Source organism: Triticum aestivum, chromosome 1D (assembly GCF_018294505.1).
Source record: "Triticum aestivum cultivar Chinese Spring chromosome 1D, IWGSC CS RefSeq v2.1, whole genome shotgun sequence".
In the NCBI taxonomy this organism is placed as follows: domain Eukaryota; kingdom Viridiplantae; phylum Streptophyta; class Magnoliopsida; order Poales; family Poaceae; genus Triticum; species Triticum aestivum.
This window is the reverse complement of record NC_057796.1, coordinates 494,433,080-494,505,168: the sequence shown is the minus strand read 5'-3', so window position 1 is coordinate 494,505,168 and position 72,089 is coordinate 494,433,080. Positions and strand designations below refer to the sequence as shown.

The 72,089-nt window shown below is 45.6% G+C and overlaps 1 protein-coding gene and 3 pseudogenes across 1 annotated transcript; 3 read left to right on the top strand and 1 right to left on the bottom strand.

Moving 5' to 3' along the window:
* The first annotated feature begins 388 nt into the window (after positions 1-388).
* On the top strand, positions 389-4,310 carry LOC123161648 (disease resistance protein RGA2-like; annotated as a pseudogene).
* Positions 4,311-9,584: 5,274 nt separating this feature from the next.
* LOC123161639 (receptor-like protein 46) lies at positions 9,585-14,522 on the top strand (annotated as a pseudogene).
* Positions 14,523-36,394: 21,872 nt separating this feature from the next.
* On the top strand, positions 36,395-39,350 carry LOC123179601 (receptor-like protein EIX2; annotated as a pseudogene).
* Positions 39,351-40,161: 811 nt separating this feature from the next.
* On the bottom strand, positions 40,162-44,447 carry LOC100146090 (V-type proton ATPase subunit C). The gene is made up of 11 exons (XM_044596213.1): positions 44,188-44,447; positions 44,040-44,108; positions 43,838-43,965; positions 43,645-43,744; positions 43,010-43,077; positions 42,739-42,880; positions 42,294-42,410; positions 41,973-42,098; positions 40,888-40,971; positions 40,644-40,723; positions 40,162-40,556 (listed from the first exon to the last, which is right to left on the bottom strand). The coding sequence occupies exons 1-11, from the start codon at positions 44,314-44,316 to the stop codon at positions 40,457-40,459; spliced, it is 1,143 nt and encodes a 380-aa protein (XP_044452148.1). The 5' UTR covers positions 44,317-44,447; the 3' UTR covers positions 40,162-40,456.
* Between the last annotated feature and the right edge of the window lie 27,642 nt (positions 44,448-72,089).

The window sequence follows — 72,089 nt, the reverse complement described above, 5'->3', positions numbered from 1 at the left end:
AAGACCAAACTCGTTACTCAAATATTCTCCTCCACGATCAGATCGTAGAAACTTTTATTTTCTTGTTATGATGACTTTCTACTTCACTCTGAAATTATTTGAACTTTTCAAATGTTTCAGATTTATGTTTCATCAAGTAGATATACCCATATCTGCTCAAATCATCTGTGAAGGTCAGAAAATAACGACACATGTCGCGAGCCTCAACACTCATTGGACTACATACATCAGTATGTATTATTTCCAACAATTCTATTGCTCACTCCATTGTTCCGGAGAACGGAGTCTTAGTCATCTTGCCCATGAGGCATGGTTCACAAGCATCAACTGATTCATAATCAAGTGATTCAAGAAGCCCATCAGCATGGATTTTCTTCATGCGTTTTAAATGAAGGATGCCCTTGAAATGATGAATGAACTAGTTGCGGAGATGAAAAGTTTTCACTTCCTACAACATACTGAGGCCCCAAGTGTGGTTCATCCACAAACACACTCTCATGTTGATGAATCAGAGATCATTGGCAGACAAGATGAGAAAGAACTAGTGGTCAAGATATTGCTCGGCCACCCCCACAACAATGACGATAATAGTAACAATGTTGTGGTGCTCCCCATAGTTGGAATGGGGGGGGGGATCGGTAAGACCACCCTTGCTCAACTTGTGCACAATGACCAGAGAGTGGTGCGCCATTTTGAGTTGATCATATGGGTCTGTGTCTCGGACAAGTTCGTTATGGAAGATATAATCAAATCTATAATACAAGTAGCAACGACGGAGAAGCCTGATTTGACCGAGATGGAGGCACTACGGAAGAAACTTAGTGCAGTTTTGGGCAAGAAAAGGTACCTTCTAGTGCTGGATGATGTTTGGAATGAAGATATACAGAAGTGGGATGCTATGAGATCATTGTTGTGCTCACAAGCTGGCTCAGGTAGTGCTATAATTGTGACAAGCCGCAGTGACAGAGTTGCTTCTATCATGGGCACACTTTCTCCATATCATATATCACTTCTAAATGAGGATCAATCATGGAGCTCTTTTGCAGAAACACATTTGGAAGGGGAGTGGAAAAACAAGCGGAGTTGATTTCAGTGGCTGAGATAATTGTGCACAAGTGCAAGGGATTGCCTCTTGCTATCAAGACCATGGCAACACTACTTTGTTTGAAGCATCCAACTCAGTGGTTTTCTGTTCTGGATAGTGATGTATGGAAGGATACAACTACTAGGATTGCACCTGTACTACAGCTGAGCTATGATCACTTGTCATCAGAAGAGAAAATATGTTTTTCCTTCTGTGCTATTTTCCCCAAGAATACCGAGCTGGATAAAGACATGTTAATCCAGCTATGGATGGTAAATGACTTAATTCCATCAGAAACAAGAGGCCAACAAGTTTTCAATATGCTTGTTTGGAGATGTTTCCTCCAAGATGTGGAGATTCAAAAGTGTGTGTTCTCCGAATGTCCACTTGACAATCATCATTTTATATCAATTGATACGATCATCCACCGACCAACTACTTGCAAGATGCATGATCTCATGCATGATCTGGCTGACTCTGTAAGCGGAAATGATTGCTTCATTCTGCAAGAATCTTCATTATCTCAAGAAATTCTACAAGGATCCACATATGCTAGTTCATTACATCACGAGGTTCGACATTTGTCAGTTGATTATGTCGGTGATTATACTATTGCGGCCATGGAGGAAATTCTAGCTCCCCAGCCCCGCACGATCCTGGGGAGGACTGACACTCCTCTTAGTATGGCCAAGTCAAAATTCTTGTCCTTACAAGCATCGCGGACATTCCCAACCGAGACAAATATGACATACGTGAAGCATCTTCACTATCTGGATTGTTCTTATTCTAATATATCTGCACTGCTTGAAGCCACTACCATGTTGTATAGCTTGCAAACATTGAACCTCACTTGTTGTCTATACCTCGAGAAATTACCGGAAGGCATGAGATATATGAGCAGTCTTCGGCACATCATCCTTGTTGCGTGTTGTAGTTTGGATTTCATGCCACAAGGTATTGGTCAGCTGAATTCTCTACAGACATTGACGAGTTATGTCGTTCATCCTAGTGCAGGTCGTGGAATTGATCAACTGAAAATTTTGAATTTAGGTGATTGTCTTTCTTTGACTGAGCTGAGAAACGTATTTAGTCCAGAAGATGCTAAACAATGGAATATGTCTGCCAAGCATAATTTGAAGTGATTGTCACTCAATTGGAATAATGCTAGGCCCGGCATTTTTGGATTCGCATTACATACTAATGCAGAGGGGATTTTGGAGGCCCTTCGTCCCCACAAAAGACTTGAAGTTTTACTGTTAGATAATTATACTGATGCTAAACTTTTTTTTTTGCGAAAGATACTGGTGCTAAACTCTCATCATGGATGCACAACTCTGTACTGTTAGAACATCTCAGTGAACTTCGTTTGAGTAACTGCAAGAAGTGCAAGGATCTTCCACCATTATGGGAGCTGCCCTCCCTTGGGTACTTGATTTTGAAAGGTTTGCATAGCTTGACAAGTATATGTGTTGGTAGTGATGATACAGTCATTGGGCAGTCCTGTATTTCTCCACCACCCTTCTTTCCTAAATTGGAAACTATGATAGTTTACGACATGCCTAAGCTAGAGAGGTGGCACCAGGAGGTGGCAGGACAAGTAGCGGATGTATCATTCCCTCAGCTCAAGAAGCTATGCATTTATAATTGCGCAATGCTAGCAAGCATGGCCGAGAGGCTCACATTGCTTGAAAATCTACTGGTGGGTGGGGCAATAAACAACATTCCCCTTGACCATCTGATGAATCTGTGTGCGCAGTCTAGTCTTGAGTGCGAAGGCACCATCTCAGTGGAACCTACATTTGGTTGGCGACCTGGGAGGTTTCATTTCTCAAGGCTTGGTGGCTCTAGCGTGGAACTGGAACTCAAGGATTTGGCAGACAATATAGAGCGCTTTGAAGAGGAGCTGAAAAGAATACCTTGCAGATTTATTAAGATAAGATCCTGGATATAAAAGATTGCGACAGTCTTTTCTCATCTAAACAATCCCAAATACAACGGAATGTATGGAATCATTTTGGTTTTGTTGAAAGTATGTTGATTGGAGTCAGCAAGAATATAGTAGAATGGCCAGCGGTAGAACTGAGAAACTTGATTTGTCTCCGACGTATAGAATTGTCTTATTGTTCCAAATTAACTGGTTCACCTCCATCAACGATATCCGATGACGAAAATGTCCTACCTCCTCAACTCCAAGAACTTGTGGTTGTAAAGTGTAAAAAATTGGTGGAGGTACCAAAGCTGCCTGCATCTCTTGAAATATTGTCGATCAATTCTTGTGGCAAGCTGGTGTCCATGCCAACAATTCTTGGGAACGTAAAAGAACTGAGAGAACTCTCCGTGACTAATTGTGGCGCCCTGATGACATTTCCAGATGGAATGTATGGAGTCACTGTGCTCAAGAAGCTGCGGATGGAGCGGTGCCCAAGGTTGGAGACACTACCGGAGGGACTCCTGCTGCAGCTCCCAGCCCTTGATGAATTATGCATCGGATACTGCCCCGACTTGGAGGAGGCCTTCTCAAGAGGAGGCACTCACTGGGATTTGGTTGAAGAAATTCCAAAGAGAGAAGTTGGTACTCACTCGGAAATAGGGAGTCCCATTATCAGTTGGCGTCCTCGGTGGGAGGGTAGACAAAAGAACCGATGTATATATCTCATGAAGAATCGGGCGCAAATTCTACTCACTGGAAGCCTCCGGTCATTTGCTAAATGCTTGGGTTACAAGTCTAAAAGGCAAAGACGGTCACAACATTTTTGGTCTGAGGTACAAAAAAGAATAGTTGATGAAGAAATTCGAGATATGGCTAGGGAGTGGAGTAAACATGTAATCTAGATTGATCCCAGTGCTGGGAGCCTCAAATGAACTAGCTGGATGCTTGCAGTGCCTTTGGTGTGAACTTGAGGTGCATCACAGCAGCCTTTGGTTCTCCTAGGCACGTCTATATATATGTTGGTCCGCTGGACATTTTCCATTCCTGCTTTTGGTGTCATTCTTGATCCCTGATATTTTGGCGTCCATACTTGTTTCATGGTTAATTGCCATTTTGCTTGCATCCTGATGAGTTGCCTTTTCGACTCTTTTTTCCATGGGTGCGGCGCTGTATTGGCTCTCTGAAGTGCTTTTATTTTACTGTTTCTGAATAATATTGACAAGCTGCCTGTTTACAGGGCCAAAACAAACTGCTTTACTAAACCCGACCAAAAAAGTGGCACCATGGCAGTACTAACAGTAGTTCACCGAGGGAAATCAGTTTTGTTGAAACAATAATATCATGCTGAAGATCGTTTCCCCTCTCAAATTCCCATTCATGTTGGTTCAAGATGCTGACTACTGAGGAGCCACCACATTGTAGTCGTCGGCACCCATGCATAATGTTTCTCCGACGAATGTTAAACCCGATGTCGGTTTTGTCCCATGCATGTGTGTTTATTTTAGATATCCTGTGCGTGCGTCTTCCGTTTATTAATAAACGGAACTGCTAATTCTCAGTCAGCCGAGAACTCTTTAATTCTCAGTTGACTTGAGAGGCGTTCGATCAATAACCCTAAGATGCAGCTACGTGCACAAGTGACCAGACGAAATCACGTGCACGGTGTGAGGCTGTATCTGGTCCGTGGGTTTTGTCCTGTTTTTATGCCCGTCCATTTCTTTTTCTTCTTTCTCCTTTTCTCTTTGCTGTGGATTTTTCTTTTTGCGTGTCAATTGTAGTCGATGAGTTTTAGGAAAATGGATCATTTTTGTGTTTTTCTATTATTCATACGCGATTCCATGGCCCACATTGAGCCCTATATATGGTTATGATAGGATTTTTTTAATCAATGCCAAAATCAACAAAGCTCGAGAACTTCATTTTTTTAAGTTCCACCAATTTTAGATTACCCACTAATTAATTTGCGCTTTTGCGGGTTCCAGCCATGGCGTCTTCCTTTCCGATCAACAAGAGAGTGATGCACACCTTTGACAGTCACAACTCTAATTAGTGGATGTCTTCCCGGTCAACAAGAAAGTGACAGACTAACAGTAACAAGTCATAGCTCTAAATTATTGGCCCAACTATAGTGTGTATGTGTGTGTCATCCATCCCACAGCACACATTTTTCCTCCTTGACAGTTCATTCCGTAGCAAGTGTAATGGACGCACTCACCCCTCGCGTCGCGGGCGACCCGGGGGAAAACCCTAGCCGCCCCCCCTCTCGGCCCCCTCCGCTTCCCCCCCTCCTCGCCGCCGCCGTCCGCAGCGTCGCCGGGCGAAGCCTGGCCAGCAGGGCGGCGGCGGCGCTTCTCCTCACCCCTCCATCTCGGCTTGCACCGGACAACGAGACCGGGATGTGCGCCGGGCGAGCGTGGGGTTCGGCGGCGCGGCGGGCGGGTCTTCCGGCGGCGTCGTGCGCGGTGCGGCGGTGGCGGCCTGCTTGTGGCGAGGTGGTGGCTGCGTTGGATATGACCGGTGGTCGCAGGTGCCGCCGGATCCAGATCAGATCCATCTGGATCCTTTCCTTGGACTTCGTCGGCCGCCGCGGGGTGGCGGTGGTCGTTGCTTGCGACGACGGATCGCTGGATTCGGCGTCTGGAGTTCTACGTTGGGTTCTTCCCGGTCCTCCTTCCTGGTGGGCTGAGCCCCATGGCTCTTTCAATTCTGCAGGTTTCGGTTCATGGCCAGTTGCCAGATCCGGAGCAGACGGAGGTTGGTATAGGATGGGACCGGAGGAAACTTTGGTCGACTTGTTCGGCCCGGCCTCGGCGACGTCACTCGATGTCGTTATCCTCCCTAGAGGCGAAGCAGAGGTCTGTCCTCTCCACCCCCGGATCCCTCCCGGACGAAAGTCCAAAATCCAGTTTGGATTGGGCGGCGGCGGCAGCCTGCACGTCGTATCCTCCATGGAGGCGCCATCTGGGGAGTACCACGTGTTCGGGGTAGAGATGCTGCAGGTGGTGGGCTCCGTGTGGCTCCAGCAGTGGCGACGGTGTGGTGGTTGCCAGGTGCTGCGGCGTTGTATCTACCGCGTCGACGACGACTAGTTTTGGTGGCATGGTGCAGCAGCCGGATATCATCGACGGATGCGGCTGGATGGTCGAGCGCAGGGCGGTGGCGCTGTCTGACGCCATGGAAGGTTTGCGTCAGTCCCTGCTCTGGAGATGGATCGGTGGAAGACGGCGGTGGCGGGCTCGGTGAGTGCGCCGGATCGGTGTGTGACCCGGTCCCGGTATGTGGCTGGGATGGGGCATCCGGCATTAGATGTTAGGTTTTGATGTGATGTCTGTTTGGTATTAGGCTCGGACATTCAACACCCCTCCGTCAAGGGGATAGGAGTAGCGACATGTATTGCTAAGATGGTGGCTCCAGGCTTACTGATGTACTACTTTGTAAAGTCTTTGTGAATAATTAATAAAGTGGCCGCATGTATCGCTCAGATGCAGAGACCGGGGTACATCCTGCTTTAAAAAAAAAGTGTCGAACTGGCCATGCTCATGTTTTCTTTTGCCGTCCTCTCCGGTCTCCATGCCTGTACACACAAGGCTAGCCTGCACTAATGCAATGGTTGTGATGAGCTTCCTCTTCCTAATCATCTCCCTAGCTACAACCTCCTCCCTCTGTCCACACCGCAAGCGAACCATTCAACGGGAGCTGCATTCCGGCTGAGAGGGCTGCCCGGCTCTCTTTCAAGGACAGTATCATAGGCGACCCAGAGAATCGCCTCGTCTCGTGGCAAGTGGCATCAAGGTGCACATGACTGCTGTTAGTGGAGTGATGTCACCTGCAGCAGCTGTGGATGCTATGCCATGAAGCTCAGCTTCGGTTTTTCAATATACCCCATCCGTTCAATAATATAAGAGCGTTTTCCTTGCTAGTAGCATGGAAAACACTCTTATATTATTGGACGGTGGGAATAGATGATTATTTGTCCGGTGATGACCTCTGAAGACCATTCCGGATAGGTATCTTTGATGTTTGCTCTCGAACGTCCCAACATCTCGACCTGAACAGGAATGTTGCTCTTACAATTTGAAATATGTATGGTAATATGCATTTGTATCTATATTTTTTATATGATTTATCACTATTACTTATCTTTTTAAAATACTTTTATAGTTTATTCGGAACTAACCTATTAATTCAGAGCCTAGTGCTAGTTTATGTTGCCTGCTGGTTTTGACTTTTCATGAAAATAACATACCTATGGAGTCCAGAAAATTATGAAATAAAAAATCCAGAGTTGGAAATTACATCAGAAGAGCCACTGTGTTGGAAGGAGACCACCTGGAAGGTCCGAGGGGCCCGAACACCTTGTTTACTGGGGCGGCTGGGTAGGGTGTCTGCGCCACCAGGACCCTAATTTTGCCAGATGCCTATACAGACTCACTAGACCTCCATCATATTTATTGACCATTTTTTTGTTGTTGCCACTTCGCGTTCGGAAGTGATCTTTATTTTCAGTCCTTGTCTGGTACCCTGCTGGAGGGAAATTCATCGCCATCTTCATCAATTTCAATCATCGCTGCTCGATATGAATTGTGAGTAATCCACCCCTTGGTTGTGGACTCATGGCAGTAGCCAAACTACCTCTCTCCCCTAATGTTTAATACACTGTTCGCATGACTTGCCTATCATGATTGTGGTTTATCTGATGTAACGTTGGTGGTGATGTTGATCATGTGATGAACTATTTTTTTATGTTTAGAGTTTTTTTAGTATTTATGTTTGGTTTATAGATGCATATTTCTCTTTGGTTATTTTTCCTCTCTTGATTAGGTAATTAGTAGAGAGAGTGATGTTCGTTATTTAAGTTTAGTCTTAAAAGTAATATGTCATGGTGACGATAAATGGAAGAGGCTTGCATTGTATTATTGTCTAGGATAAGTGGTTGTATAAGGCCTCTCATTAAATTACGCAATCAACAATATGTCATCTTGCTTAAGGTAATTAGTAATTTTATACTTAATACTTGGATGGCACAGAGGGAATATCTTGGTTAAACAGTGGATTATGAGCCATAGATACATAGAGGGTCTCGGTCAATGGATTTGTGGGCGTGCTGCCTATAAAAGGTCAAACACATTACTCATAATCTAGAATGAGCATGAAAATTTTCACTTCTTTTTCACTTGTCTGTGTTAATTTGTTGCACTTTATGGAGAGTTACCTTTTGTGAACCTATGAACCCTGGTCCAATTTTTACTATAAGAAAGCAGTTGCAGTATGTTTTTAATTGGTACTTTAAATTTTAGTTATTATTTATTTTGAAAATACAAAAAATATAGATTAGGGTCTTGGGTGGCGTCTCTCGGGTGTTGGTCGCGTGTTCAATTATGGTGCCGGCAGTGACGGACCCAACATTTGGGCGAGCAGTGGCGGCCACCCTGGGTCTCCTTGGGCGGAGCAGGGTAGTTTGCCCCATATCGGCGTTGCTTATAGTGGAGTTGAGGAGCATGCCGGCGTTTCGTTCCTGGGACGGACAGAGTGGTCGCTGCGTCCGCGGTTGTGCCAGGGATTTTGGCCCTTTCGCTCCATCTCTACTTCGACGACGCCGGTTTCTCTGTCGACATCGATGAGTTATAGAGGCGCTTGTATGGAAGTTTGTTGGATGTGGCCGCCGTCAGGAGATAGTGTTTCAGAGTAGGGTGGGCGGTTGGATGTGAGGGCTTCAACTGCTCTTGGTCGTCGGTAACTTTCGAGGATCGCGGAGCTCAGATCCATCGTCTGTGGTGGTCTGGTGACTCTTGGAGTCCACTTAACAAGGTTCATGGAGTTGTCTTGGAGCTTTGGCTGCTGGATCTCTGTCTTCGTCTTCGCCGGCGGTCGCTCCGGTAGCGGTGACGGTTGACTTCCACGACTTGAGGCGATGAGCAGAAGGACGCAGGATGGCCTCATTGTTAAACAAAAAAAAATCTTGGGTCTTTTCTGCTTATGTTCCTGGACACCAGTCTCTATGGGACGTTTGAGGGAGTGTCCACGCGTTTGTTGTAAAAGAAGAAAAAAAGAGCGTCCACGCGTTGTACTATGTTTCCGTGTTGAATGAATGTGTGGTACTCTTTGAAAAACTGAATTAAGAAAATAAATAAAGTACTTAGTACAGGCAATCAGGAAAAAAGATTCCAATGCTCAGACTGGAAAAGGAACGTATTCGTTTCATACGTGTGAACCAACCTGTGGTTGAGATGATTAGGTGGACAGTGGTATCTTCAACCCATCAGGATTCAATTCCTGGTGCTCGCATTATTCCTGCATTATTTCAAGATTTCCGGCGATGCGCTTTCAGTGGGAGGAGACGTTTCCGTCGACGACGAGGCGCCTACGGTGACTTCGTAAATCTCAAGATGATATGCCGGCTCAGTCTTTCGGAGGTGCTCATAGGGGTAAGATGTGCGTGTGTACGTTCATAGGGATGAGTGTATGCGCGTGTATATGAGGGCTAGTTGACGAGAGACGACCCGACCCAACCCAACCTTTTTTTTTTTCCCACTACTGCTCTCCTCTCCTTAGAAGTCTGTAAAGGCAGTATCAACTTCATTAGGCTAGCTAGGAATAACGCCGGCCATGGCTGCAGCCAAGAAGTTGCTCTCCCTGATCATCATCCTAGCTGCAGCTTCCTCTGTCCACACCGCAACCGAAAGATCCAACGGGAGCTGCATCCCGGCCGAGAGGGCCGCGCTGCTCTCCTTCAAGGCCGGCATCACAGGCGACCTAGACAATCGCCTCGTCTCATGGCAGCAACGACACCACGACTGCTGCCGGTGGAGCGGCGTCACCTGCAGCCGCCGGACAGGCCACGTCGTCAAGCTCGACCTCCGCAGCGGTTATCAATTTCCGATTTCAGAATATTATCTCTCGGCGTCACCTGAAGTATTATTGTCGTCGATGGAGTCAGTCTAATTTCATTCTTATTTAAGGTAATTATGTCATGTTAGTTTCATTTTGCGATCTTTTTAGTATTATTGTTTTTGATGGAGTCATTTCGAATTTGGTTATTATTGTTCTTGATGGAGTCATTTGAATTATTATAGTCATGTTTTAAACTAAAGATGTGTGATTAAAAGTTACATTTAATAAGTTATATATATAACACGCATATATAGGGGCCCATGTCGTAGAGTTCGTCTAGGGCCTCCCAAAACACAGGGCCGGCCCTGCATCTCAAGCATCTCGACCTCAGCTGGAATGCTCTTCTTGGAGATGCAAAGGCTATGCCGGCATTTCTGGGCTCTCTTGAGAGTTTAACTTATCTCAACCTCTCCAACATGGGTTTTCGAGGTAGAGTGCCTCCTCAGCTAGGCAACCTCTCCAAACTGGTACGACTAGACATAAATGGCCATTACGCCACTGATCTATACTCAAACGATCTATCTTGGTTGGCCCGTCTCCGCTCGCTAGAGCATCTTGACATGGCCCGGGTCGACCTCAGTAGAGTTGTTGACTGGCTCCATATTGTCAACGCCCTTCCCAAATTTGGTTGTACTGAGTTTGCCTTCATGTGGCCTTAATAAGGGTAATGCTCTATCATCACTTGTACACCACAACCTTACACTTCTTAAGGAGCGTCACCTCTCTTTTAACAATTTCAGCGGTCCAGCTGCATCCAACTGGTTCTGGGATGTAACTAGCCTCAGGAGTCTAAGCTTATGATACTGTCAGTTACCAGGCACGTTTCCTGATGAGTTGGGAAACTTGACCTTGTTAGAGGCCTTTGACATTGGAGCAAACAACATCTAGGGGATGATACCAGCAACACTGCAAAGGCGTGGACATAGCAGAGGTGATAGGATACCCAACTGTTCTTGGAATAATTTTCAAGTGTTGTTTTTGAGGGAGGCTAACCTCACTGGCACCACCCTACAATTTGTGTCAACCCTTAGTAGCTTGAACATGCTTGATGTCAGTCTCAACCAATTGAGCGGTTCAGTGCCTGTGGAGATTGGCGCACATACAAGTTTGACTTACTTAGACCTTGGGAACAACAAGTTGAGCGGTTCAGTGCCTGTAGAGATTGGCATGCTTACAAATTTGACTCACTTAGACCTTGGAAACAACAGCTTGACTGGAGTGATTTCAGAAGATCATTTTGCTGGTTTGATGAATTTGAAGTCTCTTCACTTATCCTTTAATAATCTGGAAGTTATTATTGACTCGCATTGGGTACTGCTGTTCAACTTGGATTTAGCATCGTTATCATCTTGTCATTTGGGCCCCCAGTTTCCTAATTGGCTTCGAGGGCAGAGGAGCATCAATTTCCTTCATATTTCAAACACAAGCCTAGTTGGTAGGATCCCAGGTTGGTTTTGGACTACCTTTTCTGAAGCTGCATCTTTGGATATCTCCTTGAACCAACTAAGTGGCGAGCTACCACTTAGTCTGGAGTTCATGTCAGTGATCTTTCTTTCAATGCAGTCAAATCTACTGATTGGTTTGATACCCAAGTTACCAAGAACAATTGAGTTATTGGACATATCGAGAAACTCTTTAAATGGGTTTGTGTCCAATTTCCGAGCTCCACAACTGCAGGTTGCAATTTTGTTTTCTAATTCTATATCCGGGACTATTCCCATGTCAATTTGTCAAATGCGAGAATTGCGGGTCTTAGATCTTTCAAACAATTTGCTTTCAAAGGAACTTCCTGATTGTGGCCAAACAGAGCTAAAACGGTGGAACCCATCTAACAACAACTCTTCAAGTTTCAATTCAATGAGTTCTTTCAGTTTGGAAATCACGACTCTTCTCCTGAGCAACAACAGTTTTTCAAGTGGATTTCCTTTGTTCCTGTGAAAATATCCAAGACTTCTTTTTCTCGATCTGACTGAAAACAAATTCACTGGAGAATTACCTGGATGGATTAGTGAAGCCATGCCTGGTTTGGTTATGCTACGGTTAAGATCAAACAACTTTTCTAGTCACATTCCAGTTGAAATAATGGGACTTCATGATGTTCGTATTCTGGATCTATCCAATAATAACTTTTTTGGGGACATACCAAAGTGCGTAGGAAACTTGAAAACTTTCACTGACACAGCTATTGCTAATGATGCATCATTTGATAATCCTTTCTTTGAAGGATACAGTGGCGCTACGCACAGTTCCATGGGTATGTCTAATGGTAGCTTCACAGTGGTGATAAAAGGGCAAGTGCTCGAGTATGGGGAGAATATAGTATATTTGATGAGCATTGATTTATCTTGCAACAGTTTAACTGGAGAAATCCCAGAGGAGCTAAGCTCCCTTGCCGGGCTAATAAATTTTAATTTATCATCAAACTTGTTGAGTGGAAATATCCCATATAATATTGGCAACCTTGGATCGCTGGAGTCTCTTGACCTCTCAAAGAACAAACTTGGTGGTGAAATTCCTCAAGGCTTATCAGATTTGACATACCTGAGCTATCTAAACTTGCCATACAACAATCTGTCAGGAAAAATACCCTCGGGGCATCAACTTGACATCCTCAAGACAGATGATCCAGCCTCCATGTACATTGGTAATCCCCTTCTCTGTGGACATCCAGTTCGAAATAAATGTATTGTTCCTCCTAGAGATCGCCCAACTAGGGAAGATTCAGCAAGGTGGCTTGAAGATGGCTTATCTCAAATGGATTTTCTTCTAGGATTAATCATTGGTTTTGTGACTGGCGCTTGGATGGCATTTTGCGGGCTTCTTTTCAAGAAGAGATGGAGGTATGTTTGCTTTAGGCTTCGGGACAAGTTGTATGACAGATTGCATGTCATTTCTGTTGTTACTTGGCGGAAATGGTTTGAGAACACCGGCAACGGCGGAGCTATCACTAGTAGAAAAAGAGGCTTCCATACGCCCGCATTAGTCCCCAAAATAATCGAACCGCGACCAAAGGGGTCTTTAGTCGTGGTTCGGGAGAAGACCCGCGACCAACTATCTGGGCCCAGCGCGCTCGGTCGACAGCTGGCGGACGGGAGGGGCGGGACTAAAGGTCCTCAGGCTGGCCCGAAGGCCTTTAGTCGCGGTTGGCCAGACCAACCGGGACTAAAGGTTAGTCCTTTAGTCGCGGTTGGCCAGACCAACCGGTACTAAAGGGCCCATCAAACTCTACCCCCCCTTGGACCGCCTTTTCAGTTTTAGAAAAACCAAAAGAAAATGATGGAAATGTCAAAAAAATAAAATAAAATAAGTTTCTCATGTGATATGTGGTCTAGTTGTTGGGAAAATTAACAAATATGAATTTCGACTTTATTTGCAAAATCTCTCTGGAATTTCTTAAAATGGGCATAACTTTTGCATACGAACTCGGATGAAAAAGTTTTTTATATGAAAAATCATCTACTCGAAAAGTTACATCCGAATTTAACTGGGGGAACCTCGTTAAACATTTTCAAAATCCTCAAAAACCTAACAGAAAAAAAGATACGGGGCTTTTAAGATCTGGAGAGGCAAAAAAATTCAAATTGTGGTGGTCAAACAATGGTCAAACTAATTATTCTAGAATATTAGTGTTACTAAATAATTATTTCAGTTTTTTTTAAATTTTGGTCAAATCTGGTCAAACAGTGGTCAAACAATGGTCAAACTAATTATTCCAGAAATATTAGTGTTACTAAATAATTATTGTTTTTTAAAACAATAGTTTCAAACTCAAACAGTGAAATGTGTCACTTCATGCTCAAGCTAAATTCCTGAGGGTTAATAGAATTGACATCCTATTATTGTCAGGAAAACAACAAGTGCAGACTTGGAAACGAGGGAGAATAGAACCCGGAAGTTAAGCGTGCTCAGGCTGGAGTAGTGAGAGGATGGGTGACCGTCCGGGAAGTTAGATGATTTGGAATGATGAGGGGTGATTAGAGATTAGAGGATAAATTAAGCAGTGATGAGGGGTGGTGATTAGAGATTAGAGGCTAAATTAATTCAGAAATTTGAAAATAAAAAAAATAAAAAAAATTCGCAAAAAAACCAGGTTTAGAGGGGCTAAAACTCTAAACCTGCGGAGGAGGCCTTTAGTCCCGGTTAGCCACGAGAACCGGGACTAAAGGTCCTCCGCCCCGACGGCCCCCTGGCGCCCACGTGGACGGGCCTTTAGTCGCGATTCGTAAGAGGCGCGACTAAAGGTGGGGCCTTTAGTCGCGCATATTTAGTCCCGGTTGCATAGCCGGGACTAAAGGCCTTTGCAAACCGGGACTAAAGACCCATTTTCTACCAGTGTATGTGTATAGCTGAGGGGGCTATGCCGCCCCCCAGCCCAACACAAATTCCTGAAGGATTTTTTTTAGAGGGGCATAATTAGAACAAAGTATTCTCATTACCCCTACAAACATGTATACTTTCCTTTTGCCCCCCCTGACAATGAAGTCAAGCTCCGCCAGCGAACACCGGCACAAAGTAAGCAAGAAGCGCCAACGATATTGCTACTCGAATAAAGGAGTGATGAACTTATTGCTATATTGTATTCCCAAACGCTTTGTCGTTTTGAATATCAGTGTGTAAAGTAGAGGAAAAATGTTTGCCTAATGGTTTCATCTCTTGTAAAGCAAATTTATTCTGCTATAGCGTACACATGAATTCTGTAATATTATTTGGATTATTTATGCAACCTAATGCGCATGGCCCCCTTGATAATATATATGCTTGTTTTTTTTTATCATGAGATGTAGTACGACCTGAATTTGCTAAAGTGATTTTCTTTTTTACTTTTGGCATGTTGCTAAGGAATTGCTGCTCTCTCAAATTGATTCAATGAGTTCCAAGTCGGGTCTCTCCACTAGTAGAAAACAGGGCTTTGGTTCGGGCAGGGCAAATCCATTAGTCCCGGTTCAGTCACGAACCGGGACCCATGGGGCATTGGTCCCGGTTCGTGAGCCCAGGGGGGCGGCCGGGGCCTCGTGGGCATTGGTCCCGGTTCGTCTGGACCTTTTGGTCCCGATTGGTGGGACGAACCGGGACCAATGGGTCTGGCTCCTGGCCCACCACCATTGGTCCCGGTTGGTGGCTTGAACCGGGACCAAAGGCTCCCCTTTAGTCTCGGCTCATGCCACCAACCGGTACCAATGAGGTGCCTATATATACCCCCTCGCGTAAGAGCAGAGCACACTGCTCTGTTTTTTCTGGCCGCCGAGGGGGAGAGGGCTTGGTGGTGCTCTAGCTCACCTCCTATGCACACAAGGTGTTCGATGGAATGCCCGAGCCACACTACTTAAGTTTTCTCCTCTCCAAGCTCCATTTTCCTCAATATTTGTCTAGGTTTAGCGGTCCGTCACGCCCCGTCCCCGTCTTCACCGTCGTCGATCACCCGCGCCGATCTCATCGCCGGCACCACCGTGGTGAGCCTCTTGTTCTTATCTTCTTTCTGAAAGGAAAAATATTCTTACTTGTATGTTTAGTTAGATACTTGTATTATTTTCTTACTTTTATTATTGCATCTTATATAGTGCGATGGTTTTGGTATCCGCCCCCGTCGGCCCTCGTCCTGTCTATGATTCGGATGTGGTATATATTATCTTTATAACTATTGGTTCATTTATTGTTTATGAACATTATGCCGACCAACGTGACATAGATTTTATTTATCTAGGAGGTATGTGAACCGGAAACTCCAACCGACCCTATTGTCGAGAGGTTAAATTTAGTTGAAGAAGAAAACAATTTCTTGAAGGAAAAAATAAAAAAAAATTGAGGAGGAGAAGATGATATTGGAGTTGCATGTTGCGGATGTCGTCGATGATCACAAAATCAAGATGGATGCAATGCGCTTGAAGATTAGAAAGATTAAAAAATATGCCATTCATACCGAGGCTTGGTATCATTATGCCGTTGGATCAATTGTTACCTTCGTTGCGATTATGATCGCATTTGTTTTCGCATTGAAATGTTTTACATAGTTTCAATGTATGGTTTAATTAATTAGATGCTCTGGAGAGCTATATGTTGTTAGATGAGAACTATGTATGTACTTTGGTTTAATGTGATGATGAACTTCTATTAATTTGGTCACTTAATTATCTATTCATGATGTTCTGTAATGGTTTTTGACACACTTAATTATATATAATGCACGCAGATGAACCGGCAATGGATATACGGTGACAGACACACCTCCGAGTACATTAAGGGCGTGCATGAGTTTCTCGAAGCTGCTGAGGCAAACAAGCAGAATGGTTTTATGTGTTGTCCATGCACTAATTGTGGGAATACGAAGTCTTACTCTGACCGGAAAATCCTTCACACCCACCTGCTTTACAAGGGTTTCATGCAACACTATAATGTTTGGACGAGGCACGGAGAAATAGGGGTTATGATGGAAGACGGCGAAGAAGAAGAGTATGATGACAACTATGTGCCCCCTGAATACGGTGATGCTGCAACGGGAGGAGCTGGTGAAGATCAAGAGGAACCAGACGATGTGCCCAATGATGCTGCAACGGGTGAAGCTGCTGAAGATTAAGAGGAACCAGACGATGTGTCCGATGATGATGATCTCCGCCGGGTCATTGTCGATGTAAGGACCCAATGCGAAAGTCAAAAGGAGAAGCTGAAGTTCGATCGCATGTTAGAGGATCACAAAAAAGGGTTGTACCCAATTGCGAAGATGGCAACACAAAGCTCGGTACCGTACTGGAATTGCTGTAGTGGAAGGCAGAGAATGTTGTGCCTGACAAAAGATTTGAGAAGCTACTGAAAATATTGAAGACAAAGCTTCCAAAGGATAACGAATTGCCCGACAGTACATACGCAGCAAAGAAGGTCGTATGCCCTCTAGGATTGGAGGTGCAGAAGATACATGCATGCCCTAATGACTGCATCCTCTACCGCGGTGCATACAAGGATCTGAACGCATGCCCGGTATGCGGTGCATTGCGGTATAAGATCAGACGAGATGACCCTGGTGATGTTGACGGCGAGCCCCCCAGGAAGAGGGTTCCTGCTATGGTGGTGTGGTATGCTCCTATAATACCACGATTGAAACGACTGTTCAGAAACAAAGAGCATGCCAAGTTGATGCGATGGCACAGTGAGGACCGTAAGAAAGACGGGAAGTTGAGAGCACCCACTGACGGGTCGCAGTGGAGAAAAATCGAGAGAAAGTACTAGGTTGAGTTTGCAAGTGACCCAAGAAATGTGTGGTTTGCTTTAAGCGTGGATGGCATTAATCCTTTCAGGGAGCGGAGCAGCAATCACAACACCTGGCCGTGACTCTATGTATGTATAACCTTCCTCCTTGGATGTGCATGAAGCGGAAGTTCATTATGATGCCAATTCTCATCCAAGGCCCTAAGCAACCCGGCAACGACATTGATGTGTACCTAAGGCCATTAGTTGAAGAACTTTTACAGTTGTGGAATGGAAACGGTGTACGTGTGTGGGATGAGCACAAACAGGAGGAATTTAACCTGCACGCGTTGTTGTTTGTAACCATCAACGATTGGCCCGCTCTCAGTAACCTTTCAGGACAGACAAACAAGGGATACCACGCATGCACGCACTGCTTAGATGACATCGAAAGTATATACCTGGACAGATGCAGGAAGAATGTGTACCTGGGCCATCGTCGATTTCTCCCGACCAACCATCAATGTCGAAAGAAAGGCAAGCATTTCAAAGGCAAGGCAGATCACCGGAAGAAGCCTGCCATGCTGAAAGAACATGCGGTGTCCCCATGTTTGGTTTTGGTAATTAACGACAATCTCTATGGACTAATGGTTGCCTTGAGTTATATTTGAAGAGTTTGTCCATAGGCTTTTCTTGGAGTCCATTTGTTGGTTTCAAGGAGAGTTCGTGATGACCAAGGTGATATTAAGGAATTATCCAAAGTTTGGTCTTGTGAGGGTTGAGCTTATTGCAAGCATGTCTTGAAGAAGAAGAGTGTGTGATCATTCATGTTACCTTCAAGACATCATCCAAATGAAGAGAGTTGGAAAGATTCAAGGTTGATCAAGACTAAGTCAAAGAGTGAATCAAGTTGATCAACACACAAAGCATAGAAGATGTACCGAGAGGGATCAAGTGATCCCGTGGTATGGTAAGCATTGTCCATCATGTTTTGTGTACTAACCCATGGTCTATGTGAGAGTTCTTTGTGGAGTTAGGTTGCGGTGTGCAAGTTCAAGTGGAGCATCACGAAGAGATCAATTGCTTGAAGCTTGTCGTCCATTGTGGTGACAATGGACTTGTGAAGATGTGCGGAAGAGTGGCTCACCCATAGTGGAGTATGGGGGAGCAATCAACTAGTCTTCATCGAGCCAATGCTATCAAGAAAGGTGGTCCATCTTGAGGAGGAGAAGATCGTCATCATCTAGCTCAAGTGGATCATGTGCAAGGCAAAGGTTTGCCCTTGATAGGTTTTCTATTTTACCGGTCTCATGGTGGTAGTTGGGAGACCGGGTTATAGGATCGTTTGCCGTACTATCAAGGGGGGCTCTCGATGAGTAGCTTGATCGTATCATTCGTAGAGAGCTCAAACCATTGCATCCTTGCATCATCTTTTTCTTGGTTCTTGCTTGGTTCTCCTTGTGTGTTTTGGAGCTTTTGGTCATCTTCTTGACAAGCTCGAGTTCATCGAAAACGGAGTTCATGTGCATCTTCTATGATGTTTTCGATGTTGGAGGTTATGCCGGTTCTTCTTTGTTGGAGGTTTCTCTCCTCTATTTGTTAGGCATACCTCCCCTGCCTCTTCTTACTATGTCGATGTTTTGATGCTACTCATCGTCTTGTATCCAACAAGCTTGAGTTTGCTCAATTCGGAGCTCATATGAAGAAGTTATGGCAGTTCTGTGGTCCCAGCGGTAGTACCGTTGTACACAGCGGTAGTACCGCTTAGTGCCACAGGCGACAGTACCGCTCGGGTGCGGTAGTACAGCCTGTGGACCCTAAGCGGTAGTACCGCTCGTTTTGCGGTAGTACCGCTCTAGTACCGCTCTTCTACTGCCGCCTCGATTTTGGGTCTTGCACTTCTCGTGTCGGATTGTGCGGCACTAGGAAGCGGCAGTGGTGCGGTAGTGCCGCTCATGAGCGGTAGTACCGCCCTACTGCGCGGCAGTACCGCTTGTGGTCCTTGCGCGGCAGTACCGTAAGTGGGGCGGTAGTACCGCTGGTAGCAGCGGTAGTACCGCTCTCACTTGCGGTAGTACCGCCCTCTGCGGGGCTGTTGGGGAGGGGGGGTAACGGTTGGATTTTCCCCCTCCTATAAAAGGGGGTCTTCTTCCCCAACAAACCCAATCCTTTGAGCTCGTGTTCTTCCCCCATTGTTGACCTTCTTTGAGCTTGCTATCTCTCAATCCCTCCATGGATTCTTGCTAGTTTCTGGGGGAAAAGAGAGAGGAGATCTAGATCCACATTTCCACCAATCACTTTCTCCTCTATGTGAGGGGAACCCTTTGGATCTAGATCTTGGAGTTCTTGGTGTTCTCCTTCTTGTTCTTCCTCTCATTTTCCTCCCTAGCATTAGTTGCTTTGGTGGGATTTGGGAGAGAAGGACTTGGGCACTCCGTGTGCCCTTGCCATTGCATTTATTGCATCGGTTTGAGTTCTCCACATGATACGTGGAAGTGAAGTTGAGAAGCTTATTACTCTTGGGTGTTTGGGCACCCTAGAGCTTGTTCCTCTTGGGTGCCTTGGCGCCCTAGACGGTTGGTGGTGTTCGGAGCTCAATCATTGTGGTGTAAAGCTCCGGGCAAGCGTCGGGGTCTCCAATTAGGTTGTGGAGATCGCCCCGAGCAATTTGACGGGTACCGGTGACCGCCCCCAAGGGTTGCCAAAGTGTACGGGTTCGGTGACCGCCCCCAAGGGTTGCCATTTGTACGGGTTCGGTGACCGCCCTCAAGGGTCCCTAAGTGGAATCACGGCATCTTGCATTGTGCGAGGGCGTGAGGAGATTACGGTGGCCCTAGTGGCTTCTTGGGGAGCATTGTGCCTCCACACCGCTCCAAACGGAGATTAGCATCCGCAAGGGTGTGAACTTCGGGATACATCATCGTCTCCGCGTGCCTCGGTTATCTCTTACCCGAGCCCTTTACTTATGCACTTTACTTTGTGATAGCCATATTGTTTCTTGTCATATATCTTGCTATCACATAGTTGTTTATCTTGCTTAGCATAAGTTGTTGGTGCACATAGGTGAGCCTAGTTGTTGTAGGTTTTGTGCTTGACAAATTAACCGCTAGGTTTATTCCGCATTTGTTCAAGCCTTAACCGTAATTATTTTAAAGCGCCTATTCACCCCCCCCCCCCTCTAGGCGACATCCACGATCTTTCACATGCGTACCGGTGATCACGTACTTGCTATGGTCAATGATTTACACGTAATCTTTGAAAAGGGTCCCGGTGGACTAGCTGTTCCGAATGACGCTGAGGGACGCGCACCCATGTGGAAGAAGAAATCTATATTCTTCGACCTACCCTACTGGAAAGACCTAGAGGTCCGCTCTTCAATCGACGTGATGCACGTGACGAAGAACCTTTGCGTGAACCTGCTAGGCTTCTTGGGCATGTATGGGAAGACAAAAGATACACCTGAGGCACGGGAGGACCTGCAACGTTGGCACGAAAAAGATGGCATGCCTCCGAAGCAGTATGAAGGTCCTGCCAGCTACACTCTTACCAAAGAAGAGAAGGAAATCTTTTTTGAATGCCTGCTCAGTATGAAGGTCCCGACTGGCTTCTCGTCGAATATAAAGGGAATAATAAATATTCCAGAGAAAAAGTTCCAGAACTTAAAGTCTCATGACTGCCACGTGATTATGATGCAACTGCTTCCGGTTGCATTGAGGGGGCTTCTACCGGAAAACGTCCGATTAGCCATTGTGAATCTATGTGCATTCCTCAATGCAATCTCTCAGAAGGTGATCGATCCAGAAATCATACCAAGGCTAAGGAGTGATGTGGCGCAATGTCTTGTCAGTTTCGACCTGGTGTTCCCACCATCCTTCTTCAATATCATGACGCACGTCCTCGTTCATCTAGTCGACGAGATTGTCATTCTGGGCCCCGTATTTCTACACAATATGTTCCCCTTTGAGAGGTTCATGGGAGTCCTAAAGAAATATGTCTGTAACCGCGCTAGGCCAGAAGGAAGCATCTACATGGGCCATCAAATAGAGGATGTCATTGGGTTTTGTGTTGACTTCATTCCTGGCCTTAAGAAGATAGGTCTCCCTAAATCGCGGTATGAGGGGAGACTGACTGGAAAAGGCACGCTAGGAGCGGACTCAATAATATGCAGGGACGGGCATTCTTGGTCTCAAGCACACTACACAGTTCTACAGAACTCTACCTTGGTGACCCCATATGTCGATGAACACAAGAACAGTCTGCGCTCCAAACACCCGGAGCAGTGTGACGACTGGATTACATGTGAACACATCAGGACTTTTGGCAGTTGGTCGGAAACACGTCTCAGAGGTGACAACACTGTTTGTGATGAGCTGTACTCGTTGTCCAGGGGACCATCTTCGACTGTATTGACTTACAAAGGATACGAGATAAATGGGAATACATTTTACACGATCGCCCAAGATCAAAAGAGCACCAACCAAAACAGCGGTGTCCGCTTTGATGCAGCAACCGAGAGGGGAAAGGACACATATTATGGTTACATAGTGGACATATGGGAACTTGACTACGGACATGATTTTAAGGTCCCTTTGTTTAAGTGCAAATGGGTCAATCTGTCAGGAGGCGGGGTACAGGTAGACCCACAGTACGGAATGACAATAGTGGATCTGAAAAATCTTGGGTACACCGACGAACCATTCATCCTAGCCAATGATGTGGCACAGGTTATCTATGTGAAGGACATGTCTACCAAACCGAGAAAAAGAAAAGATAAGGAAGCGAATACATCATACGATGAGCCAAAGCGCCACATAGTTCTTTCAGGAAAAAGGGACATCATGGGAATGGAGGGCAAGACAGACATGTCTGAAGATTATGAAAAGTTTCATGAAATTCCTCCCTTCAAAGTCAAGGCTGACCCAAGCATCCTGATAAACGATGAAGATTATCCATGGTTACGGCGCAATAAGCAAATGACACAAGCGATGAAAAAGTGAAGACTTTCTCCCGCAACTATTACTATGATACCATGCCAACTTTGTAACAGACGAGTATGATACCATTGTCCGTTTTGTACATGCACATGGTATGTGGGTGAAATTATGATATCATGCAAACTTTCAACTTTTTCATAGTTCATTTGAAATGCTTGAATGTCTTATGCATGGTTCGGCCCTCGTAATACCATTAATCCCGGTTCACTCCTTGTTAGATGAAAACTGAAATTTTGTAAGTGTTTGCTATATATACATGAAGCATTGGTCCCGGTTCGTGCCACCAACCGGGACCATAAGTCCCTTTTCAGCAGCCCAAAGGGCGGGAAGCAGCGGCCTTTGGTCCCGGTTGGTGGCACCAACCGGGACTAAAGGGTGGGCATTGGTACCGGTTGGTGCCACGAACCGGGACTAAAGGGTTGGTCCTCGTTGCGGTCAGAGTTTAGTCCCACCTCGCCAACCGAAGGGCGCTCACACCGGTTTATAAGCCCGTCCCTCTCTGCCTTGTTGAGCTCCTCTCAAAGTGAGAATAGATGCCCTTGTAGAGGGAATTTGACCTAAATTCATAGTGAATTTCTCTGAAATTCATAGAAATTTATTATGAATTTAGGTTGAATTTTCTCTATAGGCGCATCTATGCTCATTTTTTTAGTAAAATTAATCACAAACTTGTGGTTCACACAAATTTCAAAGAATTCAAATTTTAACTATTCCAATTTGAAAACTAATGGCACTAATAGAAAGTTTATATTTTTTTCTAAAACTAATGGCACTAACAGAAAGTTTATAATTTTGTTGACCTAAAAGCAAAAGGAATTAAAAAATAAAGCAAAAAACAAAAGAAAATAAATAATGCAAAAAAAACAAAAAAAACTGAAAAAAAAACTATTTTTATAGTAAAGTTAATCACAAACTTATGATTCACACAAATTTCAAAGAATTCAAATTTGAAAACTAATAGCACTAACAGAAAGTTTATAATTTTTCTGACCTAAAAGCAAAAAGAATTAAAAAATAAAGCAAAAAACAAAAGAAAATAAATAATGCAAAAAACAAACAAAAAAACTGAAAAAAAAACTATTTTTATAGTAAAGTTAATCACAAACTTATGATTCACACAAATTTCATAGAATTCAAATTTGAAAACTAATGGCACTAACAGAAAGTTTATAATTTTTATGACCTAAAAGCAAAAAGAATTAAAAAATAAAGCAAAAAACAAAAGAAAATAAATAATGCAGAAAACAAAACTGGAAAAAAATAAAAAAGTTGCCACCTATTGGGCCACCACGGCCTGAATACGACTAGAAACCCAACCTGGGCCAGGATTCAGGCCCGCAGAAGGCCCAATAGGCCCACAGACAGCACAGTGCTAGTTTAGACCCGTAAGCCTGCATTTGAGAGGAGCTCGAGTGGGCAGCCGCACCGGGGCTTATAAACCACGCCGAGCCCCTCTCAACTAGCGAGGTGGGACTAAACTTTTGGTTCGGCAGCGCAAGGCCTTTGGTCCCGGTTGGTTGCACCAACCGGGACTAAAGGGGGCATTGGTACCGGTTCGTGGCACCAACCGAGACCAATGCCCCCCCTTTAGTCCCGGTTGGTGCCACCAACTGGGACCAAAGGCCACCGCTTCCCGCCCTTTGGGCTGCTGAAAAGGGACCTTTGGTCCCGGTTGGTGGCACCAACCGGGACTAAAGGGGGCATTGGTCCCGGTTGGTGCCACGAACTGGGACTAATGCCCTTGCTATATAAGTGGGACTTATGAAAATTTCACATCTCCCTCACCAGTTTTCCCCCGACGCCGCCAGGCTGCCCAAATCGCTGCTCGCCGTCGTCGTCGTCCTCGTCGCCGTCGCCCAGCGCCCACGCGCCGCCCCGCCCCTGCTCGCGCGCGCCGCCCGCTCCCCTGCCCCCGCGCGCCGCCGCGCCCGCCCCTGCCCGCGCGCGCCGCCGCGCCCACCCTTGCTCGTCGGCGCCGTCGCCCTGCCCCTGCCCCGTCCCGCCCCCGCGCGTCGGCGCCCTCACCGCCGCCCCCGCTGTGAGAGTCGCCGCCCCGGCTCTTTTTTTTTAGTTTAATTGTTCATAGCTAGAAATATATCTGTTTTTTTATTTTTATTAGTTTAATTTTTTGTGTATATATGTGATGTTCATATGTGATGTATATGTGTATATATGTGATGTTCATATGTGATGTATTAGTTTAATTTTTATTATTTTTATTAGTTTAATTTTTATTAGAAATATATCCCTCCCGATAACTTCAACACGTGGGGGGGGTCGATATACCCCCTCCCCGATAACATTATTTTCCCGTGTATGCGTATGTCGTCGTTGTCGATATAACCCCCTCCCGATAACTTCAACACGTGGGGGGGTCGATATACCCCCTCCCCGATAACATTATTTTTCCCGTGTATGCGTATGTCGTCGTTGTCGATATAACCCCCTCCCGATAACTTCAACACGTGGGGGGTCGATATACCCCCTCCCCGATAACATTATTTTCCCGTGTATGCGTATGTCGTCGTTGTCGATATAACCCCCTCCCGATAACTTCAACACGTGGGGGGGTCGATATACCCCCTCCCCGATAACATTATTTTCCCGTGTATGCGTATGTCATCGTTGTCGATATAACCCCCTCCCGATAACTTCAACACGTGGGGGGGGGGGTCGATATACCCCCTCCCCGATAACATTATTTTCCCGTGTATGCGTATGTCATCGTTGTCGATATAACCCCCTCCCGATAACTTCAACACGTGGGGGGGTCGATATACCCCCTCCCCGATAACATTATTTTCCCGTGTATGCGTATGTCGTCGTTGTCGATATAACCCCCTCCCGATAACTTCAACACGTGGGGGGGTCGATATACCCCCTCCCCGATAACATTATTTTCCCGTGTATGCGTATGTCGTCGTTGTCGATATAACCCCCTCCCGATAACTTCAACACGGGGGGGGGGGGGTTGATATACCCCCTCCCCGATAACATTATTTTCCCATGTATGCGTATGTCGTCGTTGTCGATATAAACCCCTCCTGATAACTTCAACACGTGGGGGGGGTCGATATACCCCCTCCCCGATAACATTATTTTCCCGTGTATGTATGTCGTCGTTGACGATATAACCCCCCCCCCCCCCCGATAACTTCAACACGTGGGGGGGTCGATATACCCCCTCCCCGATAACATTATTTTCCCGTGTATGCGTATGTCGTCGTTGTTGATATAACCCCCTCCCGATAACTTCAACACGTGGGGGGTCGATATACCCCCTCCCCGATAACATTATTTTCCCGTGTATGTATGTCGTCGTTGTCGATATTACCCCATCCCGGATAACTTCGACATGAGGGGCGGTCGATATATATACCCCCTCTCGACTGTGATAACTTATACCACGGGAGCACCCCCCGACCCTCTCGCTAGGTCTACGTTTGCCACTAATATATAAACATGCTGTCATGTTTGTGTAATAATTGCCATGTTGTAATATTTGCAGAAACAATGGAGCACGGACGAGACGAGGAAGCAGAAGAGGTGTTGGGGGACATAATCTTAGCCGGAGGTGATGTCATGTCGTCGTATCTTAACGACAATGATGGTCTGGAAGAACATGGTGAAGAAGCAGGTTACGATGATCGAAGAATGGAGGAGGAAACACATGATTATGATGGCTCCGGTGACCCAATGCTGGTGCAAGAAGGAGCCCGTGTTGACGGCACCAGTGACCGAACAGAGTCCGGCCAGGTAAATATATTAGTTAAGCCTGTGCTGACTAGCTAATTGATGCATTCATTGTTTTGGTATGTACACATATTAATTAACTCTCGTCTTTCTTCTTTTTTCTAGCCCTCCGGATCGAGCACAACTTCGCTAAAGAGACGAGGCCCGAAGAAAAAGTTGCGCGCGGATGAAAGGTTTGAGATCACATCAATCGCGCGCGACGGCCAACCGATTGAACCCATCCGGACAAAGGAAGCCTTTTTTGCTCAGTGCGGGGTTCTTGTGAGGGACAAGATCCCGATCAGCATCCACCAATGGTATAAGCCTAAGAAAGAAGACCCTGAGGTGTCTTATGTGAGTGATATGCAGAAAGATGATCTTTGGACTGAGCTGAAGGCAAATTTCACCCTACCGCCAGAGGAGGATCCGGAGAAGCCAGTTATAGAGCAATTAATCAAGTCTCATGCTCTTAAGAAGATGGCAGACCTATTCAGGAGGTGGAAGAATGAGGTGAAAAGGTTTGTCGACAAAGAAGAGACACCATAATTCATCGGCAAATATGAGAAGATCAGAGATTAATGGCCCGCATTTGTGGCCCACAAGACATCGGAAAAGAGTAAGAAGATGTCGGCGACAAACAAGCAAAATGCTGTGAAGAAGAAGCTTCACCATCGCACGGGGTCAGGTGGCTACCTCAAAGCCCGGCCTAAGTGGGCCAAGGCTGAGAGGGATCTGCTTGATAAGGGATCGAACCAGAGACAATGAACTGGCCAGACCGTTGCCGGACTTGGTTCTTCGGGGCTGGCGGAACCTTGGACCCTGTATCAGGGAAGTGTCGTTGGACGGACGAGCAACTTGCAATACTCGTCAAGAAGCTTAAGTACTATATCGATGCAGCGCAGGAAGGGACGTTCATTCCAGACAGAGAGAACGACGAGCTCACAATGGCCCTCGGGAATCCTGAGCACCCTGGACGGACACGAGGCACGCCAGGCTCCGTTCCATGGAAGGATGGTTTTCCGGACGCAGGCGGTTACAAATGCCAGGAGAGGAGGAAGAAAGTGGAGCATGACCAACTGCAGGCGCTGCACGCAAGGGTGCAAGCGATAGAGGAGCGAGAAGCAAATCGCAGTAAGCGACCTGCCGAAACTACCCCCGAAGCTACCCTGCCATCTCAGCGGAGAAGCAGCCAGGCTTCCACCGAGCTGGTTCAGCCTATCTTCACGGCTCCTGCTGCTAGCTACCCCGTAGATGCAATCACGGAGTCTCAGAATTGCCACCTTATGACGCAGTGGATGCAATTGAAAGTCAAGGCGGTTGTTGGCTCTGTTGCACCTCCTGAACCTGGCGCAACTTTTCACTGCCGACCGATTCCAGAAGGATATGCTAGGGTGATGGTGGATGAAATCATAGAAGGATTTGAGGACCTCCAGCTTGACCACCCTACGGGTGAAGGGGAGACTCGGCTGGGTTCTTGTCTGAAGACTCCATGCCTATGGCGGAAGGAGCTCATCAACCTTCCGAACTGGAGGCCTCCGCCTCCTCCTCCTCCGCCGCCGAGTAAGGGCACTCCGCCTCCTCCACCGCCTCCTCCTACGGCGAGTGACGATCAGGGCACTCAGCCTCCTTCTCCGGCGCGTGGCGGCACTCCGCCTCCTTCTCCGCCTGCGCCGGCGAGCCCAAGCAGCCACCAGCCTCCTCCTTCTCCGCCTCGCCAGCAAGGGCGGAAGAGACCCGCCGCCGCCACGGCTGCTCCGGCACGTCGTACTCCTTCTCCTCCGCCTCGTAAGCAAGCACGAAAGAAGACAGCCGCAGCTGCCCCGTCTGCTCCGGCGTCTAGCAGTACAGGCAGAGGCGGGAGGCAATACAGATACGGTCCACCTCTCAAGCCTCTAGAGAAGTTACCGTACGAGAGGACCCCGGAGGAAACCGCGAAGATCGTGCGGACCGAGGTGAAGGACTTCTTTCAAGGGTTGAAAGCACAGAGAAATCCACCTCCGGAGGAGAAGGTGGATCCGGTGAAAGCAAAGCGCACTATCGATGCCCTGAGGAAACCACCAAAGTCTCCGCCGAAAACCAACTATGAGCGCATTAATGAAAAGGCATATCTTGAAGCGGAGCGATCGGGAAGTACTGTCAGTGATCAAAGGTTAAAAGACCGGCGAGCTGGGAAAGAAATTGCCCAGCTCGGAGAACAAGCGAACCAATCGTTCCCCCCGCTCAATGTGTCTAGCGACATCGTCGCTAATGCTCCGGGGATGGTGCCCGGTTATAGCAATCCTGCAGATTACCTGCCCGACGATGTACATTATGATTTGTTGGAGGTGGAGGAACACAGATACGAGTACGGGAAGCCTCTCGTCAAAGATGAAAAATCTCTAACAACGATGATGCGAAGATTCCATAATTGGTACATGAAAACCTGCAGAGAGTCTGGGGGGACGAATACTTTGTATCGGAGAATTAAAGAGGAGCACGACCTCGTCTCCGGTGATCTGTTGCCTGTTCCATTTGAGGAGTTCTTCGCGTTTTTCAATCAGAAGGCCCTCGATAAATTAACGGTCACTTGCTACTGTCTGTAAGTACTACTTTTGTCATTAAGTCTCTATATATAGCTAAGCTCTTTCATTGCATGTATTTATAATTATCCTCACTATATTATGCAATTGAAGATCGTCGAGTGCAGAAAAGCAGAAATGTATGATATTGGGTTCATTAACACCAATCTCATAGATCATTTTCAGATTAAAAAGGACGCCGCCGAGGCCGAGGCCAACTTGCTCAAATCATTAGTAATAAATCAAAACAAAGATTTAATACTCTTTCCTTACAACTCCAGGTGAGTGTTACTGTCGTGTGCATATTCGGTTTCCCTTATTACTCGAGCGAGGTTATAGTAATGTAATTGATGAGTTATGCATGCGTGCACAGCTTCCACTATATTCTCCTGGAGATTAAGCTTGAGCGGGGATTAGTAACCGTCTTAGACTCGAGACGAAAAGATCCTGAGACCTATGCGGACATGACTAAAATTCTCAACAAGTAAGTTCAATCAATCATTATCGCACCATATCGGCAACTTTTTGTTCATTTCCTGATATCTCAAGTAATAATTATTTTCTTTGTCTTGCAGGGTTTGGAAACAGTTCGCCGCACAAGCTCCGGGACTGCCGAAGGAGCTGCGATATACATACCCGAAAGTAAGTACTACTAGCTAGCTAGTTGCGCGCATCTCCCGTTGATTCTATCTAGTTTCATCAATGCCATTTATAATGCTTCATTATCAGTTTGATTGACCTCTATTTCTCGTAAAGTGCTTGTGGCAGGAACAAGGGAATGATTACTATGGATACTACGTGTGTGAGTTCATCTACAACGCGACTTGCAAAGATAAGCGGGGCTACTCTAGAAGACAATATGAAGTGCGTAAGCAATAATATTCACAATTTCATTTTATTACACCATCATTTCTGTTGAGTTTCATTCATATATATGTATTAACCCCCTTCTTCAAATTAGACGTGGGAGATGCGGAATGAACTCCTACCACAAGATCGCATTAAAGCAATTCAAGAGGAACTGGCGGGATTCTTTCTTGACCACGTCATCAATAAAGTCGGAGAATACCATGTGGAAGTTGACTTCAAATGCTACGGGATTGTATAGATCATACATATTGTATATGTATGTAGCCAGTAGTCGGATAGATAATACGAAAACTTGTTGTTCGACCAATCTCTCGGAGAAGGAGAGGTCGATCACTTCTCTCGGTATGCATGACGAACTTCTGTACTTAATGGTTTCCTTCATTTTCTTGCTAGTTAGCGTGTCGAGGGCCTCTCTATACGTATAGTACGTAGCGTCGACCAAGCACGGAGATAAGAGAGGACACTTTTCTCTATTAATTAATTATCTACCTAACACAATATATGAAACATCTTAATTAACCATACAAAACCCCCCAAATCCACCCCCCTTTCAGGAAAAAAAACCCAGCCACTGAAATGCTGACAAGTGGATGCCTATTGGTCCCGGTTGGTGCCACCAACCGGGACCAAAGGCCCTCCTACCTGGGCTCCCCGCACCGGTCACGTGGACGGCCTTTAGTCCCGGTTCGTGTAAGAACCGGGACTAAAGGACTAGGGCATTAGTAACGACCCTTTAATCCCGGTTCCAGAACCGGGACCAAAGGCTCTTATGAACCGGGACTAAAGGCCCTTTATCTACTAGTGCTCCCAACTTGGGTGGTGCTGCTGTCCCTGGCAAAGTGTCGCCTAGTTTGGTTTCAGTTTCATCAGTCTTGTTTCCCAGTTGCTGCTGCTCTGCTTCTGCTTCAGCACGCTTGGCCATTGCGTGTGCATTCGCGGCGTTGTTACAGGTAGCTCCTGAGCTTGTCTGCATGGTGTATTCCTTGATTCCATCCCGTCAGGAGATTGTCCTTGAGTTGCTTCGACGTGCATGCGTTCCTTTTTCAGTTACTGTCAAAGGCTATTCACTAGTTGTTGCTGCATACTCCACCGGATTAACAATTATATTTATTCGATAACCTAAATCCTAAAAAGTGCAGCTGCACATTTTTTTAGTCTCGAGCGCACACCCTTCGTGATCGTCGGATCTGGATCCTGATCACCAGGTGTCCACGGTCGGATTAGACCCGCATGGCCCCAACCAGAACCCACACGTGGCCTCCACTACATACTCTTATCCCACGCCGCTCATATCCCGTTGGCAGTACCCCTCGTATGAGCTACCTGAGCACCCAAGCCACTGCACCACGGGCCCAAATGCCAATCGGAACGACCAAAACAGCAGGGTAGAGCACGGTCGAGTAGACCAGCGAAAACCCACCCCTTCACGTCGCTCTCACCCAACCACAAACTGCAGAGCACCAGCCAATCGCCCACCCAGCCCGGGAGAAACCCAGCCTCCACATAGTGGCCCCATAGACGACTGACCCCATCAGTCATAGAGTTACAGAATGGCTGCACGTGTGTGAATGCAACGAGCGGTTGGTCAATTGACAGTAGGGTAAAACTGCAAACAGTAAATGCATTGTGCGGTTGAAAACGCCCAACGCATGCAGGTGCGGTGGAATGGCAGGTAGCATAGCGTGGTTTATAGGTTAGATTCATTCATTTTGCTACGTTCATATTAGAATCTCTAAAATTATTTATATTTAGAAACAGAGGGAGTAGTGGGCAGTCACCACACCATGTATGATTCAAAGTCTTGCCCTGGTCAAAAAGGCAGTGACGGCAAAGGTCTACTTTTTTCTTTTCTTTTTGAAAAATGCGGCACACGCGTTCATAAAAGAGAGAAATGCAGCAAACACACATCACACACCAGCAGAAGACTCCACAGGTCTAGTTGACGAGGGACAACCTGACACTACCGGACTCGCGGCCTATGCCGACGGCCCTTGGCCGTCGGCATAGGTCACCTGCCGTCCACATAGATCTATGCCTACGGCTGCCGTCGGCATATCCCCGTCCGCGTAGATCACGTCAGCGTAGTCTTGTCAGACCGTCGGCATAGAATAGCCGTCGGCATAGGGGCCTATGCCGACGGCCGTGCGTCAGTCGTCGGCATAGTTTAGCCGTCGGCAGTGTTCTTCGCCTGACGGCAACGGACGGCGCCGTCAAAAGACCAGGAGACACCACGGGACGCCACGTGGCAGAGGTATGCCGACGGCTTGGCCGTCAGCATAGATGGTGTCTCCTGGTGACAGGGCTATGCCTACGGCTTGCCGTAGGCATAGATGAAATCTATGCCGGCGGCTTTGCCGTAGGCATATCTCTGCCACGTGTCGTCCTCCGGTGCCTCCTGGCGGCAGGACTATGCCTACGGCAGATGAAAATCTATGCCGACGGCTTTGCCGTAGGCATAGTCGTGCCACGTGTCAGGCCCTGGGAAGCCCTGGAGTCATCTATGCCGACGGCTTTGCCGTAGGCATATTTTTTTTATTTTCCCTGTTTTCTCTTTTTCAATTCATTTGACAGCATTTCAAAGCAGAATAATATGGGATTATGCATAAATATGACAGTTTATCATCTAAACATACTCAAGTTCATCATCATCATTTAAACATAGTCAAGTTCATCATCTAAAGATCATCACCGGCGGAAGTTCATGAACATAAAAGTAGTGCAAGACATGGAACATCATTTCAAAGAAGAAACATAGGAACATGAAAGGTATGGCACGACGGCCACATGCATGGGTATCATCATCGACATCAAGCAAGACCACCTCCGTCAAAACCACCACCGCCAAGACCACCTCCGCCAAAACCACCACCGCCAAGACCACCTCCGCCAAAACCACCACCACCAAGACCACCTCCCCCAAAACCACCACCACCAAGACCACCACCGCCAAAACCGCCACCGCCAAGACCGCCACTACCGGGCCAGATCGGAGTGACTGGTGTCGACGAAGCAGGAGTCGAGCCACCGGTCCCCTACATGTTTGAGAGAAGATTCTAACGGTAAATATGATATGATAGTGTTGAATGAACGAGAACTAGTTTGTCAGTAGTTAGGCAAATGTACTAACCGGACTATCACCGCCTAGTGCCACCCATTCATCGAACGTGGGCACGTGTGGGGGTTCTCCCGCAGGTGCTGGTGGGGGTCCCATTTGTGGTGGATCCATGCGGTTACTCCAAGACGCCAACATAGCCTGGATGTTAGTTAAAAAGCAAACTAGAAGGTCAGAAGGAATGAAAGTGCAAAAATTTAGCTTGGTTTTAAGAGGGCAAAACTAACCGTCATCATCTGACGGTTGTAATCATCGTTTGCCTTCACTCGTTGCAAGTACTCTCGCACCTCGAGATTCCTATGCTCGACAAAGGCCTTATATGCCTACATAATTTAGGTTGTTTCTAAGTGAGCAATGCTGAAAATAAACTGAGAATGCTAGAGAGAAAAAGATAAAGGGTAAGTACTTACAGCATGCTGGCGGGCTAAGGGAGTCTGTGAACGCCCCGTACTCTCTAACTGGCTCTGGTTGGTAGCCCGAAGCCGTGTGTACAAGATCGAAGGAGTGATCAAGCCATCAAAACACGGATACCGGCCATGTGACTTCCCCTGGATGGCCACCACCGCCGTGTCGTCGATCTGAGACTGGGCAACCTCAGGAACAGGAACATCCGGATGCAACTTCTGATAGTTCTGAGTGTAAGACTCCAGGTGCTCCTCGGTCTTGCCGTAGTACTGGCTCTCGCCGTCCTTGCGATCACTCCGCTCGCGGGCCAACTTCCACGACTCAATGTCTGAGAGCGGCCTCTTCAACTTGTCCTCCTGCAACGTCAAACAGAAGTTAGCCATACATAAGAACATGACGGTAAGAAGAACAAAAATGCATCATGCATATAGATATACCTTCATGGCCTTGAAGCCCCAGTGGTTCCTGTTTCCTTGGCCGTGTGTCCCGTCTTTTCCACGGTTAGCCCGGGCCTTGATGCTCTTGGCAGCAAACTCTGCATCGTCGCCGAGCCACCTATCCACCAAACTCGCCCATCCGTCATGCCTTCCATAGCACCAACGAGGAACAACCTATGAAAATTTTGGAAGCATGACATGTGAGAACGAAACATATAGTTAACTGCTTGAAACAATGCAAAGTCAATAATAGTTACCAGCTGATTCCTAGTGATGGGAGCAACATCCGGGCCAAACCCACAGCTACATCCCCTCCGTGTAGACCCGACGCGTCCGTTTCCCCCCTCCAGGTGTCGGCGGCGGCGCCGTCCCTGAGGGGGGCCACACCCCGTAGACGCGTGCCGCCTCTTCGGACATGCCACAACACCACCCCGCATGTATGAGGGGCCGGTGCGACGCTCCGGTGGCATTGCTACCCCCTCAGGGCCCCCGTGCCGCCTAACCCTTGAGCGGTTGACCACGAGATCTAGCCCTTTGACTTTCCACAGACGGGCTTTGACCAGTGGACCTCTCCACCCGGTTATGTCAGGTCAGCACAGAGGGACACCTGGGAGCAACATCCGGGCCAAAACCACAGCTACATCCCCTCCGTGTAGAACCGATGCGTACGTTCCCCCCCCCCGCCCCTCCAGGTGCCGGCGGCGGCGCCGTCCATGAGGGGGGCCACACCCCGTAGACGCGTGCCGCCTCTTCGGACATGCCACAACACCACCCCGCATGTATGAGGGGCCGGTGCGACACTCCGGTGGCATTGCTACCCCCTCAGGGCCCCCGTGCCGCCTAACCCTCGAGCGGTTGACCACGAGATCTAGCCCTTTGACTTTCCACGGAAGGGCTTTGACCAGTGGACCTCTCCACCCGGTTGTGTCAGGTCAGCACAGAGGGACACCTGGGAGCAAAACATCCAGGCCAAACCCACAGCTACATCCCCTCCGTGTAGACCCGACGCGTCCATTCCCCCCCCCCTCCAGGTGCCGGAGGCGGCGCCGTCCGTGAGGGGGGCCACACCCCATAGACGCGTGTCGCCTCTTCGGACATGCCACAACACCACCCCGCATGTATGAGGGTCCGGTGCGACGCTCCGGTGGCATTGCTACCCCCTCAGGGCCCCCGTGCCGCCTAACCCTTGAGCGGTTGACCACGAGATCTAGCCCTTTGACTTCCCACGGGCGGGCTTTGACCAGTGGACCTCTCCACCCGGTTGTGTCAGGTCAGCACAGAGGGACAACTGGGAGCAACATCCGGGCCAAACCCACAGCTACATCCCCTCCGTGTAGACCCGATGCGTCCGTTTCCCACCTCCAGGTGCCGGCGGCGGCGGCATCCGTGAGCTGGGAGGCCACGCCCCGGAGACGCGTGCCGGGCGTTTGCAACCGCCACAACACTTTCAGACTTGTGAGAAGTCGCGTACGCAAGATTGGCGGCATGCTAGCCCATGGAGGCCGTCGGCCACAGTCGTAGACATGCGAAGGGCAATCCGCGTAGAAGGAATTGTTTGATACTTCTCCATCACCAAAAAATTATGAAAAATTACCATCGTTCCTATAGCACATGTGCCCACGTCATGTAAAAAACTAATGATTTTATCGCGATCCGAGTATTTAATAATATTCACGCCGCACCGTTACCGCAGAACGTCTACTACTGTGTCATCGCCGTCCGTGAGAGGGGCCACATCCCGGAGACGCGTGCCGCCTCTTCGGACATGCCACAACACCACCCCGCATGTATGAGGGGCCGGTGCGACGCTCCGGTGGCATTGCTACCCCCCAGGGCCCCCGTCCCGCCTAACGCTGGAGCGGTTGATCACGAGATCTAGCCCTTTGACTTACCACTGGCGGGCTTTGACCAGTGGACCTCTCCACCCGGTTGTGTCAGGTCAGCACAGAGGGACACCTGGGAGCAACATCCGGGCCAAAACCATAGCTACATCCCCTCCGTGTAGACCCGACGCGTCCGTTTCCCCCCTCCAGGTGCCGGCAGTGGCGCCGTCCGTGAGGGGGGCCACGTCCCAGAGACGCGTGCCGCCTCTTCGGACATGCCACAACACCACCCCGCATGTATGAGGGGCCGGCGCGACGCTCCGGTGGCATTGCTACCCCCTAGGGCCCCCGTCCTGCCTAACCCTGGAGCGGTTGACCACGAGATCTAGCCCTTTGACTTACCATGGACGGGCTTTGACCAGTGGACCTCTCCACCCGGTTGTGTCAGGTCAGCACAGAGGGACACCTGGGAGCAACATCCGGGACAAACCCACAGCTACATCCCCTCCGTGTAGACCCGACGCGTTCGTTTCCCCCCTCCAGGTGCCGGCGACGGCACCGTCCGTGAGGGGGGCCACGCCCTAGAGACGCGTGCCGCCTCTTCGGACATGCCACAACACCACCCGGTTGTGGTAGGTCATCCGATATATATAAACACTTGGGGAGCAAAGTCCCCTTCCTATAGACCCGATGCGGCTGTTCCACGCTCCAGGTGCGGACCGGCGGCGGCGCCGTCCGTTAGGGGGGTCACACCCCTCCGTATAGAACCGAAAATAATGTATGTATGCTTATATTAACACATGCTATATGTAAGTTAGTCAAATAATAATATGTAAGAAAACATAAAATATAGCTACAAAAAAAAGCAAAAAATATATATATGCCGACGGCAAAGCCGTCGGCATAGTTGCGGCCAGGGCAGATGGACGGCGCGTTGCGGATCGATGACGGGTCGTCTATGCCGACGGCAGCCGTCGGCATAGCCCTTGGTCGGTGCGCTTTGGATCGATGACGTGGCATTCGTATCTATGCCGACGGCCGCCCGTCCAAGCCGTCGGCATAGATCTGACGCCGTTAACCGCCCATCACGGGCGTGGTCGCCGGGCCTGCAGCTATGCCGACGACAGCTGTAGGCGTAGATTTGTCTATGCCGACGGCCGCTCTTTGCCGACGGGGGTCATCGGCGTATACTGGGATAGCCCGACGGCCGTTGTACGCCGACGGCCTGGTGCCAGCTGTCGGCATAGTCTGGAATAGGCCGACGGTGGCCGTCGGCATACTTTTGGCCGTCGGCATCGAGCCCTGTTCCGGTAGTGTGACCCGACCCGACGCTTTCCCCCCAAGGCAGTATCAGCTTCATTAGCCCACCCCAGGCCAACTGCATGGCTGCACCCAACAAGTTGCTCCTCCTAATCATCATCATCATGTTAGCTGCAGCCTCCTCCGTCCACAGCGCGACGACCGAAAGATGCAACAACGGGAGCTGCGTCCCGGCCGAGAGGGCCGCGCTGCTCTCCTTCAAGGCCGGCATCACAGGCGACCCAGACAATCGCCTCGTCTCATGGCAGCAACGACACCACGACTGCTGCCGGTGGAGCGGCGTCACCTGCAGCCGCCGGACAGGCCACGTCGTCAAGCTCGACCTCCGCTACGATTATCCAATTCCAATATATGATTATCTATCTTACCCTGAAGACTACTCGCTTCGAGGACAGGTATCTTCTTCGCTGCTTGCTCTCCGACGTCTTAAGCATCTAGATCTGAGTGGGAATATTGTCCTAGGAGATGCAAAACCTATGCCAGAATTCCTGGGCTCTCTTGAGGGTTTGACGTATCTCAACCTCTCAAACATGGGTTTTCATGGTAGAGTGCCGCCTCAGCTTGGCAACCTCTCCAAACTGGTGCAACTTGATATACATGGCTACATCAACACTGGCCGTCTCTACTCAGATGATATATCTTGGTTAGCGCGTCTCCAATCGCTACAACATCTTGACATGGGCTCCATCGACCTCACTCGAGTCCTTGACTGGGTTCATGCGGTCAGCGCACTTCCCAATTTGGTTGCACTCATTCTCGATGCCTGTTGGCTTAAGGACAATAATGTTCCATCGTCAGTTTTACACCACAACTTTACGCTTCTTGAGGAGCTTGACCTCTCTTATAACCTTTTCAAAGGTTTGGCGGCATCCTATTGGTTCTGGGATGTAACCAGCCTGAACAGGCTTAACCTAGAGCATGGTGAACTATCAGGCCCACTTCCTAACGAGTTGGGAAACTTGACCTTGTTGGGGACATTTAACATTGGAAATAACAACATCCAGGGGATGATACCAGCAACAACGCAAGCTATGTGTAATCTGAGGTCTCTAAATCTCAACTTCAACATCATCAGTGCGGACATAACAGAGGTGATAGATAGGATACCCAACTGTTCTTGGAATAAACTGCAAGAGCTGAGTTTGGACTATGCCGACATCACTGGCGCGACATTACAATTTGTGTCAAACCTAACTAGCTTAACCATGCTTGATGTCAGTGACAACCAATTGAGCGGCTCAGTGCCCGTGGAGATTGGCGCGCTTACAAATTTGATTCACTTATACCTTGGATACAACAACTTGAGTGGTGTGATATCAGAAGATCATTTTGTTGGTTTGATGAATTTAAAGTCCCTTGACTTATCTGATAATAATTTGGAACTCAATATTGACTCGCATTGGGTGCCTCCGTTCAACTTGCATCGGGCATCATTTTCATCTTGTCATCTGGGACCCCAATTTCCAAAATGGCTTCAACTGCAAGGGAGCATCAACGACCTTGATATTTCAAACACAGGTCTAGTTGGTAGGATCCCAGATTGGTTTTGGACTACCTTTTCTGAAACTAGATATTTGGACATCTCCTTGAACCAGCTTAGCGGTGAGTTACCACTCAATCTGGAGTTCATGTCAGTGATTACTCTATCAATGCAATCAAATCTACTCACTGGTTTGATACCCAAGTTACCAAATACAACTGAGGTATTGGACATGTCCCATAACTCTTTAAATGGGTTTGTGCCAAATTTCCAAGCTCCGCATTTGGAGGTTGCAATTCTGTTCTCCAATTCTATAACTGGACTATTCCAACGTCAATTTGTCGACTGCGACAATTGCGGGTCTTAGATCTTTCAAACAATCTGTTTTCAGTGGAACTTCCTAATTGTGGCCGAAAGGAAGTGAAACAACGGAACCCATCTAGCAACAATTTTTCAAGAGTCAATTCAGTGAGTTCTTTCTGTTTGAAAATCACTACTCTTCTTCTAAGCAACAATAGCTTTTCAAGTGGATTTCCTTTGTTCCTACGACAATGTCCAAGTCTTATTTACCTCGATCTTGCTCAAAACAGATTCACTGGAGAGTTACCTGGATGGATTAGTAAAGCCATGCCTGGTTTGGTTATGTTACGGTTAAGATCGAACAATTTGTATGGTCGCATTCCAATGGAAATGATGGAACGCCACGCTATTCGTATTCTGGATCTATCCAATAATAACTTTTCTGAGACCATACCGCAGTATCTAAAAAAATTGAAAGCTTTGACTGGCACTGTAATTGCTAGTAATACAGTATTTGATGATCCTTTCAAAGAAGTATACGAAGACAAATACTCATCCGTGGATATGGGACTGCATAATAATGATAGCATCTCGATGGTGATGAAAGGGCAAGTGCTTGAGTATGGGGAGAATATAGTATATTTGATGAGCATTGATTTATCTTGCAACAGTTTGACTGGAGAAATCCCAGAGGAACTAAGCTCCCTTGCTGCTCTCATAAGTTTGAATTTATCATCGAACTTGTTGAGTGGAAATATCCCATATAAGATTGGCAACCTTCGGTCGTTGGAGTCTCTTGACCTGTCAAAGAACAAACTTGGTGGTGAAATTCCTCGGGGCTTATCGGATTTGACATACCTGAGCTATTTAAACTTGTCATACAATAATCTGTCTGGAAGGATACCCTCAGGGCATCAACTAGACACCCTCAACACAGATGACCCAGCTTCTATGTACATTGGTAATCCTGCTCTTTGTGGACATCCAGTTCCAATGCAATGTCCTGGTCCGCCAACCAACAAAGGTCCAACAAGGTTGCCTGAAGATGGCTTGTCTCAAATGGATTTTCTTCTTGGATAAATTATTGGTTTTGTGGCGGGCTCTTGGATGGTGTTTTGTGGACTTCTCTTCATGAAGAGATGGAGGTATGCTTATTTCGGGCTACTCGACAAGCTAACGATAGGTTGTATGTCATTTTTCTTGTTACTTGGAAAAAGTGGTTCGGACCACGGGTGTGAATTAAGCAAGAACTACCAAAGATACCACTACAAGATTAAGGGGCCTGGAAAACTTATTGCTATATTGTATTGTCAAACACGTCGCCATTTAGAACTTATTGATGTATTGTATTGTATCTTTGCACCGTCGGTGGTGTTGTGCGTGCCACACGGTTTTGTCTCATTAAATAAATGTATTCTGCTATGTCATACACACTGATGGTGTAATATTATTCAGAACTGCTTGGATTTCTTATGCCACGTAATGTGCAAGGTCCCATTGCTTGCTAGATGGTTATTTTGGATCATAAGTTGTATGGACTGATTTTGCTGAAGTACGTTTTTATTACCTTTCGGCGAAATGCATTTCCATGCATGAGCAACTTCTTGTTAGATACTCCCTCTGTTAAGAAATATAAAAGGGTTTAGATCATTGAAATATAACGCTCATATATTTCTTTACGGAGGGAGTAGAATTTAGTGAAAACAAAACTTGTATGGATGTTTTCTAAATGTCACTCTGTATTGGTGATCATCAATGATAAGAGGCAAAACAGTTATCAACTACTCCCTCTGTAAACTAATATAAGAGCGTTTACATCAGTACTTTAGTATTCTAAACGCTCTTATATTAGTTTACGGAGGAAGTATTTCAGAGGCAACAAGCAAGGAAGTAATGAAGAGAACACTTTCTTCAATACAATCTCCTATTGAACATTTCAATTTGGAAGTATGCAAATTTGGTGTATTTGATTTTTTTGGCTGAGCAATACACATTACAACCAACAAGGGGGCAAAGAGGTCATCTACTTGTCAAACAAATTCACACCGGTGAACAACATATGTTTATATTACCCAGCTTATTCACCTTGATTTTATTATTATAGATTCTGGTTACTCAAAATTACAATAATGTACCCAGTAATACAACACTGCACAAAAAGTAAACAGTTGCAACAGCGTAGCAGAACAAAAGAAGAGAAGTCCCACTTTGTGCCAGGATACGTTCGAGGTTCTTCGAAACACTACATTATTGATCGGCGCGGCTCATCTACTACAGAAGCATGAACCGAAACCGACATACCATGAAAGAATTGGTGTCACAAAATAATATACATCGAACACCCTCAGACAAAGTTTATGGTGAAGGAGACGTAAGGGTGAGACTCTGTCTCGCCTCCCAGGCCAGCAGCCATGCCAACGTCGTCTTCGGATCTCCAGTAGCTGCTGTAATTTGAAGGTTCAGTTAGCGAAAGACAAGAGCAGGCGGCGAATAACAACGCCAATGGGCTGCAGCCCAGGCATGGAATTTACCTGTTGGCATTGCCACATAGCCCTTCCAAGATGTTCCTTACTTTCTTCTCGCTCTTTGTAGATGGTGCTAGGACAACAGACTGATGCAAACACAACAGGAATCAGACATGACAGTGTTAGACTGACTATTGTAGAACAGCAAGCTAAATTACCATGAACAGCGCAGTTGTCTGTTGTAAAAACAAGTTACAGATCAGATGTGAAAGTATAAAGCTGGCTAACAAATAACAGCCAGGGAAATTACCAGGAACCGTGCTGGCAGACCATATCTCAGAATACTCTCTACGAAGACACGAACAGCAGAGAAATGCATCCAGGAGCTAAATACCTAGAAACATAGTACAGGAACCGTGAGAATTGATATTTATTGATAAAGAAGCAAATAAACCAAGCAAACCATGATTGCCCAGCAACCAAAGCCCAATATCTAGGTATTTTTCTGAAATAACTATCAACAATCATGTAATATACAGCATTATATCTACGATAGCTATAGACTCATCAGTTAACTTCTGCCATGATGACCATTAGGAGTAGCACTGCCATACAGAGACAAATAACAGCACAGTTTTGCCTATTACTACGATTTTTTGAGAATGGGCAGATGTTAAAGTTCTGCCGAGCTTAATCAAATGAATAGCAGCCATCGTTTGTAGCTTTAAACTAACAATCACGGATCAGAAAACAAAGGGGATGCGCATCCCAATCTGTTTAATGAGTTGACCACCATATGATTTCGCCCTAAACAAGGATGCACTGGTGAGAAAATAACAGGATTAACAAAAGTAAGCCCCAGATACCAGTATGCCATTAAGTCACAACTCAACTATTGTCCTTATTTATAGTTTCAACAAAAATAATTAAATTCAGATTAAGCATGATTTGATCACACCATGATCTGATCTTCAGACTACCACTGAAGAAGATCAAATAACCAATTAACAACAGCAACAACAGCAACAACAACAACAACAACAAAGCCTTTGGTCCCAAACAAGTTGGAGTAGGCTATCAAATAACCAATTAACCAGTGAACAAATTCAAAACCTTACTGTTCAGGCTTGCAATTTGACTATAAAAAATTCAAAGGGTTGTGGAGGATAACAGAGTAAATAGATGAGGAAACTACAATAGGATCCAACCGCAAGCTGGATAGTAGTTCAAAATGGCTGAGTTTTGATGAAGAACATCGGTGCAATCAAATGAAATATTTGAACGACTTATTTCTACAGTATCTTTTGCAAATGAAATGAACTAAGGTCATGTGGTTTGTTCAACGTACGTTTCATAGACGATATTAGGACATAATACACTGCAAAAGGCATGTACCTCACTGTAGCTTGCATAGCACCATTGCAATAGAGAGGTCCTCATAACTTCCTGGTCTTGCAGCAGTTTTTCTAGCTCTTGCTTCCGACTCTCCTGTGCTTCAGGACTATACTCAAAGTCACGGATCTGAAATCAAGTGCGAAATAGAAGTTAGTGGACGACAAAATAGTTACAGGAATGGTAGGTACCAACTGACTAAGATTAATTTTTGCCTAGCTATTAGGAACTATACCAAAGGCTACATGGAGTACTGCCACCGTCCCAAATTAAGGTTAAATGCAACCAATGGTTTAAAAGAAAGGATCAGGGCAACAAAGTTACCTGGAAACCTTTCTCACGAGCATGGACCTTAAAGTTGTCAACAACCTTGGCAAATAATGTTACAGTGTAGAGAGCATACTCGTTGTCCTCGTAAAGCTTTTTTGACGATCTCGGAACCTATATAAACAATAATTAGCTCAATTGAAAGAATCAACTGAATACAGTAACAAATTAGGACAACTTGAATGCTCCTCATAAGGGCAAAGTAAATAGCATCCAGGTAAACGAACTGAAGTCAAATGTATCTAGAATTTGGAAGATCTCCGTGATGGCGAGATCTCATGATAGCATTAAACCAGAAATGGTGAACCAAATAAACACTCTTGGTTTTAACTGAATAGCCACAAATAAAATAGACATTTGCTGAAATGAAGCACGGCATGAAAATAGTTTAAACGATGGTTTATCAGAGACATTATCAGTATTCAAAGGATTCTGAACTTACCACAAACGTATCGAGTGACTCGTAGCTTGATAACCAGTCTTTTTGGGAATATTTTGGCACAATAGAAAGGAGTGTCACTAGATGTTCCGAAGTGACCATATCCTCTGGCTTTATGAGGTTGGAAAGGTCACGAACTGCTAAACTGCCATACAAGAAGAAGAAATCAATCAGAGTAGGTAGGACTCAAGGCAAGCAACAACGTAGCATAATACTGGTACCAAGCATGTCCATCCCTCCAGAGCTAGTCACAAAGTATGGTGAGACGATTTACCTTCCAGTTTGCTTCCTGTTGATTGTGCCAAGCTGGCTCTTAACATTACCGTATTCAGCAACTCTAACCTGGAAAAGGGCATATTCAGTCTTTTTGCAAATCTAACATCCAACCAAAAACACTTATTTTCATCTATCCCAAAATAAAATAGAATGAAGGTGTATATAAAACCAAGACTGCACTTGTGATGAGGGGTGGAGACAAATAATGGCAGGCAAGATCAACACGGTATTTCAGTTATAATTACTACAATTTATTCCTTTTCCTGACAAAATGTGGCACCAATTCCCTAGTTGTTTGCATCATGAACATTATGTGGCAATTCAGTGCCAGAAAAGGGGACAGCAGGCTAAATAAATACTCAAGAAACTAGCTGCACAAATGGGTAGCTTAGCCGGAACCAAACAGACCCAAGACAAACAGGAAGTAAGCTACATCCAAAATATACCAATTCAGCGCTGAGGACCGAATGTAACTGTTAAAGTGTAAGCAACACTGTCCAAAATACAGTACCCAGCTAGCCTAGCAAATGCAGTGTTAAGTTGCTGTCAATGTTCCAAAATCTTACTGGCATCCATGTGTAAGTATGAAGAAGAAGTGGAGTAATGAAGAGACAGAGGAGCAGAGTTAGTTACCTTCATGTCGTCCTCGATCTTGGCGACCTGGGACTGGATGCTGGCGACGGTCTCCTTGAGCGGGGCGTTGACGGGGTACTTGCCCTCGTCCCACACAAACCTGCATCCATCATCCGGTACAGTTGAGGAATGTAAGCAGTTGGCAGATGAGGAATGTAAGCAGCGGCACAGGGCACAGGCAGAAGGAGCTGACCTGGTGAGGTAGCTGTCGACGGGGACGCCGTCGACGGTGAGGGTGCCGGGCTCGACACCTCCGGCGCGCTCCAGGTCCTCGATCTGCCGGCGGATCTTGTGCGACACGCCCTCGATGAAGATGTTGGACTGCAGCCAGAGGCCGGATCAGGCTGGGGCCAAGAAGAGGGGTGGGGGGCAAGATCGTGATGGAAAGCAGGTACCTTGACGAGGTCGTCGCTGAGGGCGAGCAGGGAGTCGAGCGTGCCGGGGCGGAGATCCGGGACGGTGAACTGCGCGGGGAGTCGGTCAGCGGCGGGTGGCGGAAGGCGATTGAAGGGCGGAGGAGGAGGAGGGGGATGGGAAGCTTACGCGGTAGAGCGGGGTGTCGAAGGAGTGGCGGGAGATGGCGTCCTGGAGGCGCGCCCAGAGGGCCGTCTTGCCGGCGGCGACGTTGTCGTCGGCGACGGGCAGGGCGGCGATCCAGTACCGCGTCGCCATGGTCGGTCGTCGCCGGCGAGGGAGAGCGGGAGGGGGGGTCGTCGGCGCAGGGGAAGGTCGGCTGGATTTCGATCTGCTCTTGTGTGGTGGTGGTGGTGGATCGGGGACGGGGACGGGGAGGGGAGAGGCAACGGCGACGTGGCCACGTGTGCCCGTCACCTCGACGTGGGCGGGGCCCACCTGTCTGTCACCACCAGCTCCCCTCTCCTGAAACCTGATCTTGTCCGAAATTCACAAATTCATCCACAAAAAGGTGAAAGGTGGTTGAATGAACAAAAGCAAAAAAAGTAATAATTTGCTTTCTTTTTTTTATAGAAGAAGGGCTCTGATGTCTACTATACAACTTATTTTTGTAATGTAGACTCGTGTTCGGTCTCCAAGTGCAGAATTTTGTAGGACAGTAGTAATTTCATTCAAATGGATGACCTAAAGTTTTATCAATCTGTGGGAGGCGTAGAATGAAGATGGTCCTCTCAAACAACCCTGCAATCAAATACAAGATATCTCTTGTGTCCCCAACACACCCAATACAATGGTAAATTGTATAGGTGCACTAGTTCGTCGAAGAGACGGTGATACAAGTGTAGTATGGATAGTAGATATAGGCTTTTGTAATCTGAAAATATAAAAAATACCAAGGTAGCAAATGATAAAACGAAGCACAAACGATATTTCAATGCTTAGAAACAAGGCATAGGGTTTATACTTTCACTACTGCAATCTCTCAACAATGCTAACATAATTGAATCATATAATAATCCCTCTACATGCGACAAAGAGTCACTCCAAAGTTGTTATGTAGCGAAGAACATAAAAAAAATGTTTGTAGGGTATGAAACCACCTCAAAGTTATTCTTTCCGATCAATCTTTTGAGTTATTCCTATAAGTGTCACAAATAACTCTATAGTTTGTACTAAAATAACACCATCTGATATGCATCAACCAACTCTAATGCCACCTAGATACTCCAATGTCATCACAAGTATTCGTGAGTCAATTATTCGATATGCATCAAACAACTTTAGATTCATAATATTCAATCCAACACAAAGAACTTCAAAAAGTGCCCTAAGATTTCTACCAGAGAAAGTAGGACGAAAACGTGCATCAACCCCTATGCATCGATTACCCCAATATCACCTCGAGAATCCGTGAGTTGAGTGCCAAAATATATATCAAGTGGATCAATATAATACCCCATTGTCACCATGGGTATTCACATGCAAGACGTACATCAAGTGTTCCCAAATCCATAAAAATATTCAACCCGATAATAGTGAAACCTCAAAGGTAAAAACTCAATTTATCACAACAAGATAGAGAGGAGAGACGCCATATGATCCAACTACATTAACAAAGCTCGTGGTACATCAAGATCATGCCAAATCAAGAACACGAGAAAGAGAGAGAGAGAGAGAGAGAGAGAGAGAGAGAGAGAGAGGGAGAGATCAAACACATAGCTACTTGTACATACCCCTAGCCTCGAGGGTGAACTACTCCCACTAGTAGAAAACGACCCATTTGTCCCGGTTCCAGAGGCCCATTAGCCCCGGTTCTGAAACCGGGACTAAAGGGTCGGGACTAAAACCCAATACATTTACTCTCGGTTCGCTTATGAACCGGGACAGAAGGGGCTCCACGTGGCCGCTGCGGGGAGCCCAGGCAGGAGGACCTTTAGTCCCGGTTGGTAACACCAACAGGGACCAAAAGGCGTCCACGCGTCAGCATTTGGCAGGAGCTGGGGTTTTTGTTTTTGTTTTGAAGAGGGGTTTAGGGGGGTTTTGCAGGGCTAATTTAGGGGTTTCATATTGTGTTATCTAGCTAATAGAGAGGAGTGACCTCTCTTTCTCCGTGCTTGGTCGACGCTAACTACTATACATATAGAGAGACCTCGACACGCTAGCTAGTAAGAAAATGAAGGAACCATTATAATTACACAAGATCGTCATGAACATACACAGAGAGAAGAGTGACCTCTCTTTCTCCGAGATTGGTCGAACAACAAGTTTTCGTATTTCTATCCGACGCTACTACATATATACAATGTAACATCTCTTAAGTTGTCTCCCATCATCTATCGAAAATCATGTTGAATTTCCACATGGTATTCTCCAGCTTTATTTATGACGTGGTCAAGAAAGAATCCCGCCAATTCCTCTTGAATTGCTCGTATGCGATCATGTAGTAGGAGTTCATCCCGCATATGCCACATCTAATTTGAAGAAGGGTATCAATACATATATATGAATGAAACTCAACACAAATGATGGTAATAAAATAAAATTGTGAATATTATTGCTTACGCACTTCATATTGTTTTTTAGAGTAGCCCCGCTTAGAGGTAGTCGCGTTGTAGATGAAGTCGCAAACGTAGTATCCACAAAAATCATTCTCGGCTTCCTGCCACAAGCACTTTACGAGAAATAGAGTTCAATCAAACTGATAATCAAGCATTATAAATGGTATTGATGAAACTAGAATCAATGGGAGATGCGCGAAACTAGCTAAATAGTAGTACTTACTTACTGGTGTGTAAATCGCAGCTCCGTCAGCAGTCCCGGAACAATTGCGGTGAACTCTTTCCAAACCCTGCCAGATAAAGAAAATAATTACTTGATATCAGGAAATGAACAAAGTTGCCGATATGGTGTCATAATGATCGATTGAACTTACTTCTTGAGCATTTCGGTCATGTCCGCATAGTCCTGGGGATCTTTTCGTCTCGAGTCTAAAACGGTTACTACTCCCCGCTTAAGCTTAATCTCCAGCAGAATAAAGTGAAAACTGCGCGCGCATGCATAGCTCATCAATTACATTACTATAACCTCGAGTAATAAGGAAAACCGAATATGCACAAGACAGTAACACTCACTTGAAGTTGTAAGGATATTTTCTCTTTGTTTTGATTTTTAAGCAATGATTGTAGCAAGTTGTCCTTGGTTTATGTGACATTCTTTTGAACCATCCATTCATGTATGATATTTTGGTTAATGAACCCGATGTCATAGATTTGTGCTTTTCTGTATTCGACGATCTTTAATTTGCATAATATAGTGAGGATAATTATATATACATGCAATGAAAGAGCTGAGCTATGTATAGAGACTTAATTACAGAAGTAGTACTTACAGACAGTAGCAAGTCACGAGTGATTTGTCGAGGGCCTTTTAATTGTATAGCTGGAATAACTCGTCAAATTCAACAGAGAGCAGATCCATTCCAACGAGGTCGTGCTCCTCTTTAATTCTCATTGTCAGAGCATCCTTCCCAGACTCGCTGCAGGTTTTCATGTACCATTCATGGAATCTTCGCATCATCGTTGTTAGAGGAGGAGGATCAGGTTTGACGAGAGGCTTCCCGTACTGGTATCTGAATTCTTCCACCTCTAACATTTCAAACTCTATATCATCGCCCAGGTAATCTGCAGGATTGGTACCGGGCACCATCCCCGGATGATTAGCGACGAGATCGCTAGACACCTTGAGCGAGGGGGGCACGATTGGTTCGCCTGTTCGCCAAGCTGGGGAATTGTTTTCCCACTTCTTCGTTCTACTAACCTTGCATCACTTGAAGTACTTCCAGATCGCCGCGCATCTCCATATGCCTTTTTTAATACAACGGACATAGTTGGAATCTGGCGGAGGCGGTGGTGGTCGCTTCAGGGCATCGATAGCGCGCTTCGCTTTCACCGGATCTATCGTCTCCTTCGGAGGTGGAGGTTTCTTTTCAAAAAAAGTCCCTCACTTCGGCACGAGAGATGTCCTCGTTTTCCTTCTCGAACCTCTCATATGGTAACTTTTCCGGAGCCTTAAGAGATTGACCGTATCTGAATTGCCTCCCGCCTCTACTTGTACTACTAGCCGCCGGAGCGGTGGCTGTTGGAAATATGCCCTAGAGGCAATAATAAAATGGTTATTATTATATTTCCTTGTTCATGATAATTGTCTATTGTTCATGCTATAATTGTGTTATCCGGAAATCGTAATACATGTGTGAATACATAGACCACAACATGTCCCTAGTGAGCCTCTAGTTGACTAGCTCGTTGATCAATAGATGGTTACGGTTTCCTGACCATGGACATTGGATGTCGTTGATAACGTGATCACATCATTAGGAGAATGATGTGATGGACAAGACCCAATCCTAAGCAAAGCATGAGATCGTTTAGTTCGTCTGCTAAAGATTTTCTAATGTCAAGTATCATTTCCTTAGACCATGAGATTGTGCAACTCCCGGATACCGTAGGAATGCTTTGGGTGTGCCAAACGTCACAACGTAACTGGGTGGCTATAAAGGTGCACTACGGGTATCGCCGAAAGTGTCTGTTGAGTTGGCACGAATCGAGACTGGGATTTGTCACTCCGTATGACGGAGAGGTATCTCTGGGCCCACTCGGTAAGACATCATCGTAATGAGCTCAATGTGATTAAGGGGTTGGTCACAGGATGATGTGTTACGGAACGAGTAAAGAGACTTGTCGTAACGAGATTGAACAAGGTATCGGTATACCGACGATCGAATCTCGGGCAAGTGCTATACCGATAGACAAAGGGAATTGTGCACGGGATTGATTGAATCCCTGACATCGTGGTTCATCCGATAAGATCATCGTGGAACATGTGGGAGCCAACATGGGTATCCAGATCCCGCTGTTGGTTATTGACCGGAGAGATGTCTCGGTCATGTCTACATGTCTCCCGAACCCGTAGGGTCTACACACTTAAGGTTCGATGACGCCAGGGTTATAGGGAAAGTTTGTACGTGGTTACCAAATGTTGTTCGGAGTCCCGGATGAGATCCGGGACGTCACGATGAGTTCTGGAATGGTCCGGAGGTGAAGATTTATATATGGGAAGTCATCATATGGTCACCGGGAATGTTCGGGGGGTTGCCGGTATTGTACCGGGACCACCGAAGGGGTTCCGGGGGTCCACCGGGAGGGTCCACCTGCCCCAGAGGGCCCTATGGGCTGTATGTGGAAGGGAACCAGCCCCTAGGTGGGCTGGGCGCCATCCCCCCTAGGGCCCATGCGCCTAGGGTTGGGGCGAACCCTAAATGGGGCGCCCCCCTTGGCTTGGGGGGCAAGCCCCCTCCCCTTGTTCGCCGCCCCCCCTCTAGATCTCATCTAGAGGGGCCGGCCCCCTTCCCCCTTTGCCCTATAAATAGAGGGGTGGAGGGAGGGCTGTAGCACCACATCCAAGGCGCAGCCCTTCGCCTCTCCAACACCTCTTCCTCCCTCCGTTGAGCTTGGCGAAGCCCTGCCGGAGTACCACGCCCCTCCACCACCGCGTCGTCGTGCTGCTGCTGGACGGAGTCTTCCCCAACCTCTCCCTCTCTCCTTGCTGGATCAAGGCGCGGGAGACGTCATCGGGCTGCACGTGTGTTGAACGCGGAGGCACCGTTGTTCGGTGCTTAGATCAGATTCGGCCACGATCTGAATCGCTTCGAGTATGACTCCTTCATCCGCGTTCTTGTAACGCTTCCGTATCGCGATCTTCAAAGGTATGAAGATGCACTCCCCTCTCGTTGCTAGTAAGCTCCATAGATTGATCTTGGTGATGCGTAGAAAATTTTAATTTCTACAACGATCCCCAACAGTGGCATCATGAGCTAGGTTTATGCGTAGTTACTATGCACGAGTAGAACACAAGTTGTTGTGGGCGTCGATTTTGTCAATTTACTTGCCGTTACTAGTCTTATCTTGATTCGGCGGCATCGTGGGATGAAGCGGCCCAGACCGACCTTACACGTACGCTTACGTGAGACAGGTTCCACCGACTGGCATGCACTAGTTGCATAAGGTGGCTAGCGGGTGTCTGTCTCTCCCACTTTAGTCGGATCGGATTCGATGAAAAGGGTCCTTATGAAGGGTAAATAGAAATTGGCATATCACGTTGTGGTTTTGGCGTAGGTAAGAAACGTTCTTGCTAGAAACCTATAGCAGCCACGTAAAAATTTGCAACAACAATTAGAGGACGTCTAACTTGTTCTTGCAGCATATACCTTGTGATGTGATATGGCCAAAAGGATGTGATGAATGATATATGTGATGTATGAGAGTGATCATGTTCTTGTAATAGGAATCACGACTTGCATGTCGATGAGTATGACAACCAGCAGGAGCCATAGGAGTTGTCTTAATTTATTGTATGACCTGCGTGTCAAATGAAAACGCCATGTAATTACTTTACTTTATTTCTAACCGTTAGCCATAGTAGTAGAAGTAATAGTTGGCGAAACAACTTCATGAAGACACGATGATGGAGATCATGGTGTCATGCCGGTGACGATGATGATCATGGCGCCCTGAAGATGGAGATCAAAAGGAGCAAAATGATATTGGCCATATCATGTCACTATTTGATTGCATGTGATGTTTATCATGTTTTTACATCTTATTTGCTTAGAACGACGGTAGCATAAATAAGATGATCCCTCACTAAAATTTCAAGAAAAGTGTTCCCCCTAACTATGCACCATTGCAAAGGTTCGTTGTTTCGAAGCACCACGTGATGATCGGGTGTGATAGATTCTAACGTTCGCATACAACGGGTGTTGACGAGCCTAGCATGTACAGACATGGCCTCGGAACACATGCGAAACACTTAGGTTGACTTGACGAGCCTAGCATGTACAGACATGGCCTCGGAACATGGAAGACCAAAAGGTCGAACATGAGTCGTATAGAAGATACGATCAACATGGAGATGTTTACCGTTGATGACTAGTCCGTCTCACGTGATGATCGGACACGGCCTAGTCGATTCGGATCATGTATCACTTAGATGACTAGAGGGATGTTTATCTGAGTGGGAGTTCATTAAATAATTTGATTAGATGAACTTAACTTAGTCTAAAATCTTTACAATATGTCTTGTAGATCAACTGGCCCACGCTAATGTTGCCCTCAACTTCAACGCATTCCTAGTAAAGACGATGGTAGCAACTACACGGACTGGGTCCGTAACCTGAGGATTATCCTCATAGCTGCCAAGAAACCATATGTCCTTGAAGCACCGCTAGGTCACGTGATGACCCACAAGTATAGGGGATCTATCGTAGTCCTTTCGATAAGTAAGAGTGTCGAACCCAACGAGGAGTAGAAGGAAATGATAAGCGGTTTTCAGCAAGGTATTCTCTGCAAGTACTGAAATAAGTGGTAACAGATAGTTTTGTGATAAGATAATTTGTAACGAGCAACAAGTAACAAAAGTAAATAAAGTGCAGCAAGGTGTCCCAATCCTTTTTGTAGCAAAGGACAAGCCTGGACAAACTCTTATATAAGGAAAAGCGCTCCCGAGGACACATGGGAATATCGTCAAGCTAGTTTTCATCACGTTCATTTTATTCGCGTTCGGTACTTTGATAATTTGATATGTGGGTGGACCGGTGCTTGGGTGCTGTTCTTACTTGAACAAGCATCCCACTTATGATTAACCTCTATTGCAAGCATCCGCAACTACAACAAAAGTATTAAGGTAAACCTAACCATAGCATGAAACATATGGATCCAAATCAGCCCCTTACGAAGCAACACATAAACTAGGGTTTAAGCTTCTGTCACTCTAGCAACCCATCATCTACTTATTACTTCCCAATGTCTTCCTCTAGGACCAAATAATGGTGAAGTGTTATGTAGTCGACGTTCACATAACACCACTAGAGGCTAGACAACATACATCTCATCAAAATATCGAACGAATACCAAATTCACATGACTACTAATAGCAAGACTTCTCCCATGTCCTCAGGAACAAACGTAACTACTCACAAAGCATATTCATGTTCATAATCAGAGGGGTATTAATATGCATAATGGATCTGAACATATGATCTTTCACCAAATAAACCAACTAGCATCAATTACAAGGAGTAATCAACACTACTAGCAACCTACTAGTACCAATCCCGGACTTGGAGACAAGAATTGGATATAAGAGATGAACTAGGGTTTTGAGAGGAGACGGTGCTGGTGAAGATGTTGATGGAGATTGCCCTCTCCCGATGAGAGGAGCGTTGGTGATGACGATGGCGATGATTTCCCCCTCCCGGAGGGAAGTGTCCCCGGCAGAACAGCTCTGCCGGAGCCCTAGATTGGTTCCGCCAAGGTTCCGCCTCGTGGCGGCGGAGTCTCGTCCCGAAAGGTTGCTTATGATTTTTTTCTCGACGAAAGACCTCATATAGCAGAAGATGGGCATCAGAGGGCCAACAGGGGACCCACGAGGCAGGGGGGGCGCCCCCCACCCTCGTGGACAAGGTGTGGGCCCCCTGGTCTTCATCTTTGGCAAGGATTTTTTATTATTTCCGAAAATACGTTCCGTGGAGTTGCAGGACTTTTGGAGTTGTGCAGAATAGGTCTCTAATATTTGCTCCTTTTCCAGCCCAGAATTCCAGCTGCCAGCATTCTCCCTCCTTATGTAAACCTTGTAAAATAAGAGAGAATAGGCATAAGTATTGTAATATAACGTGTAGTAACAGCCCATAATGCAATAAATATCGATATAAAAGCATGATGCAAAATGGACGTATCAACTCCCCCAAGCTTAGACCTCGCTTGTCCTCAAGCGGAAGCCGATAACGATAAATATGTCACCATGTTTAGAGGTAGAGGTGTCGATAAAAATAAAATACGGAAGGCATCATGATTTTTCTCATAACAACAACATATATAGATATTGTCATATGATTTCTTATGCTCAAGTAATAATCTATTCACAAAGCAGAGTACGAATCATAAACTTTATTGAGAACCAACAAACTATAATCTCAGTCATTGAAGCAATTGCAATTTATCATAACATCAGAAAGAGTCTATGTCAGAGCTTAATAGCAAGTCCACATACTCAACTATCATTTAGTCTTTCATAATCGCTAACACTCACGCAATACTTGTGGTTATGGAGTTTTAGTCGGACACAGAGAAAGATAGGGGCTTATAGTTTTGCCTCCCAACCTTTTACCTCAAGGGTAATGTCAACAATAATAACTCATGCTCCCCTACATCCAATTAGATATATCCATCAGGATCTTTCCAACATACTGAGCTTGCCAAAGGATAAAGTGTAAAAAGGAAACGTGAAGATCACCATGACTCTTGCATAAGGTAGTAGATAATAATAAAAGATAGGCCCTTCGTAGAGGGAAGCAGAGGTTGCCATGCGCTTTTATGGTTGGATGCACAAAATCTTAATGCGAAAGAACATCACTTTATATTGCCCCTTGTGATATGAACCTTTATTATGTAGTCTGTTGCTTTTATTTCTTCCACATCACAAGATCGTATAAACCTTATTTCCTCCACACCAATCAATCATACATATTTAGAGCAATTTTTATTGCTTTGCACCGATGACAACTTACTTGAAGGATCTTACTCAATCCATAGGTAGATATGGTGGACTCTCATGGCAAAACTGGTTTAAGGGTTTTTGGAAGCACAAGTAGTATCTCTACTTGGTGCTGAGAATTTGGCTAGCATGAGGGGGAAAGGCAAGCTCAACATGTTGGGTAACCCACGACAATATACTTTATCTCAGATATAAGAAAACCTAACCCATTACGTTGTCTTCCTTGTCCAACGTCAACTCTTTAGCATATTTTAATGAGTGCTCCCAATCATAAAAGATGTCAATAATAGTATATTTATATGTGAAACCTCTCTTTCCTTATTACTTCCTATTAATTGCAACGATGACCAAAGCTATGTCTGCCAACTCCCAACAACTTTTAGTCATCATACTCTTTCTATGTGAAGTCATTACTCTCAATAAGATCAATATGTACTCTTTGTTTCTTTTTATTCTTTTCTTTTATTTACTCATGATCATGGCAAAACAATCAAGCCCTTGACTCAACACTAATCTTTATTATATAACTCACGGACTCGATTACATAGAGAGATCATAAAGCAAAAGCTCAAAACTAGATCATGCCATAAACTTTATTCTACTAGATCAAGATACTACTAATAGGATCGAACTAAGAAAAACGGTAAAGATAGGAGATGTGATGATGATACGATACCGGGGCAACTCCCCCAAGCTTGGCAGTTGCCAAGGGGAGTGCCCATACCCATGTGATTATGTTTCCTTCTTTGTTGTTGGTGAAATATTCTTGGCGATGATGCCCTTCAGGATACGATTCTCCTCCTCAAGCTTATTGACCTGCTGCTTGAGGTCCATTATTTCCTTGCGAAGCTTTCCTGTAACAACTAGAGCTCCTTGCACCCAAGGGTGTTGCATAGCTGTGGGAGAACAAGTGACACTCCTCTTCATATTTTCATAAGTAAGAAATCTAACATTAGAAGGGATAACCGAGTTTGGAATAGCTGAGCTCTGTAGTTCCCCCATCATGAACCCAGCTCGGAAGCGAGAAGTGACTTCTTGATCCTCCATGGCATCTACTCTCATTAAGTCAGCCTCCATCTCTTCCTCCGTTGCTGGCCCAAAGTGGTCAGCGTCGCTATTTGCCCTTGGTTCCAATGCCAGATGAGACACCCGACTCTCCCCGACTGACTCTTGATCAGACATCTTGCTCTAATCTGCAGCAGCAACAGCTCGAAACAAGAACAGAGGATATTTGCGTGGTACTGGAGTCAAAACCTTTGGGAGAACATATAATGAATTTTTACCGACCAAAATACGTATCGTGCAAGAAAACGGAGTCCGGAAGGCACACGAGGTGCACACGAGGTAGGGGGGCGCCCCGCGCCCTCCACCCTCGTGTCCTTCCCGGATTGCTACTTATTTTTCTATTTTTCTAAATATTCCAAAACGGAGAAATATTGCCTTAAAAATTGTTTTGCAGTCGGTTTACTTACCGTACCACATACCTATTCCTTTTCGGAGTCTGAAACGTTCTGGAAAGTGTCTCTTATGTATTCCTCCGGGGTTACGGTTTCAATAACATTGGTTTCAACATTTATAGGATTACCTGAGATATAATGTTTGATTCTTTGTCCGTTTACCACCTTCGGATTTGTGCCTTCAAAGTTGTTGATTTTTATGGCACCGGAACGATAGACCTCCTCGATGACGTATGGGCCTTCCCATTTAGAGAGAAGTTTTCCTGCAAAAAATCTTAAACGAGAGTTGTATAGCAATACATAATCACCTACATTAAACTCACGCTTTTGTATCCTTTTACCATGCCATCTTTTAACGTTTTCTTTAAACAACTTGGCATTTTCATAAGCTTGGGTTCTCCATTCATCAAGTGAGCTAATATCAAATAACCTCTTCTCACCGGCAAGTTTGAAATCATAATTGAGCTCTTTAATAGCCCAATATGCCTTATGTTCTAGTTCGAGAGGTAAGTGACATGCTTTTCCATAAACCATTTTATACGGAGACATACCCATAGGATTTTTATATGCAGTTCTATAGGCCCATAATGCATCATCAAGTTTCTTGGACCAATTCTTTCTAGATCTATTAATAGTCTTTTGCAAAATTAATTTGAGCTCTCTATTGCTCAATTCTACTTGACCACTAGACTGTGGGTGATAAGGAGATGCAATTCTATGATTAACATCATACTTAGCAAGCATTTTACGGAAAGCACCATGAATAAAATGTGAACCACCATCAGTCATTAAATATCTAGGGACTCCAAACCTCGGAAAAATAACTTCTTTGAGCATCTTAATAGAAGTGTTATGATCAGCACTACTAGTTGGAATAGCTTCTACCCACTTAGTAACATAATCAACAGCAACTAAAATATGTGTATATCCATTAGAGGCAGGAAAAGGTCCCATATAATCAAAGCCCCAAACATCAAATGGTTCAATAACAAGTGAATAATTCATAGGCATTTCTTGACGTCTACTGATGTTACCAATTCTTTGACATTCATCACAAGACAAGACAAACTTACGGGCATCCTTGAAGAGAGTAGGCCAATAAAAACTGGATTGCAATACCTTATGTGCAGTTCTATCTCCAGCGTGGTGTCCTCCATAAGCATCGGAATGACACTTGCGTAGGATCTGTTCCTGTTCATGCTCAGGTACACAACGTCTAATAACACCATCTACTCCTTCTTTATAAAGATGTGGGTCATCCCAAAAGTAATGTCTCAAATCATAGAAAAACTTTTTCTTTTGCTGATATGTGAAACTAGGTGGTATAAATTTAGCAACAATATAATTAGCATAATCAGCATACCAAGGAGTGCTACGAGAAGTACTTATAACATTTAATTATTCATTAGGAAAGCTATCATCAATAGGTAGTGGGTCATCAAGAACATTTTCTAACCTAGACAAGTTGTCTGCAACGGGGTTCTCAGCTCCCTTTCTATCAACAATATGCAAATCAAATTCTTGTAGCAAGAGAACCCATCTTATAAGTCTAGGTTTAGCATCTTTCTTTTCCATCAGATATTTAATAGCAGCATGATCGGTGTGAATAGTTACTTTAGAATCAACAATATAAGGTCTGAACTTATCACAAGCAAATACAATTGCTAAAAATTCCTTTTCAGTAGTAGCATAATTTCTTTGAGCATTGTCTAGAGTCTTACTAGCATAATGGATAACATTTAATTTCTTATCAACTCTTTGCCCTAGAACAGCACCTACAGCATAATCACTAGCATCACACATAATTTCAAAGGGTAAATTCCAATCAGGTGTCTGAACAATAGGTGCAGAGATCAATGCTTTCTTAAGTATTTCAAATGCTTCTACACAATCATCATCAAAGACAAATGGTATATATTTTTGTAATAAATTAGTCAGAGGCCGAGAAATTTTTGAGAAGTCCTTAATGAACCTCCTATAAAATCCGGCGTGACCAAGGAAACTTCTTATACCTTTAATGTCCTTGGGACATGGCATCTTTTCAATAGCATCAACCTTGGCTTTATCAACTTCAATACCTCTTTCAGAAACTTTATGCCCCAAGACAATACCTTCATTAACCATAAAGTGGCACTTTTCCCAATTCAAGACAAGATTAGTTTCTTCACATCTCTGCAAAACTCGATCAAGGTTGCTCAAGCAATCATCAAAAGAGGAACCATAGACGGAAAAGTCGTCCATGAAAACCTCACAAATCTTTTCGCAAAAGTCAGAGAATATAGCCATCATGCATCTTTGAAAGGTAGCAGGTGCATTACATAAACCAAAAGGCATACATCTATAACCAAAAGTACCAAAAGGGCATGTAAAAGTAGTCTTTGATTGATCCTTAGCCGACACAGGTATTTAAGAGAATCCAGAATAACCATCTAGGAAGCAATAATGTGTATGTTTGCATAATCTCTCTAGCATTTGATCGATAAAAGGTAAGGGGTAATGATCTTTCTTAGTAGCCTTATTTAATTTGCGGAAATCAATTACCATCCTATAACCTGTAATAATTCTTTGCGGAATCAATTCATCTTTATCATTAGGAACAACAGTAACACCTCCCTTCTTAGGGACACAATGGACAGGACTTACCCACTGACTATCAGCAACGGGATAAATTATACCTGCCTCCAGAAGCTTTAGTATTTCTTTTCTTACCACTTCTTTCATCTTAGGATTCAATCGTCGTTGATGATCACGAACAGGTTTAGCATCTTCTTCCAAATTTATTTTATGTTGACATAGAGTGGGACTAATGCCCTTAAGATCATCAAGAGTATATCCAATAGCAGCACGGTGCTTCTTCAGAGTTTTCAATAATCTCTCTTCTTCATGCTCTGAAAGGTTAGCACTGATAATAACAGGATATATCTTCTTTTCATCAAGATAAGCATATTTAAGATTATCAGGCAAGGGTTTAAGCTCAAACACGGGATCACCCTTGGGTGGAGGGGGATCCCCTAGGATTTCAACAGGAAAATTGTGTTTCAGAATAGGTTCCTGTTTAAAGGATACTTCATCTATTTCCCTTCTTTCATTCATAAACATATCATTTTCATGGTCTAGCAAATATTGTTCTAAAGGATCACTAGGAGGTACGGCAATAGAAGCAAGACCAATAATTTCATCCTTACTAGGCAATTCTTCTTCACGGTGTAGTCTACTAAATTTAGAGAAATTAAACTCAGGAGACATATCACCCAAACCAATAGTAACAACATTCTTTTTGCAGTCTATGGTAGCATTGACAGTATTCAAGAAGGGTCTACCAAATATAATGGGACAAAAGCTATCTTGTGGGGAACCAAGAACAAGGAAATCAGCGGGATATTTAGTTTTCCCACACAAGACTTCAACATCTCTAACAATTACCATTGGTGAAATAGTATCTCTATTGGCAAGTTTAATTGAACATCAATACCTTCTAACTCAGCAGGTGCAATTTCATGCTTAATTTCTCCGTATAAAGTATGAGGTATAACACTAGCACTAGCACCCATATCACATAAGCCATGATAACAATCATCTCCTATTTTAACAGAAATAACAGGCACGCCTACCATAGGTCTATGTTTATCTTTAGCACAAGGTTTGGCAATTCTAGCAGTTTCACCGCAGAAAGAAATAACATGCCCATCAATATTATCAGCCAAGAGATCTTTAACAATAGCAATATTAGGTTCAACTTTAACTTGCTCAGGAGGTGTATAAGTTCTAATATTGCTTTTACGAACCACAGTTGAAGCTTTAGCATGATCCTTTATTCTAACAGGAAAAGGTGGTTTCTCAACATAAGAAGTAGGAACAATAGGATCATTATAAGTGATAATCTTTTCTTCAACTTTAGTAGGTGCAGCTACTTTTACTTCTATGGGAGGATGATATTTAAACCACTTCTCTTTGGGAAGATCAACATAAGTAGCAAAAGATTCACAGAAAGAAGCTACTATCTCAGAGTCAAGTCCATATTTAGTGCTAAATTTACGGAAAACATCGGTATCCATAAAAGATTTAACACAATCAAACTTAGGTGTCATACCTGGCTCCTTACCTTCGTCGAGATCCCAATCTTCAGAGTTGCTAATTCTATCCAATAAATTCCATTTGAATTCAATAGTCTTCATCATAAAAGAGTCAGCACAAGAAGTATCAAGCATGGGTTGATTGTTATGAGAAAGTCGAGCATAAATTTTTTTGAAGAATTATTTCTCTTGGGAGCTCATGATTGGGGCATGAATATAACATTGATTTAAGCCTCCCCCAAGCTTGAGCGATGCTTTCTCCTTCGTGAGGCCAAAAATTATATATATAATTGCGATCACGATGAACAAGATGCACAGGATAATACTTCTGATGAAATTCCAATTTCATTCGCTTATAGTTCCATGATCCCGTGTCATCACATAGCCTATACCATGTCGCTGCATCTCCCTTCAAAGATAAAGGGAAGACCTTCTTCTTAACAACATCATCGGGTATACCTGCAAGCTTAAATAATCCACAAACTTCATCCACATAGAGTAGATGTTCACCAGGATGCTTTGTTCCATCTCCTGTAAAAGTATTAGCTAGCAGTTTTTCTATCATACCCGAAGGAACTTCAAAAGGAACACTTTCATTTTCAGTAGGTTTAGTAGGTTGAGGAGCAATTTTTTGCTCTACTGGTCGGGGTGAAGATACCCCAAACAAGCCCCTCAGAGGATTACTTGCCATAGTAACAAGTGACAGTAAATTTCAGCACACTATATAAATTTTTCCTTACCATATTCCACCTACCAAAGGCGCTTCACTCCCCGGAAACGGCGCCAGAAAAGAGTCTTGATGCCTCACAAGTATAGGGGATCTATCATAGTCCTTTCGATAAGTAAGAGTGTCGAACCCAACGAGGAGTAGAAGGAAATGATAAGCGGTTTTCAGCAAGGTATTCTCTGCAAGTACTGAAATAAGTGGTAACAGATAGTTTTGTGATAAGATAATTTGTAACGAGCAACAAGTAACAAAAGTAAATAAAGTGCAGCAAGGTGGCCCAATCCTTTTTGTAGCAAAGGACAAGCCTGGACAAACTCTTATATAAGGAAAAGCGCTCCCGAGGACACATGGGAATATCGTCAAGCTAGTTTTCGTCACGTTCATTTTATTCGCGTTCGGTACTTTGATAATTTGATATGTAGGTGGACCGGTGCTTGGGTGCTGTTCTTACTTGAACAAGCATCCCACTTATGATTAACCTCTATTGCAAGCATCTGCAACTACAACAAAAGTATTAAGGTAAACCTAACCATAGCATGAAACATATGGATCCAAATCAGCCCCTTACGAAGCAACGCATAAACTAGGGTTTAAGCTTCTGTCACTCTAGCAACCCATCATCTACTTATTACCTCCAAATGTCTTCCTCTAGGCCCAAATAATGGTGAAGTGTTATGTAGTCGACGTTCACATAACACCACTAGAGGCTAGACAACATACATCTCATCAAAATATTGAACGAATACCAAATTCACATGACTACTAATAGCAAGACTTCTCCCATGTCCTCAGGAACAAACGTAACTACTAACAAAGCATATTCATGTTCATAATCAGAGGGGTATTAATATGCATAATGGATCTGAACATATGATCTTTCACCAAATAAACCAACTAGCATCAACTACAAGGAGTAATCAACACTACTAGCAACCTACTAGTACCAATCCCGGACTTGGGGACAAGAATTGGATACAAGAGATGAACTAGGGTTTTGAGACCTCATATAGCAGAAGATGGGCATCAGAGGGACAACAGGGGTCCCACGAGGCAGGGGGCGCGCCCTTAGGGGGGGGGCCCACCCTCGTGGACAAGGTGTGGGCCCCCTGGTCTTCATCTTTGGCAAGGAATTTTTATTATTTCTGAAAAGACGTTCCATGGAGTTTCAGGACTTTTGGAGTTGTGCAGAATAGGTCTCTAATATTTGCTCCTTTTCTAGCCCAGAATTCCAGCTGCCGGCATTCTCCCTCCTTATGTAAACCTTGTAAAATAAGAGAGAATAGGCATAAGTATTGTAATATAACGTGTAGTAATAGCCCATAATGCAATAAATATCGATATAAAAGCATGATGCAAAATGGACGTATCATGACGCACCTGTTTTCCCAGCAACTCAAGACGTTATGAACGCCTGACAGTCGCGTAGTGATGATTACTCCCTGGTTCAGTGCGGCATGCTTTATAGCTTAGAACCAGGGCTCCAAAAGCGTTTTGAGCAACACGGAGCATATGAGATGTTCCAAGAGCTGAAAATGGTTTTCCAAGCTCATGCCCGAGTCGAGAGATATGAAGTCTCCGACAAGTTCTACAGTTGTAAGATGGAGGAGAATAGTTCTGTCAGCGAGCACATACTCAAGATGTCTGGGTTGCACAATCGCTTGTCTCAGCTGGGAGTTAATCTCCCGGATGACGCGGTCGTTGACAGAATCCTTCAGTCGCTTCCACCTAGCTACAAGAGCTTCGTGATGAACTTCAATATGCAGGGGATGGAGAAAACCATTCCTGAGGTATATTCAATGCTGAAATCAGCGGAGGTGGAGATCAAAAAGGAATATCAAGTGTTGATGGTGAATAAGACCACTAAGTTCAAAAAGGGCAAGGGTAAAAAAGAACTTCAAGAAGGACGGCAAGGGAGTTGCTGCGCCCGGTAAGCAAGATGCTGGGAAGAAGTCAAAGAATGGACCCAAACCTGAGACTGAGTGCTTTTATTGCAAGGGAAACGGTCACTGGAAGCGGAACTGCCCCAAATACTTAGCGGATAAGAAGGCCGGCAATACCAAAGGTATATATGATATACATGTTATTGATGTGTACCTTACCAGCACTCGTAGTAGCTCCTGGGTATTTGATACTGGTGCGGTTGCTCATATTTGTAACTCAAAACAGGAGCTGCGGAATAAGCGGAAACTGGCGAAGGACGAGGTGACGATGCGCGTCGGGAATGGTTCCAAGGTCGATGTGATCGCCGTCGGCACGCTACCTCTACATTTACCTACGGGATTAGTTTTAAACCTCAATAATTGTTATTTAGTGCCAGCTTTGAGCATGAACATTGTATCTGGATCTCGTTTAATGCGAGATGGCTACTCATTTAAATATGAGAATAATGGTTGTTCTATTTATATGAGAGATATGTTTTATGGTCATGCCCCGCTGGTCAATGGTTTATTCTTGTTGAATCTCGAATGTGATGTTACACATATTCATAGTGTGAATGCCAAAAGATGTAAGGTTGATAATGATAGTCCCACATATTTGTGGCACTGCCGCCTTGGTCACATTGGTGTCAAACGCATGAAGAAACTCCATGCAGATGGACTTTTGGAGCCTCTTGATTATGAATCATTTGACACATGTCAACCATGCCTCATGGGAAAAATGACCAAGACTCCGTTCTCCGAAACAATGGAGCGAGCAACCAACTTATTGGAAATCATACATACTGATGTGTGCGGTCCAATGAGCGTTGAGGCTCGCGGTGGTTATCGTTATGTTCTCACCCTCACTGATGACTTAAGTAGATATGGGTATGTCTAGTTAATGAAACACAAGTCTGAGACCTTTGAAAAGTTCAAGGAATTTCAGAGTGAGGTTGAGAATCAACGTGACAGAAAAATAAAGTTCTTACGATCAGATCGTGGAGGGGAATATTTGAGTCACGAGTTTGGCACACACTTAAGGAAATGTGGAATTGTTTCACAACTCACGCCGCCTGGAACACCTCAGCGTAATGGTGTGTCCGAACGTCATAATCGCACTCTATTGGATATGGTGCGATCTATGATGTCTCTTACCGATCTACCGCTATCATTTTGGGGTTATGCTTTAGAGACTGTCGCATTCACATTAAATAGGGCTCCGTCGAAATCCGTTGAGACGACACCGTATGAATTATGGTTTGGAAAGAAACCTAAGCTGTCATTTCTGAAAGTTTGGGGATGCGATGCTTATGTCAAGAAACTTCAACCTGAAAAGCTCGAACCCAAATCGGAAAAATGCGTCTTCATAGGATACCCTAAGGAAACTATCGGGTATACCTTCTACCTCAGATCTGAAGGCAAGATCTTTGTTGCCAAGAATGGATCCTTTCTAGAGAAAGAGTTTCTCTCTAAAGAAGTAAGTGGGAGGAAAGTGGAACTTGATGAGATGACCTCTCTCGATCCGGAGAGTAGCGCAGCACAAGAAAATGTTTCTGTGGTGCCTGCACCGACTAGAGAGGAAGTTAATGATGACGATCATGATCAAGTTATCACTGAACTTCGTAGGTCCACAAGGACACGTTCCGCACCAGAGTGGTATGGCAACCCTGTCCTGGAAATCATGTTGTTAGACAACGGTGAACCTTCGAACTATGAAAAAGCGATGGCGGGCCCGGATTCCAACAAATGGCTTGAAGCCATGAAATCCGAGATAGGATCCATGTATGAAAACGAAGTATGGACTTTGACTGACTTGCCCGTGGATCGGCAAGCCATAGAGAATAAATGGATCTTTAAGAAGAAGACTGACGCGGATGGTAATGTGACCATCTATAAGGCTCGGCTTGTCGCTAAGGGTTATCGACAAGTTCAAGGGGTTGACTACGATGAGACCTTCTCACCCGTAGCGAAGTTGAAGTCCGTCCGAATCATGTTAGCAATTGCCGCATACTACGATTATGAGATATGGCAAATGGACGTCAAAACGGCATTCCTTAATGGTTTCCTTAAGGAAGAATTGTATATGATGCAGCCGGAAGGTTTTGTCGATCCTAAGAATGCTAACAAGGTATGCAAGCTCCAGCGCTCGATCTATGAGCTGGTGCAAGCATCTCGGAGTTGGAACATTCGCTTTGTTGAGATGATCAAGGCGTTTGGGTTTACACAGACTTATGGAGAAGCCTGTGTTTACAAGAAAGTGAGTGGGAGCTCTGTAGCATTTCTCATATTATATGTGGATGACATACTATTGATGGGAAATGATATAGAATTCTTGGAAAGTATAAAGGCCTACTTGAATAAGTGTTTTTCAATGAAGGACCTTGGAGAAGCTGCTTACATATTAGGCATCAAGATCTATAGAGATAGATCGAGACGCCTCATTGGTCTTTCACAAAGCACATACCTTGACAAGATATTGAAGAAGTTCAATATGGATCAGTCCAAGAAGGGGTTCTTGCCTGTATTGCAAGGTGTGAGATTGAGCACATGAAGATAGAGAAAAGATGAGTGTCATCCCCTATGCCTCGGCCATAGGGTCTATTATGTATGCCATGCTGTGTACCAAACCTGATGTAAACCTTGCCGTAAGTTTGGTAGGAAGGTACCAAAGTAATCCCGGCATGGAACACTGGACAACGGTCAAGAACATCCTGAAGTACCTGAAAAGGACTAAGGATATGTTTCTTGTTTATGGAGGTGACGAAGAGCTCGTCGTAAAGGGTTACGTCGATGCTAGCTTCGACACAGATCTGGATGACTCCAAGTCACAAACCGGATACGTGTATATTTTGAATGGTGGGGCAGTCAGCTGGTGCAGTAGCAAGCAAAGCGTCGTGGCGGGATCTACATGTGAAGCGGAGTACATAGCAGCCTCGGAGGCAGCACAGGAAGCAGTCTGGATGAAGGAGTTCATCACCGACCTAGGAGTTATTCCCAATGCGTCGGGCCCAATGACTCTCTTCTGTGACAACACTGGAGCTATTTCCCTTGCCAAGGAGCCCAGGTTTCACAAGAAGACCAGGCATATCAAGCATCGCTTCAACTCCATTCGTGAACATGTTCAAGATGGAGACATAGATATTTGTAAAGTGCATACGGATCTGAATGTCGCAGATCCATTGACTAAACCTCTTCCATGAGCAAAACATGATCAACACCAGAACTCTATGGGTGTTCAATTCATCACAATGTAACTGGATTATTGACTCTAGTGCAAGTGGGAGACTGTTGGAAATATGCCCTAGAGGCAATAATAAAATGGTTATTATTATATTTCCTTGTTCATGATAATTGTCTATTGTTCATGCTATAATTGTGTTATCCAGAAATCGTAATACATGTGTGAATACATAGACCACAACATGTCCATAGTGAGCCTCTAGTTGACTAGCTCGTTGATCAATAGATGGTTACGGTTTCCTGACCATCGACATTGGATGTCGTTGATATCGGGATCACATCATTAGGAGAATGATGTGATGGACAAGACCCAACCCTAAGCATAGCATAAGATCGTTTAGTTCGTCTGCTAAAGCTTTTCTAATGTCAAGTATCATTTCCTTAGACCATGAGATTGTGAAACTCCCGGATACCGTAGGAATGCTTTGGGTGTGCCAAACATCACAACGTAACTGGGTGGCGGTACGAATCGAGACTGGGATTTGTCACTCCGTATGACGGAGAGGTATCTCTGGGCCCACTCGGTAAGACATCATCGTAATGAGATCAATGTGATTAAGGGGTTGGTCACGGGATGATGTGTTACGGAACGAGTAAAGAGACTTGCCGTAATGAGATTGAACAAGGTATTTGTATACCGACGATCGAATCTCGGGCAAGTGCTATACCGATAGACAAAGGGAATTGTGTACGGGATTGATTGAATCCCTGACATCGTGGTTCATCCGATAAGATCATCGTGGAACATGTGGGAGCCAACATGGGTATCCAGATCCCGTTGTTGGTTATTAACCGGAGAGATGTCTCGGTCATGTCTACATGTCTCCCGAACCCGTAGGGTCTACACACTTAAGGTTCGATGACGCTAGGGTTATAGGGAAAGTTTGTACGTGGTTACCAAATGTTGTTCGGAGCCCCGGATGAGATCCGGAGGTGAAGATTTATATATGGGAAGTCATCATATGGTCACCGGAAATGTTCGGGGGGTTGCCGGTATTGTACCGGGACCACCGAAGGGGTTCCGGGGGTCCACCGGGAGGGTCCACCTGCCCCGGAGGTCCCTATGGGCTGTATGTGGAAGGGAACCAGCCCCTAGGTGGGCTGGGAGCCATCCCCCCTAGGGCCCATGCGCCTAGGGTTGGGGGGGGACCCTAAAGGGGGCGCCCCCCTTGGCTTGGGGGGCAAGCCCCCTCCCCTTGGCCGCCGCCCCCCTCCAGATCTCATCTAGAGGGGCCGGCCCCCTTCCCCCTTTGCCCTATAAATAGAGGGGTGGAGGGAGGGCTGCAGCACCACATCCAAGGCGCAACCCTTCCCCTCTCCAACACCTCTTCCTCCCTCCGTTGAGCTTGGCGAAGCCCTGCCGGAGTACCACGCCCCTCCACCACCACGCCGTCGTGCTGCTGCTAGACGGAGTCTTCCCCAACCTCTCCCTCTCTCCTTGCTGATCAAGGCGCGGGAGACATCACCGGGCTGCACGTGTGTTGAACGCGGAGGCACCGTTGTTCGGTGCTTAGATCGGATTCGGCCGCGATCTGAATCGCTTCAAGTATGACTCCTTCATCCGCGTTCTTGTAACGCTTCCGTATCGCGATCTTCAAAGGTATGAAGATGCACTCCCCTCTCGTTGCTAGTAAGCTCCATAGATTGATCTTGGTGATGCGTAGAAAATTTTAATTTCTGCAACGATCCCCAACAGTGGCGTCTCTCTTCCGTCATTGCTTACGAGGCGGAGAAGGAGGCGGAGTGCTCCGACGCGCCGGAGGAGCCGGAGCGGCGGCGGCTATCTTCCGACGTTGCTGACGAGGCGGAGGAGGAGGCGGACTGCTCCGACGCACCGGAGGAGGCTAAGGCGGAGTGCCCTCACGCGCCGGAGGAGCCGGAGAAGGAGGCGGAGTGCCCTGATCACTGAGGAGGAGGAGGAGGCAGAGTGCCCTGACTCGCGGGAGGAGGAGTATGCGTCCAGTTTGGAAGCTTGATGTACTCCTTCCTCCATAGACATGTAGTCTTCAAAGCATGAACCAGCTGAGTCTCCCCTTCACCTGTAGGGTGGTCAAGCTCGAGCTACTCAAATCCCTCCATTACTTCATCCACCGTCACAACAGCATAGCCATGTGGAATCGGACGGCAGTGAAAAGTTCTGTCAGGTTGAGGAGGTGCAACAGAGCCGACAACCACCTTCAAAGTGAGGTTCTGGCATTTCGTCATAAGCTGGCAATGTTGAGCCTCCGTGATAGTATCCACGGGGTAGCGAGGAGCCGTGAAGTCAGGCTAAACGAGCTCCATGGAAGCCACGCTGCTTCTCCGCTGAGATGGCGGGGTAGCTACTGGGGTAGCTTCGTGCCGCTGAGATGGTTGGCCAGCAGCTCGCTGGCTCTCAAGTTCCTCTAGCTTTAGTAGTCTTGCATTGAGCTTCTGCATTTTGCTCAGCTCATGTTTCCTCTTTCTCACCCGGCTTCTGTAACCGCCTGCGCTGGGAAACCCAACCACCCACGGAATGGAGCCTGGTGTGCCTCGTGTTCGTCCAGGGTGCTTAGGATTCCCGAGGGCCTCTGTTAGCTCGTCCTTCTTTCTGTCGGGAATGAACGTCCCTTGTTGTGCTGCGGTGATATACTCCTGAAACTTCTTGACGGTTATTGCAAGTTGCTCGTTCATCCAACGGCACTCCCCTGTTTCAGGGTCCAAAGTTCCCCCAACCCCGAAGAACCAAGTCCTTGAACGGTCTAGCCAGTTCAATGTCGCTGGTTGGACCCCTTTAGCAAGTAGGTCATTCTCAGCTTTGTCCCACAACGGTCGGGCTTTGAGGTAGCCACCTGACCCCGTGTGATGGTGATACTGCTTCTTTGCAGCATTTTTCTTGTTTTTCTCTGACATTTTCTTACCCTTCTCCGATGTCTTGTATGCCACAAATGCGGGCCAGTGATCTCTTATCTTCTCATATCGGCCGATGAATTCTGGAGTCTTCCCTTTCTCGACAAACGTTGTGTTCAACTCTTTCTTCCACCTCCTGAATAGATCTGCCATCTTCTTAAGAGCAAATGCCTTGACCTTTGGCTCTATAACTGGCTTATTCGGGTCCTCCTCTGGCGGTAGGATGAAATTTTCCTTCAGCGAGGTCCAAAGATCATCTTTCTGTCTATCATTGACATAAGAAACTTCAGGGTCGTCCTTAGCCGTCTTATTCCATTGTTGGATGCTGACCGGGGTGTTGTCCCTAACAATAGCTCCGCACTGAGCAACAAATGTGTCCTTGGTCCGCTTGGGCTCAATCGGTTGGCCATCGTTCGCGAGTGCTGTGATCGTGAACCTTTCATCCTGGCGCAACCTTTTCTTCGGGCCTCGTCTCGTTACCGAAATTTGACTCGATCCGGAGGGCTATAAAAGAAGAAAGAAGCGTTAATATATGTACATACCAAAACGATTAATGCATCAATTAGCTAGTCAGCACATGCTTAATTAATATATATACCTCACCGAACTTTGCAACAGCTCCCTCCTCCGTTCGGTCACCGGAGCCGTCATCATGGTCTCCTTCTTCCTCCGGCATTCGGTCACCGGAGCCATCATGATCATGTCCTTTCTCCTCCATTGTTCGATCACTGGAGTAGTCATCCTCTCCCTCTTCCAGACCATCGGTGTTGTTGAGAAACGATAAGACATCACGTCTGCCGCAGATTATGTCCCCCAACAACTCTTCTTCTTCTAAGTCTCTGTGATAATCGTCCATAGTTTCTGCAAATATTACAGCATGACAATTAATATACAAACATGAGAGATGGATATATTAGTGGCAAACATAGACCTAGCTAGCTAATCACAACAAGGAATCATATTAGTGGCGAGAGGGGATTGACCTAGCTAGCTAATCACAACAAAAAATACTACCTATCACACATGACATGTCCGGCGACCGGACCGGACCGCCTCTCTCATGAATGTCTGACGTCCGGACCGCCTCTCTCATGAACGTCAAACAAGGGATTCTCTTAACCTTTAAGGGATTTAACAAAATGGCGCCATTGTGGATGTGCAGAAAATGGTCCATATTTTTCCTGATCTCATCTACCCTTCTATATGTCATATTGTCTAGTGTCAAAGGATTCAAGAAAACCATGGCTTCATCATTAGCCGGAAGTAACAGGCGCATATGGTACGAAGCTCTCCAAAATTGTTTTGGAACGGAGTCCCGAATAGGATAATTAGCTTTTTGGTACGAAGTTCAGCAAGAGCCTTCCAAATATCGCTATTTGGAAGGCCTTTGCTGAAATTCGTACCAAAAAAGCGAATTATTCTATCCGGAACTCCATTTCAAAACAACTTTGAAGAGCTTCATAGCATCATACGCCTGTTACTTCTGGCTAATGATGAAGGCATGGATTTCTTCAATACTTTGACAGACAATGTGACATATAGAAGAATATATATAATAGATGAGATCAAAAAAAATTGGATCAACTTGTGCACATCCATAATGGGGGCATTCTTGATAAATCTATGTCAAAAGTCAAACTTTGACATATGATAAAAAATTGACCGGTTTGGGTGGACTCGAGAGTTGGTCGGGTGAGAGGGGGTTGATCGACGTCCCCCCTCATGTCTAAGTCAATGAACAACATGAAAATTTCTAAGTGAATGAACAACTCTGATTTTTTTTACATGTACTCCTACAACATGAAATTTTTTAAGTGATTGCTAAACTGTTTGCTAAACTTTTATGATTCATTCATATGAAGATCAATTGTCCAATATAACTATGTTACAAAACTCCTCTCACAACTCTCCGCGGTGCCCAACAATCTGAAATCATTCACTAATATTGATGTTGGACTCGACTAAATATGCACTCCATAGTCCAATCAAGTATATAAGATCAAACACATACAAATGTCTTCTCAGCAAGTGGTTGTATAAGCTATCTATAGAGACGGATACCACATGGGCCCAGATTCTGCGTAATAAGTACCTTCAATCCAAAACCTTATCCCAGGTGACGGTAAGGCCGACTGATTCGCCTTTTTGAAAAGGACTGATGATAGTGAAATCAGTTTTTTAATAGGACAAAATTTGTAGTTAGAAATGGTACTACCACGATATTCTGGGAGGATACATGGCTAGGGGAGACGACCCTTGCACTCCAATATCCCTCTCTCTATAATATTGTTCAGCGAAGAGACGCTTATGTTGCAATAGTATTACAGTCCAATCCTCTTAATATTCAATTCAGGAGGACGTTAGCGGGAAACCGTTGGGAAGTTTGGCTCCATCTTGTGAGAAGATTGATGGATGTTCACCTCTCTCAACGACCCGATCAGTTGTGCTGGAAACTAACTAAGAATGGAGAGTTTTCAGTTAAATCCATGTATTTGGATGTTATCAACTCTAACTCTATTCCTCATTCGAAACATGTTTGAAAATTCAAAATACCTTTAAAATTAAAGTGTTTATGTGGTTAGTCCATAAACAAGTCATTCTAACTAAGGACAATTTGGCAAAACGCAACTGGACAGGAGCTACAAGATGTAGTTTCTGTGATAGTGATGAATCCATCAAGCACCTCTTTCTTGACTGCTCATTGGCAAAAAAATTGTGGCGATCTGTCCACATAGCATTCAATATTACTGCTCCGAATACTATCAACACGTTATTTGGGACGTGGCTAGATGGGATAGATTCAGAAACACCGAGACATATCCGTGTAGGAGTATGTGCTTTATTATGGGCGGTTTGGAACTGCAGAAATGATTTGGTTTTTAACAGAACAACAAATATTCATTTCTTGCAGGTTATCTTCCGGGCCACTACACTGATCCGTATGTGGTCGCTATTCACTCCGACGGAGGCCAGGGAGCGTTTGGTTACTGGATCTATCCGATGGGAGAGGGTAGCACGGGCTATCTTCAACCGGTTTGGATGGCGGTCATGTAATAGGATAGGTGCTTAGTTCCTATCTGTTTTTGCCTGCCGGTTGTGGCTATCCTGTTGTTTTGCTTATGCTCTTTGTGAGCCTTTTTACTTTTTGAGACATCAAGACTTTTGTTGAACATTTTGCTTATCGATAATATGGCCGTATGCATCGTTCTGATGCAGAGGCCGGGGGATAACCTCCTTTTCAAAAAAAAACCCGCATGTGACCGAAGTAGGCAGTGGCGGACTGGGTTCCCTTCTGAGCGGTGGTGAGAGCGGTGCAGATGTGGTTGTGGCGAGATCAAGACTTGGCAGAGAACATGTTGGTGAGGGCCGACCAGATGGCATGGGAGGTTTCCACAAATGCGACTTGGACCGACACCTCTTTGGAAAGATTGTGGAGGAGGTATGCAATGATCTCCTGATCTTGGATTAGCCTAGGCGCATAAGCAGGGTTCGAGACAGCCTGATCTTTGCCCTCGGCATTCTTGCTGCCGGTTATGGTTTTGGGAGGTTGTTCTACACTTTTGTTGATGTACCCAAAGAGACCCGCCCCCATAATTTGGGAACGAGCTTGAGCACGCTAGAGAACGTAGTTGGATCTAGTGAGGGGGCTCGGACACATTCTTGTTGAGGCTGGAGGAGACAACCGAGCTAGATGTCGGCATAGTCGAATCAAGGATGGAAGAGATGTCTCATGTCTAGACAAAGGGGAAGAGGACAGCTCTGTCTGTATACCATGTGAAATATTGTATGGAAGCGTCTCAACTTTCCATATAGGGAGAGCCCGCATATATTGTATTGATCTGAACGAGAGACGTCTGGTGGCGTTACATCGATAGGTTGTTAGCAACGAACAACCAGAGGAGATACATGTGGGATGGGGAGAAGAGATAGAAAGATAAACATAATAATAAGAGAATAGAATCTATCTCTAACTAGTACCCAAGACACCGCTTGGACTAAGCGGTTAGCTATCTCAAAAACAATCAACAACTCAAAAAACTAGTACCCAAGACTTGTTACACAAGGTGATGGCTGCGCCACATGCATGATGCTAGATGTAACGTGACATGTTGACACATGTTTAACAGGAGGCAGATGC

Bases quoted from the DNA above. Each gene is read 5' to 3' on its own strand.
- LOC100146090 (XM_044596213.1), bottom strand. From the start codon at position 44,316: ATGGCGACGCGGTACTGGATCGCCGCCCTGCCCGTCGCCGACGACAAC. The intron at 43,966-44,039 runs GTACCTGCTTTC...CTCTGGCTGCAG, and splicing joins TCAGCGACGACCTCGTCAAG to TCCAACATCTTCATCGAGGG. The intron at 42,411-42,738 runs GTAAGTTCAGAA...TTGTTTATATAG, and splicing joins AGTCACTCGATACGTTTGTG to GTTCCGAGATCGTCAAAAAA.